The sequence below is a fragment of the Monodelphis domestica genome, chromosome 8, assembly GCF_027887165.1.
Source record: "Monodelphis domestica isolate mMonDom1 chromosome 8, mMonDom1.pri, whole genome shotgun sequence".
Taxonomy (NCBI): Eukaryota; Metazoa; Chordata; class Mammalia; order Didelphimorphia; family Didelphidae; genus Monodelphis; species Monodelphis domestica.
In genome coordinates this window covers 93,553,429-93,625,517 of record NC_077234.1, presented here as the reverse complement: position 1 = coordinate 93,625,517, position 72,089 = coordinate 93,553,429, and the positions used below count along the sequence as shown (strand labels likewise).

The 72,089-nt window shown below is 37.9% G+C and overlaps 1 protein-coding gene across 10 annotated transcripts; it reads left to right on the top strand.

The window, feature by feature from the left end:
* Positions 1–21,058: 21,058 nt before the first annotated feature.
* On the top strand, positions 21,059–55,819 carry CBY2 (chibby family member 2). 10 transcript variants are annotated; one of them, XM_007501575.3, is made up of 4 exons: positions 21,059–21,249; positions 29,869–29,973; positions 41,964–42,086; positions 54,421–55,819. In XM_007501575.3, the coding sequence occupies exons 1-4, from the start codon at positions 21,175–21,177 to the stop codon at positions 55,642–55,644; spliced, it is 1,527 nt and encodes a 508-aa protein (XP_007501637.1). In that variant the 5' UTR covers positions 21,059–21,174; the 3' UTR covers positions 55,645–55,819. The 10 variants fall into 10 exon arrangements, with proteins under 10 accessions (XP_007501637.1, XP_007501638.1, XP_007501640.1 ...); XM_056807356.1 differs by lacking the exon at positions 41,964–42,086 and adding an exon at positions 48,937–49,018 and having other exon boundaries at positions 21,103–21,249; XM_056807358.1 differs by lacking the exon at positions 21,059–21,249 and adding an exon at positions 25,630–25,657.
* The last annotated feature ends 16,270 nt before the right edge of the window (positions 55,820–72,089 follow it).

Below are 72,089 nucleotides of genomic sequence, written 5' to 3'. Positions count from 1 at the left end.
GGACCTCCGTGTGTGTGTGTGTGTGTGTGTGTGTGTGTGTGTGTGTGTGTGTGTGTGTGTGTGTAGTCACACAGTTAAAAATTATTTTTAAATTTCAAAAAGGGCACTGTTGAGGATTACAATTTAAATTTTTGGGAAAGGGAGTACTTACTGAAGAAAAAAAGAACAATTAGGGCCCATTGATCTTTTTCATATGAAGCATATGTGAAATTCATTCTTTGATAAACTATCTTAAGGATGGAAATTCTACCTCTTAGAATACAGATTGATGTCTTCACTTAAATGGAAGAGCTTTATTCTTTAAATTTTGCCAGTGAAGTGGTGCTGTAAGGTTGGGGAGTTAACATTTCACCCTGACTTTGCCAAGTAGTTACTTACCATCTTTGTGACTCTGTCTTCTTTAGAAAAAAATTCAAAGCTGACAGAATTATAAGAATATGTCACTATTGGAGTGGTTATTGGAAGCTAAATTATAGAAAATTAGTAATCTCCAAAGTGGAGGTCGGGCCTCCTGCAGACCTGTGGTATGATTCCAAGGAGGAGAGGGTATGTCTTAACCCCAATGAATGTGTGTGATTAACCAAATGGTGGATGGAAAAATAAGTCACATCCTACTTTGCCCAAATATCTAATCATTAAGTTATCTGCAACACAACCACAACTACCTTTTTACCCCTCATAGTCCAATACTTCCTACTCCAATCCTTCTTGTAGCTCTCCATTCAGATGCTTGTTGCCATCTGAACAATAGATATGCTTCATCTTTTTGGTTTTTCTTATGTGGATAGATAAACCAGAATCCTTTGAATGACTGTAGATCTCTGCTAGGAGCTTATGCAATATCTCAGGGCTTAATTCCATCCCTACAGTATCATCCTTATTACATATTGTCTGCTTATTGTCATCCATAACCAGAAATAATATTATTCCACTAAATAATCATACCACAATTTGTTCATCTATCCCTCAATCAATGGCATAATATCCTCCCTGCACTCCCTGCCAAAGATAGTATGCTCCCTCTTTTGGGAACTATTTCCTCCCATTCTCAACAATAGAAATAAGTGGATAATGGGATCACAAATTAGAGTGAGAAGAGACTTTAGAAATCAAATAACCTAACCTCTTCATTTTATAGGTAACGGCCAATGGAAGAAAAATAATTTCCCCAGAAATTTCACACAGGTAGAAAGAGACAGAATCAGGATTCGAACCAAGGTCTTCTGACACAATGACATTTTTTGAAAACTGATTTTTCAATAGCCAAGCTCTGTAGAGGTACACTTGAACATGCATGATAGCAAAAAAAAAAAAAATCCAGATTGACAAAGACCATTAATTAGAATGTAGCAATTCACTTTGGAGGGACTCTTCTCTTTGCAGAATGATTCATAGACAGATGACATAGTATATGAGGTAGGATTTAACTTGTAAAAATTAGATTTTCGGGTAAATGGGAGATAACCTAGTATAAGACAATATCAAAATACATACATTGTAATCTTTTCCTGCCACTAACTGGCTATTTTGTTATTGTTGGTCATTTTTTTCCGTTGTACCCAACTATTCATAACCCCATTTGGGGTATTCTTGGCAAAGATACTGTAGTAGTTTGCTGTTTCCTTCTTCAGATCATTTTCAGTTAAGGAAACTGAGGAAAATAGGACTAAGCAACTTGCCCAGGGTCACACAGTTGGTAAATGTCTGAGGTTGGATTTTAACTCAAATCTTCCTGACTCCAGATCCAGCACTTGATCCACTACCACCAACTAGCTTTTTAACTCTCTTGGTTTCACTGCACCTCAGTTTCCTCATCTGTAAAAAATGAGAGACTCAAACTAGATGAGTTGCTACTATAAGTATTTGGTAATTTTGTAATAAATTTATAGCTAAAAAGTAAATCATATCTATAGAGACATGACTTTGTTTCTAAATGGAGCCTGTAAGTAAGCAATATTGTTATTCTCATTTAGTATATTGAGAAGTTGATGGAGAGAAACATTTAAGAGCCTTGGCCCAAGGTCAAATAGTAAATCAATGACCTGTCTGAGAATAGGACTCAAGGGTCCTAGATGCCAGACAACAGCTTTTGAGTTCTACTTCCAATTTAAGTAAAACCAAGCTTTGTTGTTTTTTTTCCAAGCCTGAATTTTGTGTTTGTTTTCTCATTTGCTAGCTACACTAGTAAATAAATGTCTCTGATATTAAAGAAAAAAAGAGATCATTTTAGAGCTGACTTTGAAGTAAATTGACTATTTGAAGAAAACAACTTGTCATTTAAGCAGAACGTATCTTGGGAATAATGGATGTAGCTATTTAATTCTGTAGGAAAATGACCAGTTGGTTGGCCCAGGATCTGAGGGCATTTGATCTTCAATGACAAATTAAATTTTGCTCTTAGTAGAAATTCAGTCAAGCTCAAAGTCCTGCTAGAGTACTCATCATCTACTGTTCCCAACTATATTATCTCCTCCCCCACCAGGCCCTTGTAAATGTGCCTGTGCCCTGAGCCCTCCCTGGTAAGGGTTAAGAAGGGATTTTCCTTAATGATGGTAGATGAAAGCAATTTCACAGAATCAATTTCAATCTTAGGAGTACCTTGAGAATTACTAGGAGTTTGTAAGTTTTATTGTTTTGAATTAATAGACATTTTTGAAGTCAAGATTTTCGAGCTCAGATCATCATTTTTTTCTTTTTCCTGGCTTCACTTCAATGATCATAACAGGGAAAAATGATCTTTAAATGAAATGTTTGAGCCATATGTCATACCAATGAGAAGTTCTCATGGAAAATGGGTTTTCCTTAACCATCCAAGCTTGATCGCAGATGAAAATTCAGGGGCTAGTTTATTGATAAGTTTCCCCCTATATTCTTCCCTTTCTTTCTTAATGAGCCAAAGCTACTCTGATTCTTCACTGTGGAAATAAAAGAACAAGAACAACCAGATAGAAATACTGGAAGAATATGCCCACTGTCCCTGCTATCCCAGAAGCTGGACTTGGAAGTTCTTCCTGACTGATCTGCTAGGGAGAAGTCCTGGTAGTGTGTCCTCCCACCTTTAGTTGTCTTCACAATAGCAAAAATGTAATATTGTTGCATGGATGCAACATCTTCATGGAAGAGTCTGATAATGCTGGTGAGAAGGGAATTCATGGTTTTCTCCTTGGCAGATGAACTCTTTCAGGTCAATAGGGAATCATCACTATTACGATTAGGCAAACAGTCAAATGACTCTTTTGTTGTTCGGTCATTTCAGTTGTGTCCAGCTCTATGTGATGCCATTTGAGATTGTCTTGGCAAAGATACTGAAATGGTTTGCCATTCCTTCTCCGGCTCATTTTACCAATGAGGGAATGGACATATACCAGGTTAAGTAACATTCCCAGGTCACACAGCTAGTGTCTGAGGCTGGATTCGAACTCCAGAAAGTGAGTCTTTCTGACTCCAGGCTCAGAACTCTGTCCACTGTACCAACTAGCTGCCCTATTAGTCATTAATATTCTGCAAGAGTTAGGTCCCCATCTAGATTGTTTTGCCAGATGTCATGAGGTCACAGGGAGGGGGAGGCTTTGTTGATTCTGACAACAGTTGACTGAAGCTAGAACTTTTAAATCACATTTTTTAGACCTCTAAGAGAAACCATCTAGTTCAGCTTTCTTATTTCATAATGAGGAAGTTAAGGTCCAGAAAAGGCAGGTGACTTGCTCAAAGTCACATAGTTCATTAATGGCAATTCATACTTGAAACCAGGCTTCTTGATTCCCAATCCCAAACTCCCTCTGTTTGTTTTCCTCCTTAGGCAAAAGACAAATGAATCAATTCATCAACCTGTATGCCAAACACTGTGTGAAGTGTTTGGGATACAAAGAAAGGCACTGTACTAAGTTCTTTATAGATATTATCTCACTTAATGTGATAATAATCCATCATTTTGTTCAGCCTCTCATTTTTAGCTCTGTGAACCTCCTTACATTCCTGGAGGACAACAATCCTTCCCTCTTGATAAGCTCTACCCATGGCCATGGATACTTTCTATGCCCTCCTGATGCTCACAGGTGAGAGAGAAGAGTACACAGTATTTTCTTTGTAAGATGGCATTAAATATTTCTGCTAGGTAGGAAGTTTATCTGCAAGAATAACTCCCTTTCCTAAGTTACTCCCCTTCCTTTGTAAACATTAATCTGCTATATAAGTGAGCTTTCGTTAGCAGCATTGTTTCTCTAATAAGAATTATATATATTCTGTATATAATCATAATCATCATATGTAAATTATATAATATTTTATAGTCATCATTCCATTCACGTCCGGCTCTTTGTGAATCCATTTTGGGTTTTTTTGATACAGATATGGGGGTGATTTGCCAGTTTCTTCTCAAGTTCATTTTAAAGTTAAGGAAACTGAGGCAAACAGGGTTAAGGGACTTACCTGGGGTCACACAGCTACTAAGATCATTTATTTATTTTTTAATTACTTACTCATTTATTTATCTATTCATTCATTCATTGATTTTAAAATCTTACCTTCCACCTTAAAATCAATACTGTGGTTAAAAACCAACACTGTGGTTAAAATCAATACAATTGGTTCTAAGGCAGAACAGTGGTAAGGACTAGGCAATGGGGGTTAAGTGACTTGCCCAGGATCACACAGCTAGGAAGTGTCTGTGGGCAGATTTGAACCCAGGATCTCCTGTCTCTGGGCCTGGCTCTCAATTCACTGAGCCACCCAGCTGCCCCCAGATAATTTATTTTTAATATATACTGAATTATTCCTATATCTGAGTTCTAAATTAGAGGCTCCAGACAGTTCTTCAACCTCTGATCTCATTCCTTTGTTTTTAGGAAAGCCAAAGAAGGTTCCCCTCATAAAATCTCTTAAGATGAGGGAGCTCTTCCTGACTCCTCACCATTCCCCCTGAGAGTCTTGATGGTCAACCTCTCACTGAATATTCACTGGTTAGAGATGTCTCCAGTTGTCCAAAGGAGGGGCTGAATAGTGAGCTTCCAAATTGTATGTAGGGAACAACATGAAGGAAATTCCTTGTATTTAGTTATGGAGAGGATGATAGACCACTAATTTGTTGGTTAATGCTATCCTAATCAGTAAATTAATATTTTTACCCAGAAAATTGTAATTGTCACAGCTTGTAAGTGTCTGATGTCAAATTTGAACTCAGGTCTTTCTGCCTGTAGGCCTAGCATTCTATCCACTGCCCCACCTATCTGCCCATTATAATATAATACACAATTATGTAATAGTTTATATCTAATCATTATTATATACAGAATATGATACTATTCCTGTATAATGATAATAATATATAGCATCTATGTGGCACTTTAAATTTTACTAAGTGCTTAAAAAACATTCACTAGTTTGATCGTAATAGCCTGGGAAGTAGATACTATTATTATCCTAATTTTATGAATGAATAAATTGAGTTAGACAGAGGTTAAATGACTTACCTAGGGTCACACAGTTATTTAAGCAATGCATTGTTTTTAATCTCTATATAAGTATTTGGATCAAGCTAAGCCTTGCATATCACAGAAGAACTTGGACTGTTTTTTCCCCTATTGTATTTTTTCATGGAATGAACACTATATGAAAGCCTATGAAGGCAGCTGGGTATTATAGTGGATAGAGCCATGGAACTGGAATCAGTAAGACCTGAATTTGAATTCTGCCTCAGATGCTTACTACCTGTGTGATCTCAGGCAATGTGCTTAACCTTTCAGTCTCACTTTCCTCATCTGAAAATGGGGATAATAATAACACCTACTTCACAGGGTTGTTGCAAATGAAATAATATATGTCAAGTGCTTTCCAAACCGTAATATGTTAAGCAAATTTTAGCTATTATTATTAAGCTGATAAGAGTTTGGTGCTTACTTGTATCATGTTTTTTTCTTCTTTTCCCAAAAGGGTTTAGAAGTCTCCACAATGAATACATTTTTTTTTAGCTGGGGGAGAAGAATGTATGGAGGGGGGGATTCCAGACCTCTGATTATAACCCAACATGTTTATCCCTCCAAATATTCAGATTGACCATCTTTCTGTAATTATAGCCTTAGAGGGTTTCCTTGGGCAATAAGATATTGAATGACCCACTCTGGCCAGTCAATATGTACTTTCTTACTCCAAAGTCAACCCCTCCATCCATTATGCCACATGTTTCTCAAGAATTTAATTTTCAGAGCGCAGCTGGATAGCTCAGTGTATTGAGGGCCAGGCCCAGAGACAGGAGGTCCTGGGTTCAAATTTGACCACAGACACTTCCTAGCTGTGTGACCCTGGGCAAGTCACTTAGCCCCCACTGGCTAGCCCTTACCGCTCTTCTTCCTTAGAACCAATACCTAGCATTGATTCTAAGATGGAAGGTCAGGGTTTTTAAAAAAAGAATTTAATTTTCAATCCAAAGAGGCGTTTTATAGTACTTGTCTTTGACAAAAAACATTATTGGTCAAGTAGCATCTCTGAGAAAGAAGTAAGTCCTAGATCTTGGTGAATAAAAAGAATTGACAGCATTTAGTTTGATGGAAAGATCACTTTCCTAGAAGTGTTTGGAAACTTGCTTTCTAGTTCTTGTCACAGTAACCAGCTGGGTGACCTTGAAGAAGTTACTTCAGCTTAGTTATATCATTCCTTAAATGATGCAGTGGGATTAGGTGATCTCTCCAGACTCTTCCAGCTCTAAAAAGCCTGGGATCCTATTATGCTGATGAGAATTTAGTGGGATGTATGCAGCTTGTATATAAGTCTATTTTCAGCTTACCCCATTGGTCCATAGGGGCTTTTGCTATGTGAAATTTTCCTACCCTCATCATTGGGTGGTCTATGCCTGTAGCCACCCATCATAATCTGATCCCCACGTGGCCAATCAACTAATTCCACTGCAAAGAGAAAGCTTGGACAGATGTATGACTCACTTGGATGTCAAATTAATTCAGTATGAGCACTATAATGAATCCAAACGATGGGGCACTTACCAATTCATTTGAACATGGCACAAAAGAATTTCAAGCAGATTGTTGAATGTGTGTCTAGTTTAGGGTTTCTATGAGCATTTCATTTCTGAGAAGAGAAAGGGCTGATTGGGAAATAGAACCTGCATTTAGAGAACTGCTTTTGTGATCTCCTGGTCAAACAATTTGGAAGGGGATGCAGGGTAAGGGTAAATGGTGGCTTGCCAGCATCTAAAGCTCATACTTAATTTGGAGACAATGGGATATTGCCTCCGAGTGAGTCTAAGGAGACTAGACCAGCTTCCTTGTTAACTCCCTAGCTTCTTCCTTAAGAGAAATTGCCAATTTTGTTGTTGAATAAAAATGTTTATGTATTTATTTTAAAGATGCTTTTTTCCCTCCTCGATTTAACTTTATGTAACAAAAAAATCTCTGAACATACATTCAAAACTATTTGCAAACTAATTTAACACAGAAATAGTGATGGTTTATCAGCTACTCATTCTACATTCCCTTCTGGTACTTTTGATCATCTATTCACATGTATTCTTCAAAAATGACCATTGGGAGCATTCTGTATAATGTTATTCTAGTTCTATGCTGTTGAAAAATAATCAGATGGGTTTCTGATAGGGAAAGCCAAGTGTTTGACTTGTGATGCTTATTTATTTCCAGGTAGAAAAGTCTATGGGAAGCTTTTGAGAGAGGAGAAGCACTCAAGTAAATAATCCAGCAGCAGAGAGAGACAGGATGGTGTTGTGGGTAGAGGCTGACATGGGAGTAAGAATAAACTGAGTTCAAGACTGACCTCAGACATACACTAGCCACCTAAATTCTTAGTGCCCCAGACAACTCTCTAAGATCATTAAGTAAGGAAACAAACATTTTTTAAAAAGTATATATATTATATGCTATACTATATGGTAGGCACTGTGATGAAGGTCCTTAAAAATAGAATTTCATGGGGGCAACTGGGTTGCTCAGTGGATGGAGAGCCAGGCCTAGAGATAGGAAGTCCTGGGTTCAAAAGTAGCCTCAGACCCTTCCTAGCTGTGTGACCCTGGGCAAGTCACTTAACTCCCATTGCCTAGCCCTTATCACTCTTCTGCCTTACAACCAATATACAGTAGTGATTCTCAGACAGAAGGTAAGGGTTTCTTTTAAAAATAGAATTTCATTATATACTCAAAAAGACTCTGGGAGGCACATGCTTTAATATATTCCACAATTTTACAGTTGAGGAAACTAGGGAAGAGTGATTTGCCTAAGGTTGCAGGAAAAGTGAATACCTGAGGTGGGATTTGAACTCAGGTCTTTCTTTCTGATTCTAAGTCCAGCTTGCTATTCACTGTGCCCTCTATTTGCATAATGGCTTTCAATTAATTGGTAGTAGTTTTCCCTGAAAGTTCCCCATGCCAATAAAACTACAAATTTTAACAAAAACTAAAAAGTACTGCAGAGCCCAATGATCAAACCCAAGTTTTTGAAATTGTGTGAATGAACCAAATGAATTTCATATGAGCTTCAATCATCTTACCAAACTGACCCTGTGATTCCTAGGCTACTATTTGTTGTAGAGATAAAAGTTTTTATAATCCTAATTAATTAAATGTTAATCAATATTAATGTAACATGTCAACACAAATTACTTAGACTTTAGAGATGTTTGCTTTGTATAGCATATGAGCCATTTTAAAAAACCTCTTATCAATCTACCTGTATAGTTAGGCAATTTTTGCTCATCTCACTACGTGGATCATCATCTCACATCATTGCTATCAAGGGTAATTGAAGAGACAATGTGGGACATTTTCAAGCATGTTTGATCAAGACCATTTGATCATTCTGCCTTCTATAGAAGTTCTGAACTTAAACTCTCATCTACCAGGACAATCTGATTTCTTCCAGCTGATACCTATTTTCAAATCCTTAGAAACACTAGTATTCCATGATTTTCAACAACTCTAAGTAGAATATTAGTATTTTAAACTTATGCATTTTTATTTCTGGGAGGAATGTGAGTTATAAACTCATAGGATCACAGATATAGAGTTGGAAGGGAATTTAGAAGTCATCTACTCTTTCAACACTCCACACACAGACAATTAAATTGTTTATTAAGTACCTGTCACAAATGAGGCACTGTACTAGGTCCATAGGAATACAAAGATGAAAAATGATACTTCTTACCCTCTTGGTATTTGCAGTCCAATGTGGGGGTTCAGACATACATAAACAAGAACAAGGCAACGTAGAATGTGTTCAAGATAAAGTGAGATTATTTTTACAGGAGAAAGAAATAACTGGTGTTAATATAGTGCTTTAGATTATAGGTAAGGAAACAGGTAAGGACTGCAAAGACAGTATCTTAGAAATGTTGATTAGCTTGCCCAAGCTTAAAGAAGTGAAAAGTGGCAGAAAGGAATTTGAACCCTGTCCTCTGACTATTGAGCTCTGCAATTTTCTGAAGACAATGCTATTTAATTCTAGCCCTAACTCATTATCCATTTATACTGTTTGTACCCAATTTGTATATATATATAAAAACACTGATGGATAAGCTCTAAAGATTGAACAGCTATGCCACAATTGGGACAGTAGCCTTTCTTCAACCATTTGATTTTTCCTTTATATAATAATTTGAACAATAGACTTTCTTCAACCATTTGATTTTTTCCCTATATGGATCATTAAGTTATTGCAGCCTTCTGGAAGTGATCTATAGCCACTGATAAAAGGTTTAAATTAACCATCCACATAGGATATTTGGATGTGTGAATATAATGATAATATGGCTTTATACTATAGATGATTGATTTTGGGGGTATGGTTATTTTTTATGGTTAACAAGTTATTTTGACATGTCAAGTTAATAAGTATTTATTAAGCCCCTACTATGTGCCAGGCATCCATTGTCTTAAGTGTCAGAGAAATGAGAAAGGAAAAAACCCCTCAGTTTTGACTCTCAAGGAGCTCAGTCTAATGGGGGAAATAATACACAAATGGCTAATTTCCAACAACATGTAGGCAGGATAAATTGGAGATGATATGAGAGAGAGAGAGAGAGAGAGAGAGAGAGAGAGAGAGAGAGAGAGAGAGAGAGAGAGAGAGATACAAAGATTAAAGAGGACTAGGAACAGGAAAGGCTTTTTTGTGGAAGGTACGTCTTTAATTGAGAAGCCCTGAAGAAAGCCAGGAAAATTAGGAGGCAAGGATAAAGGTGGAGAGAGTTCTAGATATGGAGGACAGCCAGTGAAAATGTCCAATCAGGAAATGGAGTGTCATGTATTGCAGGGTACATAGAAGTGTTAAGTATTAATACAAGGTATTAAGACCTGAAAAGTAAGAAGGCAGCAAACTAAGGAGGTCTTTTAAAAAAAAAAGAAAGAAAATGGCTGACTTTTTATTTGATCCTATATATGGAAATTTGGAGTTTATTGAGTGTGTGTGTGAGACATAGACTTTCCCCTTAGGAAGATCAATTTGATAGCTGAATGGAGCATAGAGTGGAGTGGGGATGATGTGTCAAGGTCATCAACCAGTAGCCTATTGTGATAGTCCCAGTCAGACAAGAGAAAGGGGCATATGGGAGAGATATTACAAAGGTACAAACAAGATAGCTTGGCAACTGATTGAATATGGGTGGGGTGAGATGAAGGAGTCAAGGATGACACCTACATTGCAAGCTTGGATGACTAGGAATATGGTAGTACCCCTGACAGCTACAGCAAAGTTAGGAAGAAGAGAGGTTTTGGGGAAGAAAGATCAGAGCTTCAGATTTGTATGAATTGAGTTTAAAATGTCTATGAGACATCTGATAGGCAGCTGGAGATGTGAGACTGGAAGTCAGGAGAGAATTTAAGTTTGGATAAATAGATCTGAGAAGTCTCATTACAGAGATCCATGCTAGTTGATGAGAGCACTAAGCAAAATAGTGTAAAGGGAGAAGAGGGCCCAGGGCAGATTCTTGGAGGTACCCCTAGCAAGTGGGCATAAGTTGGACCAAAAGCCAACAAAGGGGACTGAGAAAGAAGGGTTAGATAGGTAGGAGTAGAGCCAGCACAGAGCACTTTCAGGAAAACTGAGAGAAGAGTAGATTAAGAAGAAAACATGATCTACACTGTGTTATCCTCACATTGTTCCTGTGAAGCAGACAGCATTGATATTTTTATCCTTTTTTTACAGACGAGGAAACAGACGTTGAAGACATTATGCGATTCACCTGATGTCATGAAGCTAGCACATGGCGGAACTGAACCTCAAGCCCATGGATTTTGACTGTCTAGGATTCTTTTCAGAGAGGAGGGTTATCTTCCTAACAGAAAACAGGTTTATCTGCTTGTCTCTGAGTCCTACAAAATGACCTACAGAATGCAAAATCAGTATTCTGCACCGTGGTCAATTCTAGGAATTTCAATGAATCTAGGGTTTACTCAGATTCCTCAGCTGATCATTTTCTCTATCCCTAGCTTTGTCCTCCGGTTTCTTTGTAGGCTGCCTTCCTTATATACCTTGAATAATCTGCCAGTGACTATTGTCTCAGGTTCTTTTTAAAACATCACTTAAGTGGTACAATCGAATTAATGAACTTCTCTACTAGCAGCAATGCAGTGATCCAGGACAATTCAGAGGAACTTATGAGAAAGAACACTATCCACATCCAGAGAAAGAACTGTGGGAGCAGAAACACAGAAGAAAAACCACTGCTTGATCACATGGGTTGATGGGGATATGACTGGGGATGTAGACTCTATATCCATGGGGAACCTATGACACATGTGTCAGCACTGACACACATAGCCATTTTCTATGACAGGAAGCCAAAGGTTGGTTCAGCATGCCTCAGGGCCTGGGAGATGCCCCACGTCCACAGATGGGGCCATGGCCATGTCCTGGCCCGGTCCAGTGGGGGAAGGCTGCTCCCCTCGCTGGCCGCAGGGGTGGGGTAGGTGGGGCTCCCACAGGGGTGAGGAGGAGGAGCACACCCGCTTGGGCAGTTAAATAATATCAAAACCCACAAAAGAAACAGATTGACAGATGAAGTTAGTAGCACTTGCTTGGGCTTGAAGTGAACAAAATACCAACCTTCAGTTGAAGATTTAGCCAATGAAATTAAACAACCAAAAAGTCACTAATAGGCAGATTAGTTAAAGAATTCCCCCTTCCCCTCAGTTATCTTAGTTCACAGCTCCTCACACAAGTTAAATAATATCAAGACCAACAAAAGAAACCGACTGACAGATGAATAAAGAAGTCACTAAGCAGGTAAGTTAAACAATTAGTTTTTGGTTTATTAAATACAGTTATATATTTCAATTATACATTTTTGTTATTTAAGCTACAAATACCACAAAATTATGATGTTTTTCTCGAAGTGACACACCACCCGAGTTATGCTCGGTTTTTTGGTGAATTTTGACACACCAAGCTCAAAAGGTTGCCCATCACTGCTCTAAATGATCACTCCAGTGCAAATATGAATAATATGGAAACAGGTCTTGATCAATGACACATGTTAAACCCAGTGGGATTACTCATTGGCTATGGGGGGGGGAGGCAAGGAGAGAAAGAATATGAATCATGTAACCATAGAAAAATATTCGAAAATAAATAAATAAATAAATGAAATTTTTAAAAAGTATAACTTAAGGGGGCAGCTGGGTAGCTCAGTGGATTGAGAGTCAGACCTAGAGATGGGAGATCCTGAGTTCAAATCTGAGATACTTCCTAGCTATGTGACCCTGGGCAAGTCACTTAATTCCCATTGCCTAGCCCTTACTGTTCTTTTATTTTAGAGCCATTATCCAGTATTGATTCTAAGGTGGCAGGTAAGGGTTAAAAAACAAAAACAAAAACAAAAAGCATCACTTAAACCGGGCTCTTGAAGCACATGAATATTGAAACCAACAGAGATAGCTGAGACTACACACAACTGTGTTCTTTCGGAGGGAAGGGCAGTGGAAAGCAATGCCTGCACTTGTGTGTTCATTGGTGTTGGGGAACTCATGGCCTGGACACTCCCTCTACCAATGCAGATTGGTAAGTTCCTTGCACTTATAGTTTTAGAGTTGTTTGAGACCTCATAGGTTAAGTGACTTGTCTCGGTTAAATGGCCAGTACATGTTAGGGGCAAGACTTGAACCCAGTCCTCCTGTAGAATAGTATAGAACATGTTCATGAAGAGTTGTGTATAAAACTGATTTTTGGAAGATCAAATAATCTTTTAAATATATGAATATGGTTCATTATTTGAAGGAACTCTGTGGAAAATTATTTTGAAAAGTGAAGCATTCTTTTGTGATGTGGATAATTACTATCTAATTTATCTTGCTTTGGGTTTTTATTTAATACACTGAATTTCCTTAGAGTGGAACAAACCCATACAGTGCTTCTAATAAATCAATAATTATTTTTTATTTCTTCACTAAGAAGCAGTTTAACTGTAATGTCCTAAAACAGCAGATATCAGGACCATAGAATTAGAGCTAATGCAGACCTCAGGAGTCATCCAATTTGACCCCATTATTTTAACTTTTCAGGGACTCAGTTTCCTCATCTGTAAAATAAGTTTTGTTGCACTTGATAACCTCTAAATTCTCTTCTACTTTGAAATTTATGATGCTGTGAAGTAACAGAGAGCTGGGATTTAGACCCAACACATAAAAAAATAGAACTGTGTGTGCTAGGAGGCTGAAGGGATGATTATTACAATGTTTCTACTTCATTTGATAACATCTTTTGACTCATTCATTGATTTGTTTGAATCACTACTAAGTATGTGACTGCTTGGGCTAGAAGCTGTGGATATTTCAAAAATAAGTAAGCCAGAGTTCTTACTCTCAAGAAGCTTATAATTTAATAGGGGACATAGTAATGTATAGAGATAACAAGGTCTATGAAGATGATTTTTATACATATGTATATTTCCTTAGTCATGCAGATGTCTCTTTCTCCTCTCCCCACACCCCTATATCTATTTATCTTTATATATGTATGTGTGTATACCTATATTTATCTTTATATCTATCTATTTCTATCTACCCATATCAGAGCCACAGTATGTTGTCTATTTCTATATACCCATATTTATCTATATCCATATCTGTCTATATATCTATCCCTAGCCTCTCTATTTTTAAAAGTTTGCTTTGTGTTTTATTTGTTATATTTTCATATTCTCAAATTTCTACCCAAGTTTTTCTAAGTTATATTATGGAACTTATCTCCCTCCCTCCCTTTTCTTCCCCCTCCTGGTGTTGGCAGGTGATTTGAACTGGATTATACATGTATTGTTGTGCAAAACAAATTTCCATATTGTTCATTTTTGTAAGTGAATAATCTTATAAAACCATAAACCAAAACATAAAACCAAAGAAACAATTAAATGCTTTGATCTGCGTTCTGATCCTAACAGTTCTATCTCTGGAAGTGGAGAGCATTCTTTGGTCATACCTTGCCTCTCTATTGAGCTGACAGTCTTACATCATCCACTTCCTGTTGGATGTCTTGAAACAAATGTCCTGTAGACATCCCAAACTCAACCAGTCCAACACAGAAATCATTCCATCTCCTCCCAAACCCTTCCTTCTTCCCAATTTTTCCTATTCCTATTCTTATTGAAGGCAGCATTCAGTCTCACAACCTTAGCATCACCGCTGACTCTTCGCTCTCACTAACCCAATCACTTCCAAATCTTATCATTTCTGCCTCCACAGCGCCACTCACAAGGCAGTCTTTTTACATTTTTTTATTTTATTTAGTCAATTTAGAACATTATTCCTTGGTTATAAGAATCATATTCTATCCCTCCCTCCTCTACCCCAACCCTTCCCATAGCCAATGCACAATTCCACTGGGTATTACATATGTCCTTGATCAGAATCTATTTCTATGTTGTTGATGTTTAAGGCAGTCTTATAATTGGTCTCCTAGACTTAAATCTTCCCTTACTCGAATCCACTCTCCACTTAGATGCCAAGTTGATTTTCCTAAAGCATAGATTTGTCTACTAATGTTCAATGAGCTTCAGTGGTTCCTTATTACTTCCAGAATAAAAGATGGTCTCCTTTGACATTTAAGCCTCATTGTAATCAAACTACTTACTACTTTTCCAATTTTCTTATACTTTGTTCCTCTATATACAGACTTTTTTGTTGTTCAGCTGTGTCTGACTCTTCTTTTGCCCATTTAGGGTTTTCTTGGCAAATATACTGGGCTGGTTTTGCCATTTTCATCTCCAGTTCATTTTACAGATGAGGAAACTGAGGCCAACAGGTTTAAGTGACTTGCCCATGGTCACAGAGCACCATGTTGCTAAATTCTAGTTGCTAAATTCCCGAAATATGTACTTGACCTATTAGCAACTACATGAACAGGAAACTCTATCTCTTGTCTCAAATATCTTGGCACTGACTGCCCTTATACTTGGAATATCCTGCTCCTCCACTTCTACTTCTCATTGTTCCTGAATTCTTTAAGACCTGCTCCAAATTCCTGGTACCCTGGCTATTGATGTCTTTTCCTCTCATATTTCCTTTCATCTACATATCTTCTTTCTATTGCTCCCTGAGGCGAGATGCTTTTTTTGCCTTTCTTTTTAATCCCATTGATAGCATTATGCCTGGCATGCGGTCAGCTCTTAATAAATGCTAGTTGACTGACTATGTGGCAATTTCCATAAGAGTACAGTCAACACTCTGAGATTCAATGACCAGAGGAGAGATCATGACTAATGAGAAAGATTTAATTCAATTCAATTAAAAAACATTTACTAAGGGCTTGTTTTCAAGGTGCTGTGCTAAGTCTTGGAAAAGAAACATGAAATCATCCCTTCCCTCAAGTAGTTTACATTCTTCTGAGAGATATGTTGTTTGCATATGGGATTTAAGGGAAGGTTTTATGGAGGAAAAGATGCTACAATTATTATGACTTTTATAACCTCATTTTAAAATTTGATTCCAGAAAGATTCCCCCCTAAAATTTGCAGGAAAATGTGTCTTTGTGCATCTTTGCTACATTATGCAATTTCTGATGAGCTCTAGGTTTCCTTATTCCCTGAGTTGTTAAAAATATTAACATTTCTCTGGTATATACCATGTGTTCCTGGGGCTGAAGTTCAGCAACACATAGAATTGTCCACTCAGATATTAGGTTATCCTTTGTTATCCCTGTTCATTGTGATTTTTTCCCCTTTCTTCTATTCACCAGTGGTGCACAGGTGTGGAGGTGAGATATTTTCCCCTTTATGTAAACCTCAAAAGATTGTCCTTCACCAGGTAGATGGCAGCTCCAGCTTTGCTCCATTTATCTGAGAATGGGTCTCCTTATAAGTCAATGATTAAATTTGAGTAAATGTGATTCTTGTTGCTTTTTCAAGAAATAATTTAATGAATTCATTTGGCATTATCCAGAGATCACATGTTATTTGGTAAGCGTTCCATTATCATTAAGAAGTAACTAATGGGCAATTAATTTAAGGGATTATACACTTAGCTAATTTGATGATTTTTAATTTTGGTTAGATTAAAATGTACAGGATCACATAAATCACTATTAGACTGGCCCTAATAAGCGAAACCCTCAATTTTCTCCTTGTCACTCAGAAATGGAGTAGAAGGCTGGCTCATCATTAACACATATCCCCATATGAAGCCTCTTTAGAGACTTGGACTGGACATATGATTCCTGCTCTTGTCACTACCCTGCTAATTATTTTCTTCCAGCTCTCTCTTTTTTTTTTCCAGTTTGATCCTGGTAACCCTATCTGACTTTCTCATGCAGAAGAGCTTCTTTGACAGTGAATATTCCTGACACTCGGTGTCTTCCAAGGGAAATTCCTTCTTGGATCCACAAACCAAAAAGGATCAAATCTGGAAGAGGAGGGTGAAAACCTGAAGAGTCTGGTTGGTTCCTGGGGCGGGTCCTGATCTAAGAAAGGTCATACTAGGTTGGGATGTTTAACCTGGAGATAGATTTCAAGGAGGCTATAAAATTTAGATAAGAAAAAAATGAATCTTTAATTGTATTAACTTTTAACAGAATCGAGCATTTATTTAAATTATGAATTGAATAAAAATCTCATTCTGAGAATGAGTCCATAGATTTCTTAAAGGTTACGTACCTGTGCTCCAGGGAGATCCTAGGAGACTTTGCCAACTAGAGACTTTCCCTAGACTCTAGTATATGCCTTGGCAAGGAAGACTTGTTATGGGAATTCTCCTTGTTTCTTCAGAATATGAAAGAATACTTCTCTCAGCATCTCTACTCTCCCTCTCTCTGCTTTCAAATGTGCAGGGGTCCCCCCCACTTCTTTTGACCTATTCCTTTTTATGCACTCTATGCTCCTGTCAAACTGTTCTTTGAAAGCATCCTCTCCCCTCCTTTCTCCCCCCTCCACCCCCCCCCCCCCACAGCTGGGCAACCCATCCTCCACATCTCTTCTTCATCTGCCCCTGCTGAAATGCTTCCAAGGCAGAGATTCTTAATTTGTAGTCTGTATAGATTTCATGGAGACTATGGAACTTGGTTTAGAGAAACTTTTTCAATAAAACCATAACTATGTCTCCCAGCTGAAAGTGATCTCTCTCTTATCAAATTTGTATCCCTCCATCTGGGACTCTGTTTTGGATTGATTGCATTCATTTTTATATTCCATTTGTTTGTGAATGTGCCCGACTTCCTGTTTTAGATTGTAAGTTCCATAAAGTTAGAGAGTTCTCCATCATTGTACCTCCAGCATTATGTATAGTGCCTTGCACATAGTAGGTACTTAATAAAGAGATGTTCAGGCATGCTGAACTGAAAGTTAATCTATTTTTTCTTTTTTAAAATGTTTTATCTTTCTTTTATTTTAATTACAAATTTCCACATAATTTTTCCAAAGTTATATGATTCATTTTGTTTTCCTCCTTTCTTCCCTCCCCTCTCCCAGAGTTGACAAGCAATTCAATCTGGGTTATACATGTATGATCACACAAAATATGTTTCCATTTTATTAGTGAATAATCTTATTAAACCAAAACCCCAAACACAAACCCAAATAAACTAGTGATAAATCATGTTTTCATCTGCATTTCTACTCCCACAGTTCTCTCTCTGGAGGTGGATAGCATTCTTTTTCATAAGTGTCTCAGAATTGTTCTGGATCATCATATTTCTGTTAGTAGCAAAGTCTATCCCATTTGATCATTCCACAATATTTCATTTACTGTGTACAATGTTTTTCTGGTTCTGCTTATTACACTCTGCATCAGTCCATGAAGGTCTTTCCAGCTCTTTCTGAAATCAGTCTGTTCATCATGAACTGAAACTTAAAAAAAAAAAATCTTAAGTTGGCTCTGCTGTCCCCTCTTACTATCATTTTATAGTTTTACTTCCTCTTGTAGCCAAAATCCTTAGGTGGATTTGAAACTGGATTTAAAAATTTGAATATTTCCTTTTTCCAACCAGTGGTCTGAAGAACCACAACAACAGTGCTTCTATTTCTCCTTCCCAATGTCCCTCACCTCTGGTTTTTAAAAACTTCCTCTCCTTAGTATAACTTCTCTGTCTCTTCCTCAGTATAGAAGCACAGAATCTCATAGCCAGAAGGGACTTTAGAGGGCATCTGGTTCAAGCCATATTAAAAAGGAATCTTCATTATAATATCTTTGACAAGTAGTCCTCCTGCCTTCTCTTGTACACTTTCAGTCATGAAGCATCCACTATCTCCTAAGGTAGAGCACTCTGTTTTGGGACAATCTAGTCATTAGGAAGTTGTCCCTTATATCCAGCCTAAACTTATTTCTTTTCAATTTCTACCCATTGCTCCTAGTTACCCCTTCTATGGACAAATAGAATAACTTAAAATCCTATTTCATATAACAGTCATTCAAGTATTTGGGAAACATCTGTCCTATGCTCTCTTTGCCTCCCTCTCCCCCTCCCAATATACATTTTTTTCTTTGAACTTAACATCCCTAGTTATAATGATAGATTAATCCTTTTTATATCATGGCCTTCAATCTCCTCAGCATGCTAGTTGCTTTTTCTTCTCTCTTCATTCTACTAAAATGTTATGCCCAGAACTGAACACACGGCCTTTACTTAAATTCTCTCCCATCTGTCCTTTGATTTCCTATATTCTATTCATCCTTTAGTGCCCAGTTAAAGTTCCTTTTTTTCCCCTATTAAACCTCCCTTTTCTGACTATTCCAGCCTTCATAACTGTGTCTTCTTGGACAATGACACCACCACCATCACCATGACCTCCTCCTCTTTTTCCTCCTCTTCCTCTTCCTTTCACCACCACCATTACCATAACCACTACTCCTGTTCATACTACTACTCATACTACTTGCTAACTGCTTCTACTGCTGCTGCTGCTATTATTACTGTTACTACTACTACTGCTACTATTACTTCTACTAATGCTGCTATTACTACCATTATTACTACTGCTACTGTTGCTTCTACTACTACTGCTATTACTACTGTTACTACTACTACTGCTGCTACTCTTCTACCACTATTTCTGCTTCTACTACTACTGTTATTACTACTGCTACTTCCTCTACTACTTCTACTATTTATAATTCCTACTGCTACTGTTACTACCACTACTACTACTCTATTCCTCCTCCTCCCCCTCTTCCTCAACTACTACTTATACTACTAACTAGTACTACTGTTGCTGCTGCTGTTACTACCACTTCTACTACTGTTGCTACTGCTGCTACTACTTCTACCACTACTATAATTGCTGCTGCTATTGCTACTACCTTTATTTATTTTATTCTTTAATGTTTGCAAAGTGCTTTACAAATATTATTTATTTTTATCTTGACAACAACCCCAGGAGATAATTGCTATTATTATTCCCATTTTTACTGATGAAGAAACTAAGACCAAGGGAAGCTTACCCATAGGGTGAGTGTCTGAGACCAGATTTAATTCAGGCCTTTCTGACTGCATCTCTCTCTCTCTCTCTCTCTCTCTCTCTCTCTCTCTCTCTCTCTCTCTCTCTCTCTCACACACACACACACACACACACACACACACACGATTCAACCCTTAATTCTGAACTTTCTTGTTCTGTCACCAATTGTTTTACATACATATCTAAGGCAACCTAGGATATGTAAGGTAGAGAGTAGAGTCAAGAATGTTCCAGCGTTTGTGAACCTGGAAGATGATGATACCCTTAGTTTCAATAGTAAAATTCTGAAGAAGGATTTTTGAGGAAAAAGAAAATAATTTTCTATATTGGATATATTGAATTTAAGAAGTCTATATAGTACATTTAATTTGAAATGTCCATTAGGCTGTTGGTGATGGGCTCAAGCTCCCCCTGATTAGAAGCACCATAAAGTCAGGGACTATGACTTGTACTTTCTCTCTATTATGTAATGCTTATTGTTATGGCGCTGAATATGTGGTTGTCTACTACACTGATTGATCAGTTTGACATGATTAAATTTGGTTATTAATTATATAGTGGAGCCAGGCTACCCTCCCATATATAATCTTAGTATATCCCCTATACAACTGCTAGAAGGGGAATTTAAAATCTCAGTATTTCCCACTGATCTCTTTAAAGAACACTGTCTTTGATTTACTAGTCTGTCTATTGTAGACCTGATGATTAGAGAGTTGTGATTGTCTTCCCCTAGGTCTTCCTGGGCTTAAGCCTAGATGACTCCAAGTCCTCTCTGGCCCTGAATTTCTATAATTCGATCATTAAGTAACCTCCCAACTGAAGGGCTTGAATGGAGCAGTATGTTTCTGTCTCTCTGACTGATGAATTGAGTAGGGAGGTGAAGGACTGGAAGCTTGAGAAGCCCAATTGCCCATTAGTGTGCTGTGGGTGTCAGACTTTTGTATTTTAGTTAGGTTGAGGACCTTTCCTAGAGTAACCACCTGCAAGAGATGTAAATAAGATTCCCACATAATAAATGGGCTTTAGATATATGAGGTGGCCTTAAAGCCACCCTGCCAGAGGGGGGAAATTGTCCTTTTCCAGTGTGACTGGCAGCAGGGATGACCAAACTAGAGGGGAGGCCATTTGTTGGGGCTGATTATGTGTCACACTGCTCTGTTAAACTGTGTAGACAAAGCCAGCCAAGGACAATTTACTTGTCTGCCTATCACTAACCTAAAATGTCATATTTGTGTCTGTGAGGCTCTGAGGAAAACAGTGTGTCCTGAGAAAATGTGGTAGTTGTTTGTGATGTCACCAGTGGAATGTTCTGAGTGCTTTGGAGACCAACCTCTACATAGAACCTACACCTGGAACTTCTCCTTGGTATGATTTTATCTTTCCTTTTAAAAAAAGATGATCTAAAAGATGAATGTGTAGGCATCAATTTAGCTGCTCCAAAACATATTAGAGGAATAGTGGAAAAGAGGGCCCCTAATGGCATTTCCCAAACCTTATGCCATGGAATCCTGGTATTCTAACTGAAAGGACCATAGACGGCTATAGGAAAATATCAATGCTGGTGACATTTTTTCCCTCTAAAATTGAAATATACAATTCTGTATATTTAAAATTTTATTATACATGATGATTTTTTAAAAATAAGCTTATTCCCCACTAAAAGTTAGCATCCAGCTTTCCCTAAACTCTACCTTTTTTCTTGGGGAATTATATTCTCTTCCCCCCTCTCCAGGACCAGCCTTTAAGATTGCATTCATGTATTCCATGCCTCAAAGCAGTCTGTGACTGAATCATTTTAGGAAATGCTGTTCTAGACCATCTGGTTATTTGAAACCTGAGGATGAGGTAGACTGATGTACGTGTTCATTCGCACTCAGATTTGCTCCCTTGGGGCATAAAATGATTGAGGGTATTTATGGTAAGCAAAAGGGCATTATAGCTACATTCTTCTTTTCTGCTGTGGGGAACTCAGATTTGAGTGTGGATATGGAAGCAAAGCATATCATACTTGGTCCATTGAGTATCTCTCCTGGCCAGGTTAAAATTCTGCAGGGGATAGGAAGTGGAGGGGGATGTTCTAGATCTGAGAAGCTTTTGGGTTCCTACATATCAAAGATGAATTCAGTACATGGTTTTTAGTTAAAGACACTTGCTTGTTTTCTAGAATCATAGTATGGTGTCACCAATATCATCAGGATATTGGGTCTTGAGCCCTAGCTCTCTCTGCCTCTAGTTAGCTTTGTAGCCTTGGGAAAGTGATGAAATCTTTCTGGTTCTTAGCTTCCTCATCTGTAAAATGGGGGAGTTAGTCCAGAGCAGTGGTGTCCAAAATAGAGACATTGGAATGACCTTAAGGGGGGGGGCAGCGTGATGAGCCTAAATGGTAAGTTGATTAATTTCAGTCACTGAGTGGAAAGATGGCTCCCATCCCTGCCTCCAACAGCATCCCTCCCCTAGCTAATAGTGAGGTTTGTCTCTACACAACTTAATCTCTTCCTTTAATACTTCTCCAAGTAACTTTATTGATCCCCTTGCAACTCTGGTCTTCAGTGGCTGTACACAGTGTGTTAGGCCCTCTAGGAGATTCTAATATTATTAATAGAATATATTATTGAATATAACAATATAACTCAGCTTCTGATCTAGACACCAGGCAGTATCTGTGCTGGCAAAGCTCCACTCCTCCTTACCACTCACTTTCTTCACCCCCCAATCCTCTAGATTGTGGCCAGAGTCTCTGAGCTCTGAGGAAAAATAAATATGCACCATCCATCATCATTGCACATCCTTTTCACTGGGAAAGAGTGAGTAGCATAGGATGAACAGATATAGGTGGATTATAATGACATTTATCCTTTATTCCTGATATCCTTCTTTTTGAACTTCCCTATTTTTGGGGAGGGCATCATCATGCTTCTTACACCCAGGTTCTCAATCTCCATCTTAGCCAACAATCAAAGTTACCAACAATTTCTTAATTGCCAAATTTGATGACCTTTTTTTTTTCTCAGTCCTCTTCCTTCTCTGATCACTGTGACCATGCTGACCACCCTTCCTTGTCCTGGATACTTATTCTCTTTGGGTGCTCCTGACACTGCCCTTTCTTGGTTCTCCTATCTATAGGACCACTCCTTAATCTACTTTACTTGTTTGTTATATCACATCCCCTAACAATAGGCATTCCCTAAGACTCTGTCTTGGACCTTCTTTTCTCTATGCCCTCTTACTTGGTGACCATATCAGTGCCTATATCAATTACTATATGTGGATGACTCTGATACATACATATATTATATACTATCTAGATATATATATATATATAATAAAAATATGTAATATATATCATATATTCCATCCAGTCATAATAATTCTCCTGAACTCTAGTTTCACATCATGAAGTACCTATGAGATATTTTGATGTATCATAGGCATTTCAAACTCTGTAACATGTCCAAAGGAGAATTCATTACCTTTCCCCTCTTCATCCTGCCGGCCCCCATCTACCTTTCTTCTGAAATTCCCTATTTCTTTTGAGCATACAATTCAGTCATTTTAGTCACTTGGGTTCTCAACTTTGGTACTATCTTTTTCTTCTTACTCTTTCCCACCCTAGATATTCAAATTGTACCATTTTTACCTCCACAATATGTTTTGTATTTTTCTTCTTCTCCCTACTCATACCAACATTACTCTAGCTCAACACCTCATAACCTCTTACCTAAACTAAAGTAATAGTTTCCTAACTTAGTCTCTTTGCTTCAAGTCTATCCCCTCTTTAATAAATCCCCAACACAGGAGTCAAGGTGATTTTTTTTTCTTAAAACTGCAGGTCTGCCAATGTCACTTCTTTCTCTCTGTATTAACTCTAGTGGCTCTCTATTGATTTCAGGATCAAATATTATTTTATTGTGTCTCATCTTTTAACCTTGCTCTCTCCTCAGGCCCCTAAGATCCTCTCTCTAGTGTCAACTTTGACCTCTCACTTTCACTCACCCCAGACATAAATCTATTGCCAAACCTCTTCTTTACTTTTGCAACATCTCTCATGTATTATATTCCTTTTTCTCTCTATTCACTAATCCATCACCCTAGTTAAGACTTCATCACTTTTTTCCTGGGTTGTTTCAGCAACCTTATTAGTTTCCCCATCTCAAGTCTCTTCTTAGTCCAACTCATCCTCCTGGCTGTCAAATGATTTTTCTAAAGTTTCTAGATCAGCCTATGTGCTTCTCCCCTTTCCCCCCCCTCATTAAACTCCAGTGGCTCCCTATTATCTCAAGGATCAAATGTAAAATCCTCAGGCATTTAAAACTCTTCATTACCCAGTCCCTCTCTACATTTCTAGTCTTTTTTGTATTTAAGTCACTCCACACTATATAACTTAGCTATATTAATCTACTAGCTGTTCCTCACATACAGTACTTCATCTCTAGTATTTTTATTTGAGATGGTTGACCCCTCACCCTAGAACGTTCTCTCATTGCCTCTTAATCTTGGCTTTTTCAAGATTCAACTTAGGGCAGCTACTATTAGCACAGGCCTGCAGTCAAGAGGACCTAGGTTCACATCTGACCTCAGACATTCCAGCTATGTGAACCTGGGCAAGTCACTTAACCTTAATAGTTTAGTCCTTGTTCTCCTCTCTTAGAATTGATACCAAGACAAAGTAAGGGCTTAAAAAAAAGGTTCAGCACAATTCCACCTTCTGCAGGAGATCCTTCCTTGGTCCTCTTTGCTGTTAGTGCCTACCTCTCTAAGATGATCACTTGTTTACTCTGTATATGTCTTATGTACAAAATTATGTATGTGACGAGCACCACATAAGAATCTGAACTTCTTGAGGGCAGGACTATTTTTGCCTGCTTTTGTATCCCCAGTAAGTGCTTAATAAATGCTTTTTTGATTAACTCACTAGTGTATATAATTATCAGTATTATAGTATATGTATATAATTTATAAATGGGTAATTATATAGGGCAATGCCCAGAAAGTTTTTATTGATAGAAGTTTGGAAATTGCCGGTCCAGATAAACTTTAAAAAATATAAATGTTTTCTCTTAACATTTGTTAAACAACACTGTTCTGTCCTAATGATACCTCTTCTTTATTACCCTTCCTTATGACAAAGAAGGAGAATTATGTAAATCCCATCAACACAACATATATCTGACATGCCTTATTTCTTACCCAGAGTCCATCACTTCTCTGCTGTTAGACAGGAGGCATGTTTCATTGGCTATAAAGATGTTCTTTATAGTCCCCTACTGGCTCTAAATTTCTATCACCCGATGAAATGGTCCACCATCTCAAAACAGTTACCGAGAATTGAGAGAGAGGGTTAAACTGCTCCTTAGCCTAAATACATGAGAATGAATATATGTGGAGACATTTTTAGAGACACAAGGTAAAGCTAATGTTCCTGGGACCACAATTTTGAGGGGTCAAGACAACAGTCACTGTCTCCGTGTCTACTTACCAAAGACGAAGAAGATGGATGGGGCTTACAAATTCTTTTGGCAACAGCAGGAAGAACAAAAACTAGTGAGCTGATAGCAAGTAAAATAGAAGCTTTCAGTTCCTTTCAGTTCCTGGTTCTTGATTTGCCAATCATTCTTCATTTTGTTGCTGGTAGATGCTAGCAGATGTTTGGATTGTCTCCTGTTGCTATGTCACAATGGGGGCTACCATATCTCTTGTGTTGTTGCCTGCCACCCTGTTTGTAAGCCTCAGCCATTCAGGCTGAAATGTGGAGTTAAAGAAGGCGTATGTGGAGGTAAAGCCTAACATGTTTGATATAGGAATAATTAGGGGCAGAACAGCTTTTCAGTGGGTAGAAAGTAACTTCTAACGCCAACCTTCCCGAGAGTGTTTTCAGAAGGAAAGTAGAAAATGGCAAGAAAATGATTGGAATTCCCTCTTAGTAGGAGCGATTGTAACAATTTGGAGCAAGAGGGACCAGTGGGACTTCCCAATATGCCAGCAGAGGATTGGCAATTTAGGACCCTCAGATCCAGATTGTATTTTACAACCTCATATTGAACAGTCAGTTTTCTTTCTTCTTCTTTCTTTCTTTCTTTCTTTCTTTCTTTCTTTCTTTCTTTCTTTCTTTCTTTCTTTCTTTCTTTCTTTCATTCTTCTTTTCTTTCTTTCTTTCTTCTTTCTTTCTTTCTTTCTTTCTTTCTTCTCTTTCTCTCATTCTCTTCTTTCTCTTCTTCTCTCTTTCTCTCTTTCTCTCTTACTCTCTTTCTCTCTTTCTCTCTTTCTCTCTCTTCTCTCTTCTCTCTCTTCTCTCTCTCTCTCTCTCTCTCTCTCTCTCTCTCTCTTCTCTCTTTCTCTCTTTCTCTCTTTCTTTCTTTCTTTCTTTCTTTCTTTCTTTCTTTCTTTCTTTCTTTCTTTCTTTCTTTCTTTCCTTTCTTTCTTTCTTTCTTTCTTTCTTTCTTTTCTTCTCTTTCTTTCTTTCTTTCTTTCTTTCTTCTTTCTTTCTTTCTTCCTTCCTTCCTTCCTTCCTTCCTTTCTTTCTTTCTTTCTTTCTCCTTTCTTTCTTTTTTCTTTCTTCTTTCTTTCTTTCTTATCTTTCTTTCTTCTTTTCTTTCTTTCTTTCTTTCTTTCTTCTTTCTTTCTTTCTTTCTTTCTTTCTTTCTTTCTTTCTTTCTTTCTTTCTTTCTTCTTTCTTTCTTTCTTCTTTCTTTCTTTCTTTCTTTCTTTCTTTCTTTCTTTCTTTCTTTCTTTCTTTCTTTCTTTCTTTCTTTCTTCTTTCTTTCTTTCTTTCTTTCTTTCTTTCTTTCTTTCTTTCTTTCTTTCTTTCTTTCTTTCTTTCTTTCTTTCTTTCTTTCTTTCTTTCTTTCTTCTCTTCCTTCCTTCCTTCCTTCCTTCCTTCCTTCCTTCCTTCCTTTCTTTCTTTCTTCCCTTCCTTTCTTTCTTCCCTTACTTTCTGACCTAGTAACAACTCTTAGACAGAAGGGCAAGGGCTAGGCAAACAGGGTAAGTGACTTGTCCAGGGAGGTCACATTTGAACCCAGGTCCTTCCAGCTCCAGGTTTGGCATTATATACACTATGCTGCCTAGCTGCCCCTGAGCAGTCAATTTTGTAGCAACTTCATTCCATGCTGATTATACCTAGAATTAAATCGGTTTCTCCTTATTAAAAAATGCTGCTTCTGGTGGTAGAATTACAATAATGATTATATGAGTGCAGGAAGGTTAATGTTTAGAATTTGTATACAACTAGTTTTTTGGTGGGCTATGGGTGGGTATAGGGGGACAAGCAGCTCCTGGAAGAATCTATTGCTGTTGGTGCCTCTTTTGGGTTCCTGCTCATCCATCCCATTAACGCTCTCTATATTAATATTTAGAGAGGCGGCATGATGTGATGGATAGAGAGCCAGCCTGAGAATCAGGAAGTCTTTGCAACTTAGGTTCAAATCTACCTTCTGACACAAATTAATGGTGTAACCCTAGGCAAGTCACTTAACTTTCTGGTGTCCCCATGGGAGCAACTCTGGCCAAGAGAATGTCCCCATAGTCTCAAAACATACGTACGTGCACACACACACTTATTAACAAGTGGCAAAAGTACAAGATAGGAAGAAAGGGAAATGCTGTGGTTTAGAAGAGTTTTTACCTGCAAGAGCTATCCTGAATGGAAGCCAGGATAGCTCTTCACAGGATGTAAGGAGTCAAGGTTGATGAATGATGTAAATGGTTAGAGAGGCAGAAATGGGAGGTGGAGAGTGTTTTGGGAAAGGTAATATTCCACAAGTTTGATCTTGAGCTTTTGGGTGGGTGGGTGGGTGGGGACAGTGCTTGTTCCTTTTTAGTCCAGTAGAGGTGTCTATGGGGGATTAAGACTGGGACACATAGATTGTTTTCTGGTGATATATGTTGTAGATGGGATAACACTTTCTTGAGGGTTCATTGGCTGAGGGGACAAGGTGACCTCCTAGGAATTAAACATTCTATTCCTGTGTTACCCAATTCCTATTTTGATAAATTGGAGATAATCTGTCCTCTTGCTATGTAAGGAATACTTCTAGAAAAGAGAAGTTATTCTTTTCTGAAGTGCTTTGAATTACTACTGCAAATAAGCAAAAAAAAAAATTGTCTGATTTATTGAAAAGAACTGGAATAGAATTTCCAGTTCTGGCTCCATCAATGGCTAATTCTGTGGCTTTGGGAATATAAATTCATCTCAGAGCCTTATAGTTCCCCATTTTTGAAATGAAGGAGCTGGGCTAGATCAGGAGTCAGGAATTTTTTGAATAGGAGAAAAATAATTTATTTTGTAAGATGAATATATTTTTTTGAAAAGTCAAACTTTTTTGTATATATATATATATATATATCATAGAATCATAGATTTAGAACTAGAAGGGACTTTATATGCCATCTTGCCCAACTTATCACTTTACAGATGAAGAAACTGAGGTCCAGGTTAGTGACTTGTCTAAGGTCACACAGGTTGCAAAGCCTAGGATTCAAACCCAGGTCCTATGATTCTAAATATAACAATTTTTTTTTTTTATTGTCCCATGCATGGCTCAGTTCAGATGCCACCTTTTTCCTGATTCTTCTGGTAATTAGGGTCTTTGCTGCCTCAAATTATTTTGTAGTTTGTTTAAATAAATACTTTTTATTTTTAAATTTAGTTTAAATTAATTTTATATAATTATAAATATATAGTAAATAAAATTAAATAAGTTTAAATAAAACTATTTAAACCCTTTCCTCCCTTCAGTCCCCCAGCAAAATGTCAACTCTGTGAGTTATAGGACTATTTACCTTGAATTTTGTAATTCCAGCAATTAGCACAGTGGCATATATAATAAGCACTTAATAAATGCTGATTTAGTTAAATTATTGTAGACATTGTATATATGTATATATACCCACATAAATGCCTATACATATATGCATATACACACATATGTGTTTATGTTTTTTACATATATAATGAATTTGGTTGTCAGAGGTTTTGTACTAATCTCATCTATTTGTTGTTGTTCAGTCACGTCTGATACTTTGTGGTCCATCTTAGGGTTTCTTGGCAGATACTAGAATGGTTTGCCAATCTCAACTATGTTGGTTTAAAAATTAGGTATATATACATATGTATATTGATACTGTTGTTTTATTTCATTTATACATGACAACTCAGTGAGCCAGGAAGATCTGGATTCAGATTCATCTCTGACACATTCTGCCTGTATGACTTTAGGCAAGTCACATAACATGTCAACGTACCCAGGCAATTCTATAAAACCACAAGTACAAAATAGAGATCTTTATCTTGGATTGGTAGAAGGGCTTCCTCCCACAGAGATGAAGTCAAAGGTCTGGTAAAAACCAAGCAACAGAGAAACAAAAAAACCCTCTGAACAAACACATGGTTAGAGTTGTTTGTTGTTCAGTCACGTCGGACTCTTTGGGATTCCATGGATCATAGCGTGCTAATGCTGTCCGTGATGTTTTCTTGGTAACTGGAGAGGTTTGCCATTTTCTGCTCCAGTGGATTAAGGCAAACAGAGGTTGACTGACTTGTCCAAGTCACAACTACTGAGCATCTGAAGTCAAATTTGAACTCAGGTCTCAACTTAAGACCTAGCACTCTACCCCACTAAGCCTTTTGGCTGTCTCATATATATAACATAAGACCAAAGAATAATTATTAGTGTACTTTAATGATTTGAACTAAAATATAGATATAGGCTCATTTATTTTACCCATTCGCAGAGAGCCCATTGCTCCCCAACCACAACCCTATCTCTCTGGTTGTATCTACACACTCGGGACTTCTAAGGGATGGGGTGGGGGGACCCCTCCTCTCTATTTGTAACTTCACCCATAGGACCTTTAAGGGAGACCCTTCTCTGGTTGTATCTCCACACATAGCCCTCCAAGGGAGGTCCTTCTACCTTTCTGGTTCTATCTCCACATATAGGACCTCTAAGGGGGACCCTTCTATTGTGTCTGGTTATGTCTTCACAGAGAAAACAAATTTCCCTCTTTAGTCACTTCTACTACTCTGCTTCAAAGTGCTTCCAGGACATTAGGAAGTCTCCGTACCATGGTGGAGAAAGCCCTGGCTTTCTGGTAAGCAGGTTGGAATTCAAATCCTATCTCTGACATGATTTCTTTTGTGACCTTAGGCAAGTTGCTAGTCTCCCTCGACCTCAATTTCTTCCCTTGTAAAAGGCAAGGGTTATACAAAATGGCTTTTGAGGTCCTGGGCAGCTTTAGATCTATGGTCTGCCCAGTGGAGCTTTAAGAGGGTGGGAGAGTCCACTGTTTTGTCAACACGATTTATAGGACTTGTGCTCCATTTTAGCATTCAGGTGCCTCTGGGTCTATAGCCCATCAGATCTTTTCTTTCTCCTCTATCACATTGCAAATGCACATAGTTTGCTATTTGTTATCACCTCTAGGTCTATTCAGGCTTTATTGATTTCCACTTTTTCTTTCTCACATTAAATATTTGTGTTTCTGATTTATTTCCCCCCAGTGCCTGGACTCACAGTATTTTTTTCCCAAGCTGTCATTGTTATTTCTTGCCTGGATGTCTGACCTGTGAGTTCCCTTTGTAGACAGCAGTTTTAGTTCTCCCTGGTATTTGCAGCATTTCCCAATTGGGGGAGGCTCTGTGAATTTCATTAAGGCACTGTTTACTCCTAGATCCTTAATGAAGATTCTAAATAAAATTGGAATGAACACCACCAGTTCTCCCCTTCCAGGCTGCTTCACGACACATTTCCATTTCTCATTACCCTTTGTTTGTGCCTGTCCTTCCGATAGTGTTGAGTCCCCCTGACAGTCCTCATATCCATGCCAATTTAAATAAATGTTTGGAGTGAGATTTCATGAGATTCCGTGTCAAATGCTTAACTAAAACTACAATATATGACATCTCCTTTATCCTCTGTCTGCTTATGTTGTAACTCGATGAAAAAACATGCTCTGTAATCAAATTTGTCTTCCTGGGATTTATGAACACATGCCGCTTATTGCCTATTACCCTTCACATGTCTGTAAATTGTTTTCTTCTGCTAATATAGACTTGTACCAGGAGCCAAGTTAGATTTAAAGACTTGTGTTAAGGGAGGACTTCTTTCTCTTTTTTCCTATCTGGAGTGAAAACTGCTACCATATTTGGTTTTTCCTTCTGGCTTCCCAGCCTCTCTAGTTCTGTAGTGCAATTTTATTCAGTTTAATAGATCTGTATTAAGGACACGTATTAAGTGTGATTTGCACTGGGAATGAAAAGATGGAAAGCAAATCATGATCCCTGCCCTCAAAGGGCTTTATAGTCTAGTAGATGTAACATCGCCCCATTAGTATATTATATTAGTATGATAATATGGAATTTCAGTTAGAAGGGAATCTCAGGAGTCCTCTAATCTGAAGTGCCTTTTTTAAAAAAATAGAGACTTGTGATATCCGGGGTATTTGATTGTTCAGTTGTTTCAGATGCTTCATGACCCCATTTGTGGTTTTCTTGGCAGTGGTATTGGAGTGCTTTGCCATTTCCTTCTCCAGCTCATTTTAAAGATGAGGAAACTGAGGTAAACAGGATTAAGTGACTTGCCCAGGTCATACAGCTAGTAAGTGTTCAAGGGCAGATTTGAAACCAAAAGGAAGGTGATTCCAGGCTTGGGCCTCTAGCCATTGTGCAACCTTGCTGCCCTCTTGGCATAAGTAACTCCCAATGGGATAATTCTCCAGTAAAGCAGATGAACAACTGTAATATCACTTTTTTACTTTAGGCTAAAAAGTTTTGAACTGCTGTTCAATTAAATCCCCCTCTGACAAATGGTCATTCAGCTGGTTTTTAGAGGCTTTTGAAGACTACTTGTTGAGATAATCCATTCCACTTTGGGAAAGCTCTAGTTGTTAGGAAGTTTTCCCTTTCGTTGAGTCCAATCTTCTCTTCAGGTGAAATGTAGTCTGAGCAATCTAAAGTGCACTAGGAAAATTTTAGAAGGACAGATTGCTTTCATTGAGGTTGGAGAAAGGGTGAAGAGAATAGTTCCAGAGAGGGCATCTTAGAAGAAGAAGCATCTGCACTAGAACTCAAAAAACATTGAAATGAGCAAAGAGGGAGTTCCAGGCATAGGCTTGGAGGTGGATGCTACTAAGGATCTATGACTTAGAAAATGTATTTTCTTGAGGGAAAAAAAAAAAAAGAAGTGATGCATTGAAACACAACACACATGGTTCCAAAGTACCATGCCAGTGATTTTCAAACTTTCTGAATCTCTAGAACAGCCCTTAAAACTTAAAAAAACAAACCCAAGCTGGAATGCCACTCTGAGAGGGCACATAGGCTCAAAGTTGTAGAATACAGACGGAGAAGAAACAGATCTTCTTGGACTTCAGATTCCTTTAAGGAACTCTTGAGATGTATACTTTAGGGAATGAAGGTAGAAAGCCGCTGAATTCTAGCATCTATTTTAGAGGGATACTGCAGTGTGATTACCATTCTAGTCTGTTAAAATGTTACAATAGGATCTATGTAAAATGAAGTTTTAATGTAAATTGAAAGGTAGCAAAAAAAAAAATACAGTTGACCCATGTCCTTTCTCTAATCAACTTTGCCTGTATTGGATATCATGGACTTCTTGAAGTCTCTAATAAGTGGATGAAAAATGGAGACAAAAAATTGACTGTTGGGAATTGGGACACCAAAAATGCCGTGATATTTTAAAATGTAGGGGATTTCATTGGAATGGGTATTCCCTTTATTATTTGGGCTACACTTTTACCGCATCATAATGGACAGTTTCATGAGTTGTGGTGGGGAAAAGAAGTCATTTCCTGGCCAAATTTTTAAAGTAAATCATTCCTTCAGAACTTGGTTTGGTCCCCAGACAAAACCTCATAACTCAGCCTATACTTTCGAACCCTTTTAATTTGGGGAGTAGGACCTGGTAGACTTTATATTATATTGCAGGCAAAGCCTTGAGGCTTAATTAACCCAGAATTCTTTGCACATACCAAGAGTATTCAGAGTATTTCAGTGAAGGGGAGGAGGTGGCCAAATTGAATTAAATGAATGATTCATTTCATGAATGAATGATTCATTTCATAAATGAATGAATGAATGAATGACAATGCCATTGCCAGAATTCTAGGAGCTTGTAGGGTAATTAAGGGAGAGAGAGAGAGAGAGAGAGAGAGAGAGAGAGAGAGAGAGAGAGAGAGAGAGAGAACTAGGCCTGGAGAGGGAAGGTCCTGGGTTCAAATTTGACCAAAGAAACTTCCCAGAAGTGTGACTCTGGTCAAGTCACTTAATTTCATTTGCCTAACATTAACCCCTATTTTGTCTTGGAAATTATATTTAGCATCAATTCTAAGACAGAAGGTAAGGGTATTTTTTGTTTTTTGTTTTTAATAGTCATGAGAGTAATTATAAAGCAGCAGGGGAAAGAATATTCTATTTGGAATCAATAGTCCAGGGCTTCAAATTCCATCTCTGCTATTTATTATCTCTGTGACTCTGAGCAAGGCTTCAGTTTTCTGTAAAATGAGGGTTAAGACAATTAGCAAGCATCTATTATTTGGCTCTTACATATCAGGAACTCTGGAAGATTCTGGGAGCATGAAGATAAAAATGAAATATTTCTGCCTTCAATAATCTTCTTATTCTAACTTCTACTGTTTTTCTACAAACTGATAAATATGCTTATATCAGTGGCATTTGCTAAAAATTCAATCACTACATTGCTATGGTGATGCTGCATATGTACATACATGTATATACATATACACATATATTAGAACATATGGAAATGCCCATTTGATTTGATTTGATTTGGTGACACTTCAGTTCAAGAGAAAAAAATTAAAAAGATTTAAAAAATATTTTATTTTTTATTTTTAAAATCTATCTTTTTAATGTTTTTATTTTTAAAGTCTATACCTTGCAAAAAATAGTAACATGGTGGAAACTTAGGTGGCTCAGTGGATTGAGAGCCAGACCCAGAGGCAGGAGGTTCTAGGTTTAAATCTAGCCTCAGATACTTCCTAGCTCTATGACCCTGGGCAAGTCACTTAACTTCCATCGCCTAGTCCTTACCACTCATCTGCCTTGGAAACCATCCCAAGATAGAAGGTAAGAGTTTAAAAAAAAAAAGCAGTAACAGAGAAAAGGACCCTGAATTGAAAGGGACCTGAAAGAATGTCTAGTCCAAGCCCCTTGTGTCACAAAGGGTAAACTGAGGACCTAGAGAGGTGAATGACTTTGCCCAAGATCACACCAAGTAATCAGCAGCTAAGCCTGATTTGGACCCAAACTCAATCCCAAACTCATGCACTTTCCATTGCCCTCCACTTTCTCTCAAAGAGCAAAAATGGAGTTTTCTTGACTTCCCTGGTCAGCATAGCTTTTTTGCTTTTTTCTCCTTTCTTTCTTTCATGATCATTCTTCATTTTTTGAATGCAACAAATGAAAATTCAGGGTAAAATTGTATAGGGAGGGATGGATTTGGATTCAGAAAGATCTGGATTAAAATTTAGCCTCTGATACTTTCCCTAAGACTGAACATCTCAACTAAATTCTCTAAGTCATGTCATGGGTCCAGACAGGTTTGGTGGAGAATGTTCCCACACCAAGGAAATCATAGATCCTTGACATGTTATGAGAAATGAGTCTATTGATTATAGGTTATCTGAAAAATGTTCTTCAAGAAGTTCTGTACACAATAGGCTACCAGTGAAATGGTATAAATAAGGCATATTTAATCAGACTATCCTAGACATACCTAGCTTGTGACTAGGCTTGTTTGAGGGACTCCTCAAAGGCTTTTATTAAATGGCGTCAGTCCATGGGGCAGCTAGGTGACTTAGTGGATAGAGAGCTGGGAGTTCCTGAGTTCAAATGTGACCTCAAGACACTTCCAAGTTGTGAGATCCTGGGCAAGTCACTTAATCACAATTGCCTAGCCCTTACTGCTCTTTTGCCCTGGAACAAATATTGATTCTAAGGTGGAAAGTATGTTTTGTTTTTAATGAGGTCAGTCCTAATTAGAATTCAAATTAAATCAGAAATGAGTGAAATCACCATTTATGGAGCTGCTTAAGTCATAAGATTCATCATCATAAAAATGTTTCCTAATTTAAACTTAAAATTAGCATTTTCATATACAAGTGGAGAGGATAACTCTGTCCCACTTTTTAAAAAAATATTTTTCCTTGAGATTCTTGACCTTCTCTTCTTTCAGATAAATTTTGCTATTTTTTTTGGTAGCTCTAAAAAATATTTCTTGAATAATTTGATTGGGATGGCACATTTGAATTGATAGCCCCATTGCCACTTTTACTGTATTGGCATAACCTAATCATGAGCAATTTATTTTTCTTTGATTCTTTATGTCTATTATTTCTGTAAAGGGTATTTTGTAGTTCTAAATATGCACTGTTCTTGTGTGTCTAGTAGTAGATAGACAGAGATATTTTATGTATTCTGGAGCTATTTTGAATAAAATTTGGTGATTTTTTTTCTTTCCATTCCTTTTGAATTTTATTAGTCATTTACAAAAAAAATGATTTTATTTGGGTTAATTTCATATCTTGCTAGATGAATCATTAAGGTTCTATAAGTAGAGCATAGTACCTGCAAAACAGGATTTTGTTGTTTCCTTTTTACCTTTGCTTATTCTCTCAATTTCTTTTTCAATTTTTATTTCTATGTATATGTATTTGTAGTATGCCAAATAATAATGGTGATAACGAATAGCCTTACTCTATTTATGATCTTCTTAGGATGGCATTCCTCTATTTCATTTAATGGTGGCCTTTGCTTTTAAATAGATATCATTTGCCATGTTAAGAAAAGATCTGTTTATTCATATGTTTTCTAATATTTTTAATAGAAGTTAGTATTAGATTTTTCAGAAGCTTTTCCAGCTGCTATTAATGAAATCAGGTGGTTTTAATTATTTTGTTATTAATATGGTCCATTACCTTTATAGTTTTCCTTATACTGAACCAGCCTTGCATTCCAGATATAAATCCAATCCCATCACAATAAATAATTTTTTAAAAATGTCATTGTAGCCTCTGTATTAATCTTTTATTGAGCATTTTTGCAGAATGGATCATTAGGGATATTGGTCTATAGTTTTCTTTCTCTGTTTTTATTCTTTAGTTTGGCTATCAAGATCCAATATTCATGGTTATAGAGTTTGGTAGCATCCATCATTTGGGTCTGGGGCTTTTTTTCTTTGGGAGTTCATTTATAGTTTAATTCTTTCTCTGAAATTAGATTTTTGAAATTCTCTACTTCTTGTTCTGTTAATGTGCTATTCCGTGTTTTTGTGCACATTCATCAATTTCATCTAAGCTATTGATTTTATTGGCATATTATTAGGGATAATAATTTTGGATAATTTTCTTTATTTCATCTTCATTTATAGTGAATTCTTTTTCTCCCCTTTTGATATTGGCAATTTGATTTTCCTTCCTTTTTAAAAATCAGATTAGTTGATTATCTTATTTTTTAAAAGGGAAAAGGAAGGAATTCACATATTTTAAGTACCTACTATGGTCTAGACATTGTTCTACTATTTTCTCAGTTAATCCTTATAACAACCCTGTGAAATAGATGCTATTATTATCCCCATTGTAGAGCTGAGGAAACTGAGGTGACAATAGCTAAAGTACTTAGCCACAGTCACGCAGCTAGTAACTGTCTGAGGCTGGATTTGATCTCACAGTCCTGATTCCTGGTCCTGAATTGTATCCATAGCTCATTATTTATCTATTGAATAGTATCTCTGGGGGTGGAGCCAAGATGATGACTTAGTAAATAGTAAAAGTTGGAATACTTTCTATAGTAGCTCTGGATTTTTTGTTGTTAATCTCTTCTTTGGTTTTCAAAATTTCTGCTTTTGTGTTAAGTTTTTTGGGGGGGTTGCTTTTTTAATGTTTTTTTTTTAAGTTGCATTCTCAGTTCATTAATTTGTTTTTTCTCTTTTATTGATGAAAATATTTAGCTGTAGAAAATTTCTTCTAAGTATTCCTTTGGTTGAATCCAAGATTTTTATAAGTTGTCTCATTGTTGCATTTTTTTTTTGAGCCTGTGAGTTCCTATGTCCGGAAGAATGGGGGCCAGTAATGAATTTGATTCCATTATTTGTGAACATAGGAACTTTGACCTTTGTAATTGGAATCTGAACCAATTTAAATCTTACAAACCTGACCTGGTCTCATTCACCCTTGATTAGGCACACTAGTGGCTCTCAACTTCCCTGGGACTTAACTTATCGATGCCTGATTTAGTCCAGAAACCTGATCAGCTTGGTCATTGCAACTCAGAACTTACAAATTCAAAAGATCTCCATAAATGTGTGTCACTAGTCCTGGCTGTGTTTCCTTTATGAATTATCTTGCTTCTGTGGTTTGTTTGTTGGCTCACCATTTTTTAGAACTAAAATAGTCACTATTGGCAGGTAGGTGATGCAGTGAGTGTATAGAGTCACAAAAAAAAATTTCCAATTTTGGAGGGTGGATCGTGAAGGAGGGATTAATAAACACACACCCATGATCAAAATCTGGGCAAGGGGAAGAGGACAGTAGAGCAGACATAGACTTTTTACTAATGCTGTGCACTCTTTCTCACCTCCTTTTTTTTGTAAAGAGGGAGGAGAAGAAATAGTATAATAGTGTGAGGATATAAAGAAAATACACAGTGGGCAGCTTGGTGGCTCAGTGAATAGACTCCCTGTGCCTGGAGTCAGGAAAACTCATCTTTCTGAGTTCAAATATGGTCTCACACATTTACTAGCTGTGTGATCCTGGGTACTTAAATCACTTAAACTTTGTTTGCCCCAATTTCCTCATCTGTAAAATGAGTTAGAGAAGGAAATGGTAAATCATTTCAGTATCTTTGCCAAGAAAAACCCAAACTGGGTCACAGAGTTGGACTGAACAAATAACAAAGTAGTCTCTAATTTTTAAACCTTTCTTTACCTTTTTAAAAATATAATTTTCATTTCATTTTGATCAGTAAAGGTAAACAAATGTTTACTAGCTCTGCTTTTCTACATTGATTTGTGAATTTTTTGTCTCCTAATACTTGGCCAATTTTTGTATAGATGCCTTATAGAACTTGAGAAATATCTGTCCCTATTTCCACTGAGTATCATCAAAACTCTTATCGCATCTAGATTTTCTAAAATTCTAGTCATTTGTAGTTACTTTTTGATTTATCTTTTTGTTAGATTTGTCTAAGTCCAAAAGAGGTACACTGAGATCCCTAATTGTTAAAGTTTTACTATTACTCTTTTTAAATAGATTAAATTTTCTTTTAAATACTTATATCAGAGTTCTTAATCTTTGGGGGGAGTCATTAAACCTTAGGCATTCTTGTGAATCTTATGCTCCTCTTCTCAGAATGATGCTGTTAAATGATAAAAAATAAAATACAAAGATTGAAAAGGAAACCAATTGAAAGACATATATGTGTGTGCATGGGTACATGTATACGTGTGTGTATGACAGGTTCATAGACTCCAAGGTAAAAACCCTTGATGATGCTAACATATTATGTTATATATATATATACACATATATATCATATTATAGTGCTAACATATTATATATTGAAATTCCTTCAGTGCCTATAAGCATAATGCAGTTTTCCTGTTTCTCTCAATCATGTCCATTTTTTATGGCTACCTTATCTGAGATGAGTATTGCTATTCCTACTTTTATGAGTTCAGCTGAAACATAATAAATTCTGCTCTAGACCTTTAGTTTAATTCTGTATGTTTGTGTTTTAAATATATTTCCTATAAACAACATATTGTTGAATTTTGCATGCTAATCCTTTCTGCAATCCCTTTATATTTTATTGATGAATTCATCCCAGTCATGTTAATGGGTATGATTGTTAATTATATATTTTTGTTGTTGATCAGCCATTTTGGTCACACCCAACCCTTCATGAGCCCATTTGAGGTTTTCTGGAGTAGTTTTCCATTTCCTTATCCAGCTCATTTAACAGATGAGCAGCTTAGGTAAATAGAATTAAATGACTTGCCTAGTTAGTAAGTGCCTGAAGCCAGATTTGAACTCAGGAAGATAATTTTTAAAATATTTTAAAATATCCTCATATTGTTTTCTTTCCCTGTTTGAACCTCCCTCTTTACAAAGAAGACAGTAAGAAAAAGTATGCCCAACTTTAGTGAGACCACTTACATATCTGCTCTACTGTACTTTTTTCCTCCTTGCCCAGACTTTGATCTTGGGGTTTTTATTCTTTCTTTTTAACTCCCCTTCATGATCCAGCCTCCAAAATTGGAGCTTGTTTTGCTTATGATTAATCCTTCCCTAATCCCACCTTTCCTCTTTCTTCCTCCCTTGTTCTTGCTTGTTTCCCTGTTGAATTTAATGTTCTTCCAAATTAAACTTGTGTGTTTGTAACCCTCTTTTGTTCAGTTAATATGAAATTGAAGTTCATGCAACTTAGTTTTCCCTGATTCCTTCCTTCAAGTCTTTTCCACGTCAAAATTATTTAAAATTTAAATTATGCCTTTTGCCTGCTTTCTTCCTTTGGTTCTACCTTTCTCCTCTCCCTTTTCCTCATTTATTTTCATTGAAGAACAACAAATTTAGCCCCTGCTTATATTATTTAAATTTCTAGAGGACTCTTAAAGACATTAGGGATTTGTGGGGATGTTGGGTTTTTTCCCCTCTCTACTGGAATGTAAACACTTCCTCACTGTGTAATGCCTTCCAGTTGCTGCAATGTATTTACCTGTTTCTCTTGACTTCTATGCTTGTATTTCAAAGATTCTATTCACTTTTTATCCTGAATTTCTGGAAGTGCTCTTATTTGATTAGATACCCATTTGCCATATACTCAGTTTTGTTGGGTAAGTTATTCTTGGTTACAAGCTTTTCTTATTTGCATTTTGGAATATCATATTCTAATTTCTCCTGTCTTTTATAGTGGCATTTGGTGAGTTGTATGTAATCCTGATTATGGTTTCTTGGCACTTAAGCTCTTCTTTTTCTGGTAGTACCTTTTGGGTTTTGATTATGATATTTCTGAGAATTTTCATTTTAGGGCTTCTTTCAGAAGGTAGCTAGTGGACTCGGTTTTTCACTTTAACCTAGGATTTAAAAAATATCCAGGGGATTTCATTTATGATTAAAAAAAAAATACAGTATCCAGGCTTATTTTTTGGTTATGGCTTTCGGGTAGTTTGATGAATCTTAGATGATCTCTCCTTGACTTGTTTTCTTAACTATTTTAAATAAGATCTCTTTTACCCTTCTTTCAGTGTTTTGATTTTGTTCTTGCATTTCTTATTATCTTATGGAATTACTGATTTCTGTTTGGTCCATTTTAATTTTCAGATATCCTATTACTTGGATAAGATTTTGCATATCCTATACTAAGCTACTTATTTCTCTAATCCTTCCCTTTAGATCTCTTGTTTCATTTATAATCTTTTTAAACCTAATTTGTTTGATCTCTTCCACGAATCCTAATAGACATTGTGGCCAATCCATATCTTTATCTGAAACCCTGGCATAGTGGCTGTAGAGATACTCTTTTCTTTTAGTTTTGGTGCCCTTAGATGTATTAACTTTCTTTATCATTAATATCTTCTTTTTTTCATATTCCAACTTTACTTCTTGATTTGAGGCTTTTTGTCAAGCACAGGCTCCAACCATTCCTGTACTCAAAAATGGGATAATGCATTAGCCTTTCATTGCTGTTGGCCCTGTTGCTGATCCTTCCTTCTGCTGATGTCTGCTTATACATAAAGTGCTGGCAGATCCTTGGCTTTACCATACACTTTGGATACAGAAATGTACTATGCTCTTTTAGATCATTAGAAACAGTTCATAACAGATTGCCACACATTTTCAGAGCCTTTAGGGTATGTGGACTGGCTGTTGCCTTCTTTGTAGGAGCTTTGCCAACCTCTGTTCTCCACCTGGAGGACCAGAGCTCTGTGGGTGTGCTTACCTGCCCAGGGACTTGATGGAACATTCCATTTTTTTCTGGTCCCTCCAGGGGTTATTGTATAGAGCACTCTGAGACTTGTGTAATACTTCCTAGCTTATACTTGCCCTAGACCCCTCTTACAGTCAAGGCTCCATAGTCATTGTCAAGGGGAGTTATCACTGTGGAGAAGAGGTTTACTTTCATTGCCACCATCAGCACCAACTTTAAGTAAAAGTCCAAGAGACCAAGGAGTGACAGCATCCCCCACCCAGACCCATGATGGTGAACCTATGGCACATGTGCCAAAGATGGCATGTAGAGCCCTCTCTGTGGGCACTCTTGCTGTCTCCCATCAGAGTTAGTTAATAGAAAGGCAGAGGGACTCAGGTGAAGCTGCATACTTCCCTCTTTCCACCACACCTCCCCATCCCTCTGCCCAGCAGCCCAATGAAAGCGCTTCCTCCCTCCCCTGAATGGAGTGCCTGGGCCACTACCTCCCTTTCTCCCACCCCTGTCTGGGGTAAGGTGGTTGGAGCAGGGGTCACTTTGGCCTGGGATGGGGGTGGGGGCAGGGCAGCACAGCACAGCACCTGGTGTCTAAAATGTTCTAAAAGGTTTGCCATCACTGCCCCAGATTATCAGTCTGATTCCAGCTCTGCCCAAGAGCTATCATTCCAAGAAACTACTGTTTTGGAAATATGAACTGACAACTTCATCTATGAGGGCTGAAGTCCCTAACTCCTGAGCAGCTATAGCTACTCATATCAGGAAGAAAAAATGGTGCTATCAAGTAGTTCAACAACAGAAACACATATAATTAGTAAAAATGACATTAAGTAGAAAGGACATTAAGAGAGATGCATTAACACCTGCTTTGCAGCTACATAATGAATGCAAAAACCTCTTCCATGTACTATCTCCCATTAGAATATAATCTCCTTGAGAGCAGGACTCATCTTCCTTTTGCCACTTGTATCCCTAGTTTTTAGTCAGCACTTAATAAATGTTTTTTCATTCATTCATTCATTCATTCATTCATTCACTCACTCACTCATTCATTCATTCATCACAGGATTTAAAGCTGATGGGGGCTTTTATATCTAATTCACCACCACCTCCTTTACAGGTGAGGGAAACTGTGGACCTGAGAAGAAGGGAGATTTGTCTTTCAGCTCAAAGACTAATTCTTATGACCATTAATGGGTTTCCATCCCCTGCTTATGCTGCCTTCCCCCCAAAAAACCCTAAGGTAATTATTTCCCAATAGAGTGTAACGTCCTTGAAATCAGAGACTTTAATTTATGCCTTTGTGTCTTTAGTGTCTAGTACATAGTACATATATGTAGTACGTAGTGCTTAATAAATATTTGTTGATTGACAATTGGTCACATAAAGTCAAATAGCCAGCAAATACAGTGCTGGGAGCCAAAACCAGGGATGCCTTAATCACTACATGGTTTCATCTTGGAGTAGTAGGAGGAAGAGAAAGAGAGATTAAAATGAAGAGTAATGTAATACTAAGTATTGATTCCAAGACAAAAGAGAGATAAAGGCTAGGCAACTGAGGTTAAGCACCTTGGCCAGGATCATACAGCTAGGAAACATCTGATGCCAGATTTGAATGACCTCCCATCTTCAAGCCTGCCTCTCTATCCTCTGTGCCACCTATCAGCCTCCAAAAGTTTGGTATCTTTATTGAAAAGGTAAGGGGGCATCTCCATAAAATCTTCATAAGAAAGCATTTATAGAGCATCGATTGATCACTGTGTGCCTCACAGATGAGAAAAGAACATTATAAATTGCTTCCCTTGAGGAATTATCCATAGTAGAGGACCCCAAAATGAGTGGAGCTTAGATGTAGAGAGAAGGTTAATTGAGGTCAGGATCACAGTGCTGTGGCTGTAGTCTTTTGGGTTACAGTTACAGAAGTGACTAAAGCACTTGCTATTTTGAATGTTGTCTATAAAATCATAGAGTCTAGAGATTTAGAGCTAGAAGGTACCACCGAAACATTTTTAATACTGCTTTAAATCCTTTAGTCATTTTTCTCTCTACCTTTTAACTTGGGTCCACATCCCTCACTTATATAAGAATATATATTTATATAGGCAGATCACCTATTTATCTTTTTTGTTAATTTTTTGCTTTATAACATATTTCCATGTTCACCATGCCATGACAGAAGATACATATCATATACAATAAAAAAAAACTTGTGAAAAATGGTGTACTTTGATCTGCAATGAGACTCTAACAGTTCCTTCTTTGGCTGAGTAGAATTTTTCATCAATGAGTCCCTTGTGCAAGTCTTAGAAACTTGCTTTGCTGATAATAGTTTAGTCCTTCACAGTTGATCAACTTACAATATTTCTATTGCTTTTCTCCTGGTTCTGCTCACTTCATTTTGCATCAGTTCATGTAAGTCTTTCCAGATTTTTTTTAACTAATCCTGCTCATCATTTCTTATGGTGCAAAGTATTTTATTACAACCACATATCACACATTGTTCAGCCATTCCCCAATTTATGAATATTCCCTCAGTTTCCAATTCTTTGCCACTACAAAAAGAGCTGCTAAAATTATTTTTGTACAACTAGGTCCTTTTCCCCCATCTCTGATCTCTGGGATATAGACCTAGTCATGGTATTGCTGGGTCAAAAGATGTACATAGTTTTATAGTTTCATATTGCTCGCTAGAATGGTTGTATCAGTTCACAGTTCCACCAATAGTGCATTAGTGAGTGTCCTGATTTTCTCACATCCTCTCCAATATTTTTCATTTTCCTTTTTGGTCATATTAGCCAATCTGATAGATGTGAGGTAGTATCTCTCAGTTGTGTTAATTTATATTTCTCTAATCAATAATAATTTAGAGCATTGTTAAATAACACTAGAGATATTTTAAATTTCTTCATCTAAGAACTGCCTGTTCATATTTTTTGATCATTTATCAATTGGGGAATACTTTCTATTCTTACTAATTTGAGTCAGTTCTCTATAAAATTGATAAATGAGGTCTTTGTCAAAGATGCTTGTTATAAAAATTTCTTCTCAATTTATTGTTTACCTTCTAATTTTGGTTGCATTGGATTTGTTTGTGCAAGCCTTTTTAATTTAATGTAATCAAAATTATTCATTTTATTTTTGGTTATGTTCTCTATATCTTGTTTGATTATAAATTCTTCCCTTATCCATATGCCTAACAGATGAACTTTTCTGTGTTCCCCTAATTTGTTTATGGTTTCACCCATTATTTCTAAATCAAGTATCCATTTTGATGTTATCTTGGTATATGGTGTAAGATGTTGGTCTATGCCTAGTTTCTGCCAGATTGTTTTCCAGTTTTCCTAGCAGTTTTTGTCCAATAGGGAGTTTTTTCCCCCAGTAGCTTGGATATTTGGATTTATCAAGCACTATGTTACTATGATCATTAACTACTGTGTGTTGATTACCTAACCTATTCTACTGATCCACAACTCTATTTCTTAGCCAGTACCAGATTGTTTTGATGGTTACTGCTTTGTAATATAGTTTGAGATCTGGTATGATTAGGTCTCCTTCCTTCATATTTTTTTTCATTAATTCCCTTGATATTCTTGACCTTTTGTTCTTCCAGATAAATTGTTATTATTTTTTCTAATCCTAGGAACTATCTATTTATCTTACATATAAGAGAACTAAGAACTCCACTACACAGTGGCTACTTACCACCTCCTGGATCAAACATGAAATCCTCTGGCATTCAAAGCCATTCATAACATAGAACCTCCAAACCTACCCTAGAACCTTCTTTTAAGTCTTTTCACATTGTATACCCCTTTCTCCTGTGTACTTTTATCTCTTTGCTGTTTCTCAAACAAGTCATTCACTATCCCAATTTTGAGTATTTTCACTGTCTTTTTTTCAATGCCTGGAATGCTCTCTCTTATCATCTCTGCCTTCCAGCATTTCTGACTTTCTTAAATCTCAACTAAAGCCCCACTTCCCTAAAGTCTTTTCCCATCTCTCTTAATTCTATTGCCTTTTGTGGATTATCTCTTCTTTACCCTATTTATATTTGTACAGAGTTGTCTGCCTATGTTTTCCCCATTAACTAATGAGCCCCCCAAGGACAAGAACTGGTTTTCGTATTCCCAGAGTTTAGTACGGTGCCTGGCACATAATAGAAACTTAATAAATGCTTATTAATTGACCGATCAGAGGTAAGTGACTTCCTTAAGGTCGTATAGTTAGTTGTCTAAGTAGGACTGTTATCCAACATTCCCTACTCACAGTCTAGTGCTCTTTTCTTACTAAATGTCAAATTGTTATTTAGTATTCCACTGTGAAGGGGGAACTTGGGAATAGATTTGGACACCAACCTTTGCTTTTGTTTTGTTTTGTTAAGCAACAAAGTGATTGCTTTCATGGTGATAACAATTACAATTCATCAGTCACCTTTGTTGCCTTTGGTCTAAATACTTTGAATTCTATCCCTCTTGTGAGCTTACTTGTGAGGAAATTCCCTCAACTAGTTCAGGTCTGCAACTAAACTACATTTTATAGTCGCTATCTGCTATACTGAGAGATTAAATAACTTACCATACATCTAAGTGTGTTCCATAGGTATAATTTAAACCCTGGTATTTCTGACTCTTGTGATTTCCCCCACTATTCCATGGTAGCTTCTTAGTCTGTGGAGTAATCTTTTAATCTTAGGTACTAGAAAAGAGCCTGGAAGCCACAGTTATTTAATGCTCTCCTCCATTCCCATATATGCTGAGCAATTACCCACATGTATGGAGCCCTGTGGCTTGTTATGGCCCATGAACATCCTATTATCTACACTTAGCAGGTGGGTAGAAGCCTTTATTATTTATATGATCAGATACTGTGCTAAACAATCTCCAAATGTTATCTCATTATCCTCACAACCCTGGAAGGTCGGTGTTACTATTATCCCCATTTTACAGTTAAGGACACTGAGGCAGGCAAAGGTTCAGGGATTTGCTCAGGGTTATACAGCTAGTTAAGTGTCTGAGTCTGAGTCCAGATTCAAACTGAGATCTTCCTTACTCCAGACCCTGAGCTCTATCCACTGCACCACCTATCTGTTGTCCTTAGACAGCATCACCTGTCATGAGTACCATCCTCCAAACCATATAAGTTTGATACAACCGCTCAGAATTCCCGTTAGTCCCAATACAAGGAGGTGCACGTTTCCCTGGGCCAGAGCTGGTACCGGCTTCTAAAACATTTTGCTGTTGTGATATACCATACTTGGAAAGAGTTGGCTCAGCCGACTCAAGCTGTACCTGATTTGGAGGTAGCTATTACCAGTGCAACAAACAGGGAAACTCATTTGGATTTTGCTCCCCATTTGCCTTGGTCAAGTCTCCTAATCTCCCCCCCCCCCCATATCCCCAATCCCATCCCCTCTCCCAGCAAGGAAAATGCTTTTTGGTGGAGCTGACCTAAAACATACTCTCATCACTGCAAATCTAGTGTGCATCTCGCTGATTGCAAAGCTTGAAAAGCATGAAGGCTGAGTTTATTTGAAGTAAATAAGATGTTGATTGCAGAATACCCTTTTTACCCTTGCTATTTGGAAGATTAAGCCTGTCGTTGGAAAGTTAATGACATACTTTCATTGCAAAGTTAATGGTATAAAACAGCACTTTCTATTTATCTAGCACCTTTATTCCTCAATGATCCTAGAGAGCTTTATATACCATGAAGTACACACACACACACACACACACACACACACACACACGCACACACACACACGCACACACACACGCACACGCACACGCACTTCTACAGAGTAAAACCTCACTAAGATTTTTGGTACAACCTACAAACGTGTATATTTATGAGTGTGCGGTAGGTATGTGAAAATCATGGATACGAACTCAGTTCACATCTTCTCTGTCTTTACAATTGTGGAAGTAGCACAAGGACAAGGAATTGAACTTATGGAAAGCACTACACTATATCTAGATGATGAACTATACTAGTGATCTTTATTTAGCTGCATCATAGCAATTGCATTCTCCTGTCTGCATCCTGGTCCACCTGCTCTATACTCTTTCGAATACCTCTCAAAATCCTTTTGTCATTTAAATCCACTCCTCTTAACTTATCCCTCCCCTATCTCTTCCCTGAGTATAACTCCTGTGTTTCTAGGATTCTGCAGTTTATTAAAGGGTTTCCTTGTGATAATCCTGTGAGCTAGGTAAGGTAAATATCTTTATTTTAAAGAAAGATGGAAAATCTGATGCTCAGAGATATTAAGCTATTCATGTAAGCTTATAGTGCACCATGCTTGGAATCAAGAACTGAATTCAAATCCTGCTTCACTAGCTATCTGACTGTGGGTAAGTTAATTAACTTCTTGCAGTCTCAGTTTTGTTATCTGTAAAATGGGAATAATAGATAATATTTATATAACTCTTTTAAAGTTTACAAAACACTTTATATATACATTAGCACAACACTGGGAAAACAGATAACATTTTACAGATAAATAAACTAAGGCAGAAAAAAGTCAAGTGACTTTTCCTAGAGTCACACAGCTAGTGTGGTAGAGAGGTAGAGCTGACACCACTTCTGCTGGTTTTGTGGCCTGAGTAGGTCTGCTCTGGGTTTGAAGTTTCTTATCTTAGGCCTCTTTAGGGCTGATCTTGAGCGGTTCCTTTTCTGCTGTTTCATTGCCTCAGACAATTTGGAAACAAATAGGGCTGTATGTGTGTGTTCTGCAAGCTCCCCTTGATGCAGCAAAACTGGACTACTCTCTGCTCTCACCCCAGTGAGACATGTCTCTCTTGCTTTCCTCTATTAAGTCACTTTATTTTCTATTTTGTTTGTGGAGGATTTAGACAAGCTAAACATTCCTTACCCCACTCTCTTAGCTTCCCAACATGCATCACATCTGATATTCAGGTTTTTTTGATCTGTGTTCTTAGAGATTTATAATCCTGAAGTTGTGTCTATACATCCTGCTTTCCAGATAAATGTTTTTGTTGCTCATATAGAGATCATGTTTTCTTTAATATTACTACTTTATATTTTTTTCTTCCAAACTCTTCTTCACTTCTGTGTATTTGCAGTCCAAATCAATTATTCTCTCTCTTGTTTCTTTTTAAGGTTTGTTACCATGAATTCAAATTTTTCTCTTATGCTAATTATTTCTGCTCTATAAGTCATAAATGCTGCTTTTACAATTCATATTTCTTTTTAAAAATATTTGGGAACATTCTTTTTTGGTTTCAATGCTTTCTTTGGAATCCAGGGTCCTTTACCTCATCAATTGTTGATTCATTTCCTTTTGAGAAAGAGTCAGGTAGATTGTGCAGCACCACTTGAGAGTCAGGATAGATCTTGAGCTCAACTCCCATCTCAGATAATTATAAGCTGTGTAATCCTGAGCAAGTCACTTAACCTTTAACTGCCTCTATATCTTCAACTGTAAAATTGGGACAATAAAAGCATCTACAACACAGGGTCATGGTGAGAGGATAAAATGAATACTTACATATAAAATGCCTTGGCATAGTGCCTGGTACATAGTAGGCATTGAATAAATGTTTGTATCAATTCCTTCCTTTTGTACTTTCTTCCTATTACTTAAAATATTTGTTGATAGATTTTTGGACTCATTTAGATGATCTGGAGGTCATATTCTCTTCTGTTAAGAATATCTTCCCTGTAAGTTTATCTGTTTATACTCAGGATCTTTAACCAACTTTTCTTCCTTCCTCCTGAGATGTTTAGTAATTCCCTCCCCTCCCCCCCATCACTAACTTCTGACTCCTTACCCTTTGATGGTAATAGTCCTATGGACTGGATCTCAAAGCTATTTGGGCCTTTTCCCATGTTAGAGAATTTATATTTCACCAGCCTCAGTTCCTGCCCTAAATGAATTTGGGGGATGTAGAACTAACTCCAGCTGAATACCAATTCTCTTTTCCTCAAGTTTAGTAGAATCCCACACCCATTGGCATTTTGCTTCAGTTTCTTCTGATCCTTAATTCTCTCAATGAGAATTGATGTAGCACAAAATATTTCCACACTGCCATCCCAGCCAAAGCAAGCTTCTCTCTTTTTGTTTTCTGCAGCACAAAGAAGAGGAGTCAGGCTGAATTGAGTTCTGTTACAAACAGCAAGTTGCCTGGTACAGCCCTGAAAATGAGGTTGCTGGTGAGGAAGGGAGTGCATTAGAGTTTAGAAATTAGCATTCTCTTCTGTTAATTCATTGGGTTGTTATCTCCTTAGGTTTTTTGATATGTTAGTCTGTGAAGAGAGCCAAAATTGTTTTATCCATTACACATAATTTCTATTTTTTCCATTCATTTTTCTTTATTAATAGAATTTATCTACAAATGTCTCAGGTCCTCTTTCCCTTCCCCACATCATAGAAGGCATCATCTGGGAAACATACATATGCATACATTATATATTTCATGTTTCCATTTTTCAGTTTCATTCTCTGTAGGTAACATGCAGAATTTGTTTTCCAGACATTAAATCTGTAGCTATATATGATGCTCTCTTAGTTCTTCTCATTTCACTGTTCATTATTCCATGTAGTTCAAAGTTAAAAAAATAGCCAGCTCGTCCTTTCTTGTGATGCAATAGTATTTCTGTTTATCAGTTCTTTCTTTGGAGGTGGACATATACAAGCTATTCTTCAAACAATATGTTGCTGTATATAATGTTCTCTTGTGTCTACTTATTCCACTCTTTGTAATTTCATGTCTTTCCATGTTTTCCCAAAATTAACCAACGCATAAGTTCTTATGGTACAATACTTGAAAAAACACGGAAAGATGTACATGAAATTATGTAGAGTGAAATGAGCAGAACCAATAATCTCTTAATTGCAAAATTGAATGGCCTCTTCTCAGTCCTCATCCTTTTTTACTTCTCTGCAATCTTTCACACTATTGACTTCTTCCCCCCCCCCCCACTAGATACTCTCTCCCCTCTGGGTTTTCAAGACTCCTACCTGTCTGATCACTTGTCAGTCTTTTGTGATATACCTTCATTTAAGTCAAGTCCACTCCCTGATTGTCCCCCAAGGTTCCATCACGGACACTTTTTACTCTATTCAATCTAACTTGGTGAACTTATTAGTGCACATGGGTTCAATGATCATTTCAATGCAAACGACTCTCAGATCTATATATCTAACCCTAGTCTGCTGATTTCCAGTCTTATTTTACCAGTGGTGAATCAAACATTTTGAATTAGAGATCCTTACACATTTTCAAAAGAGAATTCATTATCTTTTCTCCAAAACCCTCTTCTGAATTTCTCTATTTTCCTTTTCTTCTAAATTTTCCTGGTTCTGCCGAAGAACCTCCTTCTAGGCATGTAGGGTCACAACTTCAGTATCATCATTGAATCTTTTTTTTTAAACCCTTATCTTCCATCTTACAATCAATAATGTTTATTAGTTCCAAGGCAGAAGAGCGACCAGGGCTAGGCAATGGAAGTTAAGTGACTTGCCCACAGTCACACATCTAGAAAGTGTCTGAGGCCACATTTGAACCCAAGACTTCCCTTCTCTGGGCCTGGCTCTCTATCCATTGAGCCACCAAGTTGTCCCGGCATCATTGACTCTTTGCTTTTACATACCACCTATCCTATATGTCTAATTAGTTGCAGACATTAATTTCATTGTCTAGAACAGCGGTTCTCAACCTCTCAATTTGTAGCAATGAGAAATACATAATTCATATCAGGTATTTACATTCCGAATCATAACTGTAGCAAAATTACAGTTTTGAAGTAGCCACCAAAATAATTTTTTGGTCTGGGGTCACTGCAACATGAGGAACTGTACTGTGGGGTCACGGCATTAGAAAGGTTGAGAACCACTGGTCTAGAAGGCCTTTCATATATGTACTTTTTCCTCCATTTGCACAGTCATATTGCTAGTTCTGACTCTCATCATCTCTCTGCTGGATTATAGGAATGGTTTTGTAATTTGGGCTTTCTGCCAGACAAGTCTCTTCCTCACCCCAAAACACCCTCCCCTCCACTCAGTTATCAAAATGATTTTTCCCAAAGTGTCCATCTGACCGTCACTCTCCCTCCAAAAGGTCAATAAATTCCAATAACTCTCTTTTATCTCTAGGATCAGATGCAAACTATTATATTTAACAGTTAAAGCTCCTCAAAAGCTTGAATCTTCTCTACTTTCAGTCTTCTTATATAGTACTCCCTTTCCTGTATGCTAAAGTCCAGCCATACTGGGCTCCTTGCTCTTCCACACTTAAAACACTCCATCTCCCATCTCTATGACTTTGCCATTTCCATCCCATGGTAGGAATACACTCTTTCTTCATCTATGCCTCTGGAAATCTCTGGTTTCTTTAAAAACTCAACCTCAAGTACTACCTCCTGTAGAAAGTTTTTTTTCTGATTTCCTGCAATAGCAAATACCAACCCTCTGCATACATCCCTCTGCATTTTATGCTTTTTACAAACTTTCACAATAATCCTATGGATTAGAGATATTATACTTCTTCAAGGTAACCATAGCTCGACCTCCTGTGTCTGAGGATTCTGCTTCTTGCACCTAGACCTGAAAAGGACAAATGAAATAAACCAAAATTTCTAAAAAAAATAAAAAGAGGAAGGTGGTAACCCTTACCCTACCACACACATTGTAGTATGTGTCCATGCTGCAGATAAGACCAAGATTCACTACTGGATGCCCCTGAGTGGGAAGAGAAAAGGGAGAAAGAAAGAGGAAGGGGGATGAGAGAGAGAGACAGACAGACAGACAGAAAGACAGAGAGAAAGAGAGACAGAAACAGAGAGACAGAGAGACAGAGACAGAGACAGAGAGGCAGAGACATAGTCTTTACATTCTTTGGATTCAGCTTACTGCCTGATCTGTAGCAGATATTTCATCAATGCTTATTAGTGAATTCAATTCTTTTCTACTTTAAAAAGCATTTAAGTGCCTGCTACATGCAAGGAATATGATGCTAGGCTCTAGAGAAGCAAAGACAAAATCCGCAGTCTTTACCTTCAAAAAACTTACTTTCTACTGAAGAATTCATTTCTATACTATTATGTATAAGGTATTGTGCTAGTAAGTCCTTGTCTCACAAGGAGCTTACAATAATGGGGTGATAGTGGTAGAGAACCACAGTCACTGAGAATTAAAATACAAATTACAGTTAGATTTTTTAGTTTTACCTTTATTTTATTTTAATAACAAATTTACATATACAAATACAAACACATACGCATACAAAGTTATATGATTCATGTTGTCTTCCTACCTTCCTCCCCTTCCTGGAGTTGACAAGTAATTCAATCTGGATTGTGTTGTACATGTATTATCACTCAAAATCTATTTCCATATTATTCATTTTTATAAAACCAAAATCCCAAATAAAGAAGTGACAAATCATGTATACTCCAATAGTCCCTTCTCTAGAGATGGATAACACTCTTTTTCATAAGTTTCTCACAATTGTCCTGTATTATTGTATTGCTGTGAGTAGCAAAGTCTACCATATTGGATTGTCCCACAATATAGCAGTCACCATGTATAATGTTCTCCTGGTTCTGCTTATTTCACTCTGCATCAGTTCATGGAGGTCTTTGCAGTTCTTTCTGAAATCGTCATTCCTTATAGCACAATAATATTCCATCACCAATGTATACCACACTTTGTTCAGCCATTCCCCGATGAAGGACATTTCTTTAGTTTCCAATGCTTTGCTGCTACAAAAAAGAGAAGCTATAAATATTTTTGTACAAACTTGTCATTTCCCATTTCTTTTTATATCTTTTGGATACCTACTTAGTAGTGGTATTATTGGATCAAAGGGTGTGCATTCTTTTATAGCCTTTAGGCATAATTCCAAATTGCCCTTCAGAATGGTCAAATCAATTCACAACTTGAACAGCAATGCATTAGTGTCCTAATTTTGCCATATCCCTTCTAACACTTATTATTTTCCTTTACTGTCATATTGGCCAATCTGATAGGTGTAAGGTGGTAGGTATCTCAGTTATTTTAATTTGCATTGCTCTAATCAAGAGGGACTTTGAATATTTTTTCATATGATTATTAATAGCTTTGATTTCTTTATCTGAAAACTGCCTATTCATATCTTTTGACCATTTATCAACTGGAGAATGACTTGGATTCTTATAAATTTGACTTAGTTCTTTAAATATTTGAGATACAATTAGATTTTTTAAAGTGCATAGAAGTGAAACCAAATCATTAAAGATTCAAGAAGAAAGGGGCTACCTCTAGCTAAGGAGATGAGGGAAATCCTCATGAAGAAGGTTGTACTTGAATTAGGTATAAAAAGAAGAGGAGGATTTCAATAGGCAGGTGGAGAGAATTTATTTTTTAAATGGAGGACAGAAAATTCATGATGGTAGGAAAAGGAAGGTTAAGTTCAGGGAAAGGTGAGGAGTCCCATTTGCTAGAATATATGAGAGAGAGTGAAGTGATAGATATGTCTGGGAAGCAAAATGGAGCCATACTGTTTTCAGATACCTGGTACCTTGCTAAATGCTACAGGGTAATGCAATGCAAAAGGGGATATCACTTGGACAAGACTCCATTCCTGCTCCAACCCGAATTTCACTTGAAGTGACTCTATTACCTGTTGAGGAAGAGGATGAGAGAGCATTGGGCAGGACCAAATCTTTGCTTTCAGTGTTGAGAATAAGAACCTATTTGTAAACAAAAAAAAATTTTTTTAGAGGTTATCCCAATGGACCCTATGCTAATCTTCTCTACTGTCAGTCCATGAAGAATTTGTAAACACAGAATGGAAATGGATGGAATTATACTGGGAGATCAGGGCTCTCTTACCTCCATCCTCTGCTCACTAATTGTAAGGTACAGCCAATTGACAGAAAAACTACACACTTGATATACAGATAGACTGCCTCCCAAAGTTTTTTAATTGGCACTATTTGAATAGATGGTAACTGTGATGTAGTGTCAACCTCTAATACAGGTTATATTAGAACATGACCCTAATGGACACAGCTCCCCCAGATTATTTAATAATAAATAATATTGCTCATATAGCATATTGATAAATCTACAAATTACTATCCATGTTATCTTATTTACTAATCACATTAATCCCATTAGGTGCAAGTATTATTGTTTCCATTTTATAGATAAGGAAACTGAGACCAAGAGATGTTAAATGCCTACCCCAGGTCACAGTAATGAGTCTAATAAGTGGAAATGGAGACAAGGTTGTTTAATGGCAGAACAATAGATTTGGCTATCTGAAGACTTGTTTGAATCCTAACTCTGTTAACTGTTTCTGATAGGACCTTAGTCAAATAAGTCACACTAACTTCTCTGGAGCTTAGTTTCCTCATTTGTTAAAGGATCCTTCCAGAGTTCAGTCCTCCAGTTTTAAGTGTCAGAGCTGGAACTGAAACTCCCAGATCTCCATAGTTTTAGAGTTTGGCATTTTTTCTCCTACGATGCAGTGCTGACATATAGTGCTTCTCCTATTCTCCATGTCAGGTAGTTCTAGGTGGGTCAGATTTTCTCAGCATTGCTTTATGTGTCCCCTTACTCTCTTCTACAGCGGGGCTCAGTTGAGCCTTTTCTCCAGATCCATAATCTGTACTCACCAAGGTGCCCAGTGCAGGCCTCCCTGACAAGACAAAACCTGGGAACTTCAAGTCAACACTCCAGCCCACTCAATCGATTATCCTCCGTACCCTTCTTTGACTCCATGGAGCACCCTACATCACAGGCGGAATTGGAGTTGGATTATAATCTTCCAAGGGTTCAACTGAGCGATGAGATGTTTGTGTTCCAGGATGGGAGATGGGTGAGTGAGAATTGCCGCCTGTCATCACCGCACTTCTCCCCAGCCTCCTCTTTCCATCATAAATTACATCACAAGAGGTTGGCCAAGGAATACATCCTGCAAGAGGAGAATAAGTCCCTTCGAGAGGAGAACAAGTCCCTTCGGGAGGAAAACAAAGTCTTGCGTAAGGAGAACAAAATTCTCCAGGCCTTCTGGGAGGAGAACAGAGACGAGAACAAAGGCGATCTGGGGAGAGAGGCTGGCGCAGTTTCCTCGATCCTGATGCAAAAGGACAACACAGCTCTTCAGGTCCTGAAGAAGGACAGCAATACACTGCCGGTGCACAGGAAGGAAAGCGCCACCCTGCAGTTTCTCCGGGAGGAGAATCGGGCTCTACAGCTGCTCTTGGAACAGAGAAAGACCAATTGGCCCCATCCAGAGCAAAAGACAAGTCCTCAGGATGAAACTAAAGGGCCCCCAAATCCTCAAGACGAGATCCACAGTGCATCAAGGCAGTCCGGGGAGAGCACGGGCACCATGCCTCCATGTGAAGAGCCCAAAGGGCCCATCACTCCGCAGGAGGATAGTAAAGCCCTTCGAGCCCTCCGAGAGATGGTCAACAACCTATCTATCCCTCTTGAGGACATCAAGGGTGTGCCAGGCCTCCAGGAAGAGGCCCAGTCCCTACAGCTACTTCGGGAAATGAACCAAGCCCTCCAAGCGCTTCGGGAGGAGAATCAGAGCTTGCACACTCTGCGAGAGGAGAACCGGATTCTTCACGAGGAGAACAGGGCCCTCCAGCTCTTGAAAGATGAGCATCGGGCTTTTCAGGAGGAGAACAAGGCTCTCTGGGAGAACAATAAGCTGAAGCTGCAGCAGAAGCTGGTGATCGACACGGTGACGGAAGTCACTGCCCGGATGGAAATGCTGGTGGAAGAGTTGTACGCTTTCATGCCCGCCAAGAACAAAGAACCCAAGAAGCCCGCCAGGGTTTGAGGGCTGGAAGGCCCCGAGGCCTCTTAGAGCTCGGGGGCCCAGTTCTAGAGCTTCATTTGAAACCCCTTTCCCCCCTTTTCCCCAGCCCCTTCTCAATGGATGTCGTGCCTATGTTAAGAGCAGTGTTTTTGGCCCCCTTGATGCCAGAGAAATAATAAAGGCATGAGGAAGAGTCTGGGAGGCTGGCGGGAGAGAGTTATTTCACTGTTAAACTGGTAACTAGCATTTTCCTTCCCTGGGGCAAACTTCGCAAAATACCTCCAGAGTAAATAAATACACATTTTAAGCAATAAATTCCTGTTGGGGAGTAAGAAATGGGAATACAGAGACACACCCTCTTCCCTCCGGGATGCTCTGTGGAGGAGGAAGGTGGGGAGGGGGGAAAGTGGGAAGGTGGGGGGAGAGAAGGAAAGAGGAGCCTCACCTAGGAGAGAACAGCCAAAGGTAGGAAATGAGCCATTTGAGAGCTTCCCATTTTGTAATTATCCTTGCCAAGTAGGTGCTAAGCTCAATCATTTTTGTGTGGTGGAGGATACTATGGGCTCCTGCTGTTGCCTTGTCCTAGTTAGCATTCTTCTATTCATTCAAACATGTTCACCTCCTTTCTTTTGTCCTGTCCCGTTTTGGCTTCTTCATAGCATTAGCCTCTTGATGCCCCTTCATCCTCATCACAGGATCAGTACATCTCCCTGATAGCTGGGAGATAGGATACCTGGAATAAAGCTAACTGTGCCTGGAAGCTTACAACTCAATTTACAGAGGTTAAGTGGTATAGTAGATATAGTATTGGGCTTGGAATCAGGAAGACCTGTATTCAGATCTCATATTTGATGCTTGCTAGTTGTATGAACTTGAACCTGTTACTTTCCTTTGATCTTCAATTTCCTCATGTGTAAAATGGAGATTCCTCAATTATTTTTGTGAGGGATTGGATAAAACAAATTGTATAAAGCATTTTTGTCAGTCTTAAGGTTCTCTATAAACATAAGTTATTCCCATTTTACAGGCATAGAAATTATAGTGCCCGAGAAGCTGGGAGGCATCTCTGAGGGTTCATGAAGAAAAAAGCAAAGGATGAAAGCCTAAAATAAGCTTCTAAATCCTAGTTCAATATTCCATCTGCTAAAGTGATGTGAAATAGGCAGATGGCCAGTGGTAGGAGAGATTATTAGAACAGTAGGAGCATAGATTTAGAGCTAGAAGGGACCTAAGGGGCCATCTAGTCCCCAATTGTTAATTTAAAAAAATATTCTGAATTTAACAAACATCAAATAAAATGGTCATGTCCCTACACAGAACAGAACAGAACAGAAAAAGAATTGGGCATGAAGCTCAGCTGCAGGTCTCTGTTATGGATAATTTGCTTCTTTCTTGAAGTATTTAATATGCCTAGCCTATAGCCTTGAAAGCTGTTCTGCTTGTCTGTGCTTCTTAAGAGCAATAATGATGATACTGAGCATTTATATACTGCTATAAGTTTTGCAAAGCTCTCTGCATATTTTAGTTCATTTGGTCCTCAGGACTACTCTGAGGTAGGTACTATTATCCTCATTTTATCACTGAGGAAATTAAGGCAAAGGGAAATTATGTGACTTGTCCTGAGTCACATAGCTTATAATTTTCTGAGGTTGAGAATTCATGTCTTTCTTACTCCAAGACCTGGCCTTTCATTTCTTCTCTGAATTAAAAAAGAAGAAAAACCCTCAATTCCTCCCTCCCTCCCTTCTTTCCTTCCTTCCTCCCTCCCTTCTTTCCTTCCTTCCTTCCTTCCTTCCTTCCTTCCTTCCTTCCTTCCTTCCTTCCTTCCTTCCTTCCTTCCTTCCTTCCTTCCTTCCTTCCTTCCTTCCTTCCTTCCTTCCTTCCTTCCTTCTTTCCTTCCTTCCTTCCTTCCTTCCTTCCCCTGATCCCTCTTTATCTCTCTCTCATGAAGAAATAAAGAAATTCCTTGTAACAAATAGGGGTAGTAAGGCAAAACAAATTCTGCATTATCTTCTATCTGAAAATGTCTTTTTCTGCATTTTGAGTGCATTACCAGTCTTTCAAAAAGTAGAATACATACTTTAACAATAGTCTTCTAGAATTATAAATGCCAATTCCTCCAGAAGGGTTAATTGATTGGCCCAAGATCACATAGGTTATTAAATGACAGAGCTGAAATTTAGATCCTCTAACTCCAAGTGCAAGGGTCTTTCCATTATGTCTCATTTCCATTTTACAAATGGGGAAACCAAGAAAGACTTGGAAAACCAAGGAAGACTTATAGATATCCTTATTCTTAATTCAGAATCAAGGCTAAAGGTATATAAAATAGTCAACCTTTAGTTTACAATCTGTAGGGGAAGCCCATTAGGAATACTTTTAATTGTTATTTTTTATAATTGTGTATTTTTAAATGCCAGAAAACCATTCACCATGTCATGTAGATATTAATTTAGCCACATTATCACATATATTATGACAGTTAAGTTTTTTCATAGCCTCTGTTGGACAGTAATTTACAAGGGGCCACAGTTGTCATACCTTTCCTAGAATACAGAGTCCTTTGCCCCTTCTGATTTCTTGCCCATGCTCTCTTAGTATAGTAAGTCAAAAAGGTACGACCCTGGGCAAGTCACTTGACCCCCATTGCCTAGCCCTTACCACTCTTCTGCCTTGGAGCCAATGCACAGTATTGACTCTAAGACAGAAGGTAAGGGTTTAAAAAAAAAAGGTAGAGAGCCATGCTAGATATACTTTTCCAAAAGACAAAAAGGTTTTGGTACCTGTTAGAAAATGAAAGCCTTCTGAAATGACATCTTTGGGTATAGACAAATGTTGAGCCCAGAAAATCCTTTATTTTTATTCAAGATATAACTTCCTATTAAAAGTTAATGTTTGGGGGCAGCTGGGTAACTCAGTGGATTGAGAGCCAGGTCTAGAGATGGGAGGTCCTGGGTTCAAATATGGACTCAGACACTTTCCAGCTGTGTGACCCTGGGCAAGTCACTTGACCCCCATTGCCTAGCCCTTACCACTCTTCTGCCTTGGAGCCAATACACAGTATTGACTCCAAGACAGAGGGTAAGGGTTTTAAAAAAAAAAGTTAATGTTTGACTCAGTGACTCATTGTTCAATCAGTGTTGGGAGAGGCTTTGTTAGGGAAGGTGATCTGAGTCTGTACCTTATTTGCACTCCTTGCTTTTCGTCACATATTCCAACCTGTGTTGCTTTTAACCCTAGCTGGAAATTGTCAAGTATATTTGCTACCTTGGAGAACAGTTGATATACAAGGGCCCAACTCTTTTTACTGACATGAAACTATCTGAATTGTCCTTATTTCATTATGAAAGTTATCAATATAATTCTCTTTGTTCTGAGTTTTTCCTCCTTAAGTAGGGCAAAAACATGACAAAATTTTTTCTTTTTAATGAAAGAGGAAGCTAGTAGGAAGTCAGGTTTTCTTTGAAGGTTTTTTACCTGGTTGTCACACTAGGAAGTCCTGCTCCATTTCCACAAGCTCACATTCAGGCATTGCCTGAAAGCAGGCTGGACTTGTCCTCCCATGCCCCTGGTTAGTTAAGCTGTGAAGTGGCAAAGAATTAGGGCCCTTGTGAAGATTAAAAATTAACTCTCCTCTGATTGTGAAGATTAAAATTGTAACTGCTGCCTATTTTTTAGATTTATTCACCAAAAGTGTAAACACCCTACTTAAAAGTTGAGTATGGAGATCTGTCCATTTTTAGATCTTATCACCAAAAGTTTAACATCTCAATCACTGGAGTCTATGACCCAGGTGGGCAATAGTAGGTGACAAATCAGAATTAAATTAACTGCCTCTGGTCAGTCTTAAAGCAAAGCTTCAACTGTGATTTGTAGACATAAAATTAGGGGAAGACATAGGAAGTGAGGCAAAAGAAATGTCTTTAAAAGGATCTGTCACTTCCTGTGAGAGAGAGTTCTTCCTTTTTGAGTGGAGACTGGAGACAATTCTTCATACTTTGGAGTGGAGGCTGGACCTGAGGTGAGGCTGTTCAAAAATCTCTTCCTTTGAACTGACACATGGTAACTGAAAAGCTGACTCTTAACTGCTGGATTTTCTGGGAAAAAAAGCAACAGCAACAAAAAACAAACAAACAATAACCCCCCCAAAAGAAAACAAAACAAAGAACTAATCTCAGGAGAGACTTGCCTCTTGAGAGAGACTTAGATATCTTACTTTATCCTCTCTGATTTTCTTCACTCTTTCTACATTATGTAAATAAATTGTAAATAAATCTCTTTGGAATAAATTAAATTCCTGGTGACCACACTCTTAAATAATCCAGTCCAATTCTTTTAAAATTAACCCCCTTTCCCCCTTATACCCCGGGACTCAGGATAGGGAGAATAGGTTCCCAATCCAAATTTTGATTTTTTTTCACTTGTGCATGAAGAGAAGACAAAAAGAAAAGGCACCTGGAAGAGGCAAGGTGAGTAAAGGCCTTGCATATATTTGCATGGAAATCCTTGGTATTCATAGAGAGAGCAATACTTCTGGGGAACCAAACTATTAAGAGCCTGGTAAAACCCTGACGGATAAGTCCACAAATAAGAGATGAGGTTCTTTATGGACTGAGAAAATTATGGAGGAAAAATATTTTGGCCAAATAAGGACTGAGACCTTCCTTGGGATTTTATTCAGATGTTCATTCTAAACTTGATTTGAAGATCTATACCCTAGGCAAATATTGGCATTTTCAGCACAGTAGAAAAAGGTTTTGCAACAATAGTTGCTCATTATCTTGTGCAAAAGTAAGAAATGGAAAGGGATATTTAGAAAAAAACTCTCAAAGGGCCAACCAATCCCACCTGCCACACACACACATATGCACTATAGAGGTGACTAGGAACTATGAGGAATTCAGTAAAGTAAGGTTTAGTTCTATAGATAGTTTAGGATATAATTGTTGGCAAGAGAAATGCCCAATCAGGATGTGAAAGAAACAAGAAGAGTATAGTTGTTTTTAATATGTTTAAAAAGAAGCAGGAGATATATAAGAAGTTTAGGGAGAAGAGAAATGAACAGAAGGTTAAGAAAAGTTATAGACTGAATAGAAGGTTTGAGAGATTTTGAAAGAGAAATGAGAAAGGATTGTGATCTCATTCAGATGAGGACATGGGAAATTTTATGTAGTTATCCTTTGTGATATGCAGTTTGAAATTACTAGGCTCCAATGCCAGGGAAAGGGTGGTTAGTGCCATTTCCTAATCTGGAAAGCCCTCAGGTACAGATAAAAAAGGGCTGGGGACTAAGAAATTCTCCAGCTCTTTGAAAAAAATAGATAAAAGTTATCAGGGTCTGGGAATGTCACCAAGAATCTTCAAAATGAGTTTATTGGTAATTGGCTCTCTGTTTTTTTTTAAATTGAGATTAAATATCACTATTAGTGATTATATAGATTTGAATCTGTCCTGAAAGTAAGTCAGAATGTGGTCTGTTTGGTCCCTTTTTAGGATAATTGTAGTAAATGAGAACTTATATAAAAATGCATTTGGTATTTGGCATTAAAGCATGAAACTGTTAGAAAATGCATGAATCAGAGAAACCCAAGTTGAAATTCAGTCTGAGAAATCTATAAACTGTATGACTTTACCTTTGTTCAAAGGGGGAAAATGACATAATAGTACTTACCTTCCAGGGTTGTTGTGAGGATCTCATGATTGTAAAATGCTTACCATAGTACCTAGTACATAGCAAGCACTATATAAATATTAAACATTGTTATTATTTCTTTAATGAGTAAAGGTAGGATCTTGACTCAATTTCCCTATTGTGTTACTTTTGAATAGTAATCTTTTCCACCTGGTTAAAAATTGAGAATGGCTTTGGTACCCTGTAAATATAAGTGGGACTTTGCATCTTTGATTGCTCCAGAAACTTAACTGTGACCCTTATCTGAATTCAAACAGAGCTGGAATGCTTTATTGTGGTCTACCTGTGTTGAGTCATTTTGTAGTCTTAGCCTTGGATCTGGAGGACCGATTTTTTTTTTTAAACATTATTTTATTTGGTCGTTTTCATACATTATTCATTGGAAACAAAGATCGTTTTCTTTCCCTCCCCTCCGCCCCCCCTCCTTTCCCTCTCCCATAGCTGACGCATGATTCCACTGGTTATCACATGTGTTCTTGACTCGAACCCATTTCCCTGTTGTTGGAATTTGCATTATAGTGTTCATTTAGAGTCTCTCCTCAGTCTTATCTCCTCCAACCCTGTAGTCAAGCAGTTGTTTTTCATCGGTGTTTTTACTCCCACAGTTTATCCTCTGCTTGTGGGTAGTATTTTTTTTTTAGATCCCTGCAGATTGTTCAGGGAAATTGCATTGATACTAATGGAGAAGTCCATCACCTTCGATTGTACCACAATGTATCAGTCTCTGTGTACAATGTTTTTCTGGTTCTGCTCCTTTCGCTCTGCATCACTTCCTGGAGGTTGTTCCAGTCTCCATGGAATTTGGAGGACCGATTTTGTTACAATTATAATTATGTCTTTCCTTCTTCCTTTCATAGAAAATTTCTATCATCAGGTAGGAGAGCAGTGGAAGTTGTCATTGCAATACTGAATCTATTAGTTATTAATTTTTAAGTAATCAAATAATTAATATAAAGAGCTCTGATTTACTGTAATAAACCTCTGGTGGGAAAAAGCCTTGCTGATTACTTCTTATACATAGATGAAGGAGATTGTGAATCACAGATATGAGCCTATTACATTGTGAGGTTAAAAACAGAAAGTTCTATTTGTTTTAAGGAATAGAAGTTAAGTTCAATCAACTATTTTAGTAGTAAGATATCTTACATTACCTTAATGGGAAATCTGTTTTTTTATGCAGGGTTGTTATTTAATCTGAAACTAGAGTTTGTGTGTTGAGCATGTCCTAAAATGAATGCAAACTAAAGAGTTACTTTGAAGATGCTCCCATTGTTTAAATGACTTCTGAGAATTGTAGTCTATGTTCATGTTACGTCTATTTCCATTTAAAAATGGTTGATTACTGGACTATTTTGCCACAGGCAATTCACTTCATATAAACATTCTCTCTATATACTTTGGGTTACATTTTGAGTTAAATAAGCATCTATTAAACAAATTCATTTGTTTAACCTAGGCATAACAATATCTATTTACAGTATATACTAGGATCTATATATTCATGTAAAGGATTAAATCTCTTCCCAAGGGGAGAATTAGCAGGAGAGAAAACTTTGAAAAAGCTACAAGATCAGATTATTATGTATATGTAGCTTTAGAGCATATTGTGATATTAAATTCTAGAAGTTAGATTCAAGATCTTACAAATAAAATTCCATTGTTATTGTAAAGAAGAAGCATAGACATCAAGTTGTAGATGATAATTGAAATTCTCTGAAATTTCAGCTATATTCTAGATTCCTAATTTGATGTTCTTATAGCCCTATTATTAATGAGGCCAGAATCATAAGGTCTCAGTTAGTTTTCATTAAGCTGCCTAATTATTGGAAAAAAGTAAATTTAGGAGCGTATCCTAAATTGTACTGACTCCTGCTACTGACAGCTTTTAGTAGAATCACCTAGGATTCTGCAAGTGTCTTGGATTCAGGTAAATAACTCCACTGGAAAGAGCCCATTCCAGATCTGCCTGAAATGTCCATGGGAAGATGTTTCCAGGAACTAGACATTTGAGACTTAAGATAAAATGTGCTGATTAACTGACTAGTGGTAATGGGTTACCATGTTACAAAGATTGATACTACTGATATTAGTGGTCTTTTTGTATTGTTTTGGTCTTTCGTTTCATGATATTGATGTTTACTGAATTTTCTTGGTGACCTTGCTGATATATTCATCTTCCTTATAAAATTGATACACGGTATGCCTTCTCAATGGCTTGATCTGTAACATGCTTAGTTTACATATAGGATCTATTTAACAAGGTTTGTCTCCTTGAGGGATGTATGAAGTTGTGACTCTGTACATCTAAGTTTGTTCAACTTTATGACATTGATGGAAACATGGGATTGTGATGTGTGATCCACAGTACTTTTGTTCCTTATTGTGAGTTTAAGCCCACAAATGCTTGCTCAAATGGATTTGACACAAGCAACAGAGTTCAGGATGATGAAGTTGAGGATAAAGATGAAGACTGGATGTGGTGCAAAACAAAACAGGAATTTTGCTTTATTGTTAGCGCTAAATATAACTGAAAGTTATATTGATTCAGTGATCCATTGTTTCTATCCCTGCTTGCCAGTGCTGAGGAAGTGTGCAGCTCTTAGCATTTACCTGCTCTTTGTTACATAAACATACCTGTGACATGTGTACCCCTACATGCAAATTGCCACGTACTTGATACTTTGGGGAGGAACGGTGATGCAAGGGTCCAAACCCTGATTTTAAATGGCAGAAACCTATCCAAATGGTCTTTATGGAATTATAGAAGTTATTAATTAAAGCTAGCCTATCTGCTGATCTCTAGAGTCAACTGAACTCCAGTAATTCTGATTTACCAGTGGCTGGATGTCAGTGTGTTGCTACCTCGACACACTATGCAATAAACTCTTTTAATTCTCTTTGTCCTGAGTTTTTCCTCCTTAAACAAAGGATGTTCATTTCAAATTCTGACCAGTCAGGCTGCCTGCTTCTCCCTTTCTTCCACAGAAAGTCCTGCCCACAGATCACTATCCTGGTTTCTTCATTTCTGAGCTTGTCAGATCTGATCCAGAGCCAGCCTAGTGACTCTGAATGAGGGATAGCAAGCTGAATAGGGATCATTTCTTTTGACAAGTCCATGACTCTAAAAGAAAAATCTCCCCCACAGGTCCATTTACTCTTGCCACAGGTAGAGGGGGTGATGGATATGCACACAGGACTCTAGTCATTTGTTTCCCCATTGCTCTGGCAATCTGAACAAATAGGATTAATTCCAGTTTGCTGTTAGCAGGTTGCTGTCCCTTTGCAGAGTTTCCTTTCCCAAATTTGGTAAATGTACCAGGTTCAAAATGTCACTGTAATACAAACACTTCTATTTAAGGCAATTTAGTAACCCTGGGGATGTAGGTTTGCCCAGTTTTGTGATGAAAGCAAATTGACTTCAGTATTTTCCAGACAGCTGAGCAGACGGAAGACTCAATATCCTGAAATTGGTGCTACAAATATTTATCTAACTCAAATTAATCTACATAATAACAGCCAGACACTTTCTCAGCAAGCCTCAGGAGCTCAGAGATGGGACTCCTATTTCACAGTGTCACCTTTCTGTGTCAGGCAGAATCTAAGTAGTTGAAAAATTAGGAAGATAAGCCATAAATGTCATCCTTATGGACTGGGTGGATTTATTTTCAAAACAGTCTCTTATTGTATGATGCAACCTGTATACATTAGTTACTTGGGGCACGAAGGAGGGAGATAGATAGCTAACCTTCTGTGGGTCAGACTAAAAGTTTCCTTTTTAAAATGAATCTTTCCATTGGGAATTTTCTCCATTTAAAAATTTCTCCATTTCCCCCTCCCATCAACTATAGCAATCTCCCTCCCATACAGCTTCATTCAGATACAGGGAGGATAGTGACTGGGCACAGGGCCAGTTTATCTCCCTAAAATTGACCAGTTCTGCCTTTTATGGTTTTGTCACTATAGAGGAAACTCTGAACAGTTCTTGGCTCTATTTAAAAGTGAGACCCCAGACATCTGACTGCCAATCTATCATTCATGTCCACCTATAATTCATAACAAATCCCTTGTTCCTCTCTCCAACTCTCAGAGCAATTGATTGTCCCATACCCACTGGTTCTACCCATTTGAAGGTGATATCCACAGTTTTCATTTATCTGGCTCCCCCTTACCCCCATACCTTATTCCTTTACTTTACTTTAATTTCTTTAATGTACTTACAAAGGCATTTTTTCTATGTAAATTTTACATAGAATGGTACAAATGAATCAAAGCAGTCAACACAGGTACCAGAATGTGTGTATCCTTCTGCTGATGAACAATGGCATCCACCTTAAGTCCCTGGTAAGCCAGAATCACTGGGTTCAACTGTTCTCACCATTCCCAAAGAAGAGCAACAGAGTATATTTGCACAAGGCTTTGCCCTCATTCCAAACTTCTTCAGTAAAACAGTGTAGGGCTCTTCCGGTATTCTGGCTTGCCAGCCTCAGGGGCTTTATATACTCTTGATCTGGGAATGGGCATAATGGGTGCGTTTTTGTTAACTTTTTTTGATTCATTTCTACTGTTCTGAATAAAACTTGGTTGCAAGTATTTGTGTGACTCAGTGTAATACTGCCCGACTCTCCCATAATTTCCGAGGTTTCATTGTTAGGAAGCCATGTCTCCACTTCCCAATCCCCTGGGCTATCAGGTGCACAATCCAATTTTTAATAAGACTAAAATAGGAGGGATTTTTCTCAACCACAGGATGCAAATTGCTTGGCTATTATCATCCTTAAAGCTAGAGGGGTGAAAATCACCAGCTCTGGCAATTTTCCCAATTTCACTACCTACAGTACAACTTATCCCTTTCAAATTTCCTGCCCTTCAACTTCCTCTCCAAACTGCACAGGTGGTAAACTTCTCAACTCTATTTACCCCTGGAGCTTTGTGCAGTTAAGAGCCTGGAAGGACCATGGTTTTTGCCATTTAGCATGGTCTAGTATCTTCTGGTTTCTGGATGGTGTTAGAGTAAATTACCCTTGCCTGCAGAATGGACTCAGTCTCTTTTTGATCACTTTTGTTTCACAAAAGTTATGTTTTCCCCTGCTCAGGGCTTAAAGATTGGGGGTAGGTAGGAAAGAGAATTTTCATTCCTTGAAAAATGGGCATATCATAATTTATATATTCCAAGGACATTACTGTGTGTACAGTGGGGGGGGGTAAACAATATACTTAATTTCTAGTCCTCAAAAATGTTTTACTGGGTCCCAGACTTTGTGGCTTTGAATTGAGAAAGTTGGAGGGAAAATGAGAGGTACCCCCTCTAGATTGGGCCAGAAAGTGAATTTCTAAAATAAAATAATCTTTTAATGTTGCCTCTCACATTTCACCTCCATCAAACACCTGCTCCAATGGGGCAAGAAGCTGAATCTGCATTCTCAAAAGCTATAATAGCATAAGAAAATTTCTAGCAAGTTCTACCAAATACCCAAACCCTGCAACAGACTGTCATCTGAGGATTAGCCTAGACCAATGTTGGTGAACCTATGGCATGGGTGCCAGAGTGGGTTGCTCCTCATCCCCACTCTAAGGGCCTCTGAAGACATCTCTCTAATAATCTTTATACAGTAGCCCAATGAGATCTCTTCCTCCCTCCCCTTTCTGGGGCAAGGTGGGGGGCTCACATGTGGTGTGAGGATTGCAATTTGGGCACTAAGCTCTAAAAAGTTCACCATCACTGGCCTAGACAAATGGTGATCACTACAAATGGTGATAACTCAACTATAGCTGGACCTCCAAATGCTTCACTTTCTTCACTATGGCAACACATAAAGATGATCTACTAGGGTAGAAAGAGGTCCCAGTCTGCCTCAGTTGAGGAAAGGTCTACACCAATGAACTTATTTTCTGTGCTGGAAAATTGCAAATCTTTCTAAATATGAGAAGTATATTTAAAATCATAAGTCCCGGATTTAGAATAGACCAGAGAGATGCTCAGTACCACACAAATGGAAACTGAGAAGAGCAATATTCCTGACACCATAGATTTAGATCTAGAAGGAATTTCTGAGGTCATTTAGGTCCAACCTACCAATTTTACAAATAATGAAAGTTAGACACAGGGAGAATATGGGACTGGTCCAATGGCACATAAGTATCAAGTGGGAGATGTGAAGTGTCACCTGAAGTCCTTTGATCCAAATCAGATCTCCCCCTCCCCCCACTGGTCCATGCCATCTCCCACACCAAAGAATTTCTCAGACTCTTGTTCCCTTTTTTTAATGTTCACAAAGAAAATGCAAGTTATATGCTCATGGTTACTATATCAAGCAACCAGCAAAGGGTCTGGTCACAAGAAAAGAGCCACTTGAATGTCTGAAGGAAGATGACAATATGACACCCTGATATATTTCTCAGGGACTATTAGTTTTAAGTAGGAGTGTTGGAGGCAGCTCCTATTGCTTATATTTATATCCCAGAAATGAGGAATTGTTATAAATCAGGGCATGATATATTATTTTATTAATTTTCTAAGCCTGAGTAATGGCAAAAATTTTAACATTCCAGATTAAATTAAAAACCGTCAAGGAGGGGTCAACTAGGCTGCTCAGTAGCTAGAGAGTCAGGCTTAGATATGGGAGGTCCTGGATTCAAATGTAGTATCAGATACTTCCCAGTTTTGTAACCTTGAATGAGTCACTTAACCCCAGTTGTTTGAAGCTGAGATCATTTTGTGCTTAGAATTGTTCAATGTCTCTCTTATTTGCATGCATGCCTTCTTGCCACCAGAGCTATCAGTTTCACTATGTAAACAGTTCCTTTCAATTCCTTTACTACCTTTGTTCCATCAAACAATGGCCTTTGTTTCCAAGAACAAAATTAGACCCTGGTGACAGATTATTTTTAATGCCATCTAGAACAAGTGACTGTTTAATTTGAATTATGACATTTTTTCTTTCTTCCCATCTCATTTTATTCCTTGCAGAGAGCAGAGCCCATGTGAGCTCTGGCAGAAATCTTTGAAAAGAATCTAAGACCAAATCTGTTGGTAGGACATTCAGATCATGCATTCATTTCAGCCAAGTCCAAATGAGGCAAAGAAAGAATGGAGGAAATTTCAGTACTAGATTTTTCTTGATGTCTTTTGTTTTTAATCTTACCTGTTGGTTCAGACATAGCCAATCTGCAACAAAAAGCAAATTAAAATAGAGCTCTGAGCATGGGCAATCAGTTTATTAGGGATTCCAATGGCCCCTAATCAATTGGGTCCAAGACCCTCGGCATGGTCAAAGACCCCTATCCTCAGGATGCCAGGAATTTTATAGCATTTGGAAGCTTATCAAAAATAAAATTGAGTGGTATAATTTTATGGTCATCTTCAGAAGTGGGGGGAGACTCTATGATTGACCACCAGATATATTTATCAATTATAACCATGTTGTCAACAGACTTTTCACAGGTCATCAATGACAAATATTCTGTTGTAGGACATTCCACAAATTCTGAGACTCTGGAAACAAAGTCTTGGTCCTTCTGAAGGTCATCTGACCATATCAGCAGGGCTTGGGTCAACATCTCAGAACCTGCCATAGTTCATAAATCCCTAGTGTCTGATCTGTTGATCTAAGATCTAAGCAAATTGTGGGTAAAAGGAAAGGTCTCAAGTGAATCGTGACAATGATTCAGAGGAATGGAGGGGTATTGTTGCTACAATAACAAGCTCCAAGATAATAACAGGCATCTACAATGACATCATTAATGCGTATTGCCAAAGTCACTGATATATAATGTTAATATCAATACATGGTATACCTATCAATCTTAACTCTATCCAATCTAACATCAATCATTGATCCCCATTAAGTCATCATGAACTGAGTGAATATTGATTAAATTGAGTAGGGATATTGAAATTATTTTCACATACCTATATTTTAATTCCCTACTTTGCTGTGAAGAGTACCGGATCTGTAGTCAGATGTTTGTGTCCTGCTTTTGATTCTTCCCTTCTCATTGGCCATAAGAAAGAATATGGATGGACACACTTCAGTCAGGGACAATGTGAAAGTTATTTGATCAAAGTATATGGAATAACTCTGGCTTTCTGAGTCTTGCTGCTATATCTTGTCTCACATTACCCAAAGTAGAGTGGTGCCTCTCTCCTCTATCATTGGCCTAAATCCCCAGCGAGTTTATTTCCCCCCAGGTGTTAGGGGCCAGTGACTAGTATCCTACTTCCATTTAACCACTTATCATCAGCTAGATTTAGGAAGAACAAAGTACCCTCATTTTCCAAAAACTTATGGCATAATTTCCCTATACTATCTTAGTTTCTAAAAGAAATTAAGCTAAAAATTTATCTCAGTTTCTACATGGCACCAATCCCACCAAGTTCATGTCCAAAAATGGCATCACAGCCTGATAAGTCCTCCTCTCAGTCTTCACTGATATGGTGGACACAGAGGGTCAATCCTTGTTCTTGGACATTGATTCTGAGCTGGCAGAAAAACCTGTCTTGAAATACCTGGAGGTTGAGATGCCTAAAATGCCTTCCAGACCCCTGGAACCCACAAGTTTGGGGAGACTCCACTTTCTCTACCTAGAATGGGGGTTATTTGATCTTTACAGCATGGACATTCACCAGATTCCATAAGCTGAATTATGAACTGAATTGAAGTGAGGCAAAGAGGACAAGTAGAAGCCATTAAAAGTCTTTAAAACACCTTCACAGAGAGCCTCCCATTTGCCATAAAGTTAGTCAGCTGGAATAAAATGACAAAATGCCTATGCATGCACTACAGACCCTTTGGCATGGGACTCTGGGTTTTCTTGGACACCCCCAAATTATAGAAGTGCTTCAGGTCAAACTGTAAGCAGGAAAATGCCTTTGCTTCCTTGTATTCCTTGTTAGTGCTGAGGAAAGGGTCACCCTGAACATCAAAGACTCATGATAAGAAAGACCCCTGGGAGAAATATTCCCCTTGGATTTTCTCTAGATTTCAAGATGGACACAATTATACATATTTTGGTTATGCCCCAATACCATCAGGTTGTAATCTAGGACATCTACTTGTCCCCTAAGCTATGCCCAGCCAAACCCTATATCTTTGGGACATAAAACACCACTCTGACCCTGATCAGGTGACCAACCTCCGCACTTCTTCCTGAATTCATATCTTTCTCAGGTCATGTAGCACTTGTTGTCAACAGAGTATCAAAAGATCCAGAATCCATACCCTTGGAGAGGCAGTCTCAAATCCCTGCAAGCCATCCTCCCAGCCAAATTCAACATGACTTCTAAATGAATGAATTTCTCTTTTTATTTCTAAGCTAAGTTATGGAGTCTTGCATTCTTATAAAGGGTACCCATCCCAAACCCAGGGGGTTCACCTCAAGCCCCCACAACACCTTCAAGGCATTCCCTTACATGTCATCATGATTCCCCTGGCACCAAGCTACCTAGCCTCTCCATGTGAAGAGACATCCTATTGGATGGTCTAAACAATGAATCTGATTCCTGTGCCATGAATAATGGTTTATGGTTCCAGAACTGTATGTCATGTGTGTCAAGGGTATATATGTAGCAGAGAATTGTTATTAGTATTACACATGACAGTTTTGCAAATAAAGGGAAACAGCTGCCTCCTATCATCCCTACACATTTTCAAGATGAGTATACCAAGTTCCTTCAGTCATTTTTCTAGTGAAGTGGTTTTGAGATCTCTCAGCATCCTGGGTGTTGTCCTCTGGAGGCGTATACTCTAATTTGTCAATGTCCTTAAAATTCTCTGAACCTAAGACTCTGGGTTGATCTGACCAGTACCTAACATATGAAACCATTATTCTCCTATTCCTGGATGCTATGACTCTGATAAGATTATGTCAACTTTTTTGGCTACCACATAAAACCACTGACTCATTCTGAATAGACAATCAAGCAAAAATCTCTCCTCACAGGCAATGTTGTCTAGTCACTTGGTGGGAACTATAGATTGCAAGTGATAAAAAGTGGATTTGACAGGTTCAATAAAATAAGTTTGACAGGACTAAAAAATTATGCGATCCATTGGCTTGGCAAGTATCGACTACATTCTAACTTGTTCAGTTGTGTTCAACATTTCATGACCCTATTTGAGGTTTTCTTGACAAAAATACTGTCGTAGTTTTGCCATTTCCTTCTCCAGCTCATTTTACAAATGAGGAAAGTGAAGTCAACAGAGATATATGACTTATCCACAGTCACACAGCTAGTAAGTGTCTGAGGTTGTATTTGAACTCAGGTCTTCCTGACTCCAGGCCCAGTGATCTATCTGGCTGTACCCTTATGGGTCTGGTTTTTCTCCCTAGAAATAAAACACAACCAACACCTTGATTACAGTTGGAAAGGACCCTAACAGTCACTTAGTTGAATTCATGCCTAAAAAGAATTTACTCTACAACATATTCTTTTTTTTTGGTAGCCCATTAGTTCTAATCCCTTTTTGGATGGCTCTAATGGTTGGGACACTTTTTCTTGCATCAAACCTGGTTACCCCTTTACTTAACAGTGTCCTGTAAAGGGGCTTCATAATTCAGCAGGTTTCAGTTCCCAATGTGACTTAAGTAAAGCTTTGTGATCATGTGGACAGTTTCCCAACGACAAGCTGATACTTTTTAGGCTGTCAGTCCATAAAGCTTATACACAGTACATAATTTCTGGAATCCTAGAATAATAGGACCTCAGAACTGGAAGAGACCAGCTCGTCTGAGAATGTATACTTACAGAATGTACTCAGAACTCATCTTTGAATAT

Excerpts from the sequence above, each read along its gene's own strand:
- CBY2 (XM_007501575.3), top strand. The coding sequence starts at position 21,175 with ATGTCACCAGTGGAATGTTCTGAGTGCTTTGGAGACCAACCTCTACAT. Across the intron at positions 21,250-29,868 it reads ACACCTGGAACTTCTCCTTG|AGAAAACAAATTTCCCTCTT; the intron begins GTATGATTTTAT and ends ATGTCTTCACAG. Across the intron at positions 42,087-54,420 it reads TCCCCCCAAAAAACCCTAAG|CGGGGCTCAGTTGAGCCTTT; the intron begins GTAATTATTTCC and ends TCTCTTCTACAG.